This window comes from Pelobates fuscus, chromosome 10 (genome assembly GCF_036172605.1).
Source record: "Pelobates fuscus isolate aPelFus1 chromosome 10, aPelFus1.pri, whole genome shotgun sequence".
In the NCBI taxonomy this organism is placed as follows: Eukaryota; Metazoa; Chordata; class Amphibia; order Anura; family Pelobatidae; genus Pelobates; species Pelobates fuscus.
Window position 1 is genome coordinate 66,584,320 of NC_086326.1, and position 72,089 is coordinate 66,656,408.

The window sequence follows — 72,089 nt, forward strand, 5'->3', positions numbered from 1 at the left end:
TGCTCTGTGTCAGTGTGTATCATGGTCTCTGTGGACAGGGAACAGTCTCTATTCTGCTCGGTGTCAGTGTGTATCAGGGGTTTTGAGGACAGGTGTCAATCCATATCTGCCAAGTGGCCCTATGTAGGAGGAACAGTCCCTATTCTGCTCTGTGTCAGTGTGTATCAGGGGTTTTGAGGACAGGTGTCAATCCATATCTGCCAAGTGACCCTATGTAGGAGGAACAGTCCCTATTCTGCTCTGTGTCAGTGTGTATCAGGGGCTTTGAGGACAGGTGTCAATCCATACCTACCAAGTTGTCAGGGTACCTGTTGTCTCTACCTCAGAGGAGGTGAGATACTGAGAATTCCGTCCTCTCAGAGGAACTGACTCACTCGTTCCTCGCGGTCATTTCGTCCGTTTACACGCCGGACGCCTCTGATCCGCCTCCTTTTATGACGCGGCTCTAGTAGCCGACGTCATGACAATTTGCCGTTCCGACCTGTCAATCAGTCCTGAGCTCGAATCAGGATTCGTCGGGGGCGTGATCATCTATCTGGAACCAGGGTATATAATGAGGTTTTGTGTATTGGTTCATTGCCCTGTCGTGGTTCTAGCTAGTCTAGTCACTCAGTGCTCTTACCTCTGTTTTACTCTTTGGTTCTGATCCGGCTTGTTTATTCTACTCTGCTTACCTCTGTTACCCTTTTGACCCGGCTTGTCTCTTGTTTACCTGCTCTCTCGTTCCCTCGACCTCGGCTTGTCTCTAGACCATTCTTTGCTTACTCCTTACGTTAGTCCGGCCATTCTAAGGTCCGGTATACGTACCTACTACCTGTTTGTACTCTGCGTGTTGGATCCCTGTCCCGATCCTGACATTACGACAGGGCCATGGATCCTGCAGGTACAAACTCTCAGGTCGGTTCTCCTGACTCTAGATTTGAGGCTATGGATCATAGAATGGACCAGATGGCTCTAGCATTGCAAGCCTTACTATCTCGTTCTAGTAACCAATCAGAAGAGATGCGTACTGCTTCCGTCTCTCCTGTAAGTTCAGGCCTAGAGGTAGCCACAGTAGGTGCTTCATCTCGTATAACTCCTCCTGTACGTTATGGTGGCTCTCCGTATACGTGTCGAGGTTTTTTAAACCAGATAGGTATTCATTTCGAATTACAACCCCGCTCCTACCCTACAGATAGGGCGAAAGTTGGATTTATAATTACACTACTCATTGATAAAGCTTTGAGATGGGCTAACCCTTTGTGGGAGAATGATAATACGTTAGTCTATAATTATAATGCCTTTGTTACTGCTTTTAGAAGGACTTTTGATCCTCCAGGTAGAAAGGTCAATGCTGCTAGACTACTGTTACGTCTTAGACAACATAACCAAACCCTTGTTGATTATGCCTTAGAGTTCAGATCCCTGGCAGCAGAAGTCAGGTGGAATGAACAGGCTTACATGGACGTATTTCTAAACGGACTATCAGACCAAATTCTAGATGAGGTTGCCACAAGAGAGCTTCCTGAAAATTTGGAGGATTTAATTTATTTTATTTCACGAATTGATGAAAGGTTAAGACAGAGACAGAACACTCGAGATAGAACCCGTAGACCTTCCTTTAGACTAGCTCCCACATTTCAAAATCCTGAATCTACAACTTTAGCGCTTCCAGAACCTATGCAGATAGGCAATACTCGTCTCTCAGAAGAGGAGAGACAGTACAGGAGAAGGGAGGGGTTGTGCATGTATTGTGGAGCAAGAGGTCACCTACGCCTAAATTGTCCTAACCGCCCGGGAAACGCTCGCACCTAAGTTCCTCCAGAGGACAGGCCTTGGGTGTTTCTATCTTGTCCTCTATACATGACTATAAAGATCATAGGCTTCTACTACCTGTTTCTTTAGTTTGGGAGAAGGGAGTACTTAATACCATGGCGTTGATAGACTCCGGAGCTGCTGAAAGCTTCATTGACCGAACCTTCGTCACTAAACACTCTATCCCATCCCAGCTAAGGGACACACCCTTGGCCGTTGAGGCCATAGATGGTAGACCATTATCTGAACCTGTTATTTCTCATGAGACCTTACCTCTTAACTTAACTGTTGGTATCCTACACGAGGAGGGTATATCTCTTATGCTCATTTCATCCCCTTCTGTTCCTATAGTCTTAGGGTATCCTTGGCTTAAGAAACATAACCCCATTATCGATTGGGAATTGGGTGAAATAATCTCTTGGGGCCAGGGTTGCCGAGACAGGTGCTTACAGAAGGTCTCACCGGTTTGCGTAGCTGACACACTGGTTAATTCTACCCAGTCTTCTGACTTACAAATACCACCCCTATACCTGGATTTAAGGGCAGTCTTTGACAAGAAGAATGCTGACACTCTACCTTCACACAGGCCTTTTGACTGCAAGATCAAACTCTTGCCCGGTACCATGCCTCCGAGGGGCACGGTATATCCTTTATCTACTAAGGAGAACCTAGTCTTAGAGGAGTATATTCATGAGAACCTGGATAAGGGATTCATTAGGAGATCCCCCTCCCCTGCCGGGGCCGGGTTCTTTTTTGTGAATAAGAAAGATGGTACATTAAGGCCTTGTATTGATTATCGGGGATTGAATAAAATAACTATCAGAAATGCCTATCCGATCCCTTTGATTACTGAGCTCTTTGATCGTTTAAAGGGCTCCAAAATTTTCACCAAGTTAGATCTCAGAGGGGCGTATAACTTGGTGAGAATCCAACAGGGAGACGAGTGGAAAACAGCTTTCAATACCCGTTACGGGCACTATGAGTACACGGTAATGCCTTTTGGCCTCTGTAATGCACCAGCAGTATTTCAGGATCTGATTAATGAGGTTCTTAGGGAGTTTCAACATGATTGCGTTATCGTATACCTAGATGATATACTTATACATTCTAGTGAGATTGAGACTCATCACAGACAAGTCAGAAGGGTATTGCGCAAACTTCTACAACATGGATTATACTGCAAATTGGAGAAGTGTAGTTTTGACCAGTCTCAGATAAACTTCCTTGGGTACGTTATTTCTGGGGACGGGTTTAAGATGGATCCGGTTAAACTCCAGTCTATTTTAGATTGGCCTTTGCCCGGGGGACTCAAGGCCATTCAGAGGTTTATTGGTTTCTCTAATTATTATAGGCGCTTCATTAAAGGTTACTCGTCTATTATTGCACCTATTACTAATATGACTAGACAAGGGGCTGACACTAAGACTTGGTCTACTGAAGCTCTCGTTGCTTTCAAAACACTCAAGGATCGTTTCTCTTCAGCACCGATTTTGGTTCACCCTGACACGTCTTTGCCTTTTCTACTCAAGGTAGACGCCTCGGAGACGGGTATAGGTGCTATCTTGTCTCAAAGATTAGGTGTGGATAAACCATTACATCCATGTGGTTTTTTTTCCAAAAAATTGTCTGGGCCTGAAAGCAGATATGACATTGGTGACAGGGAACTATTAGCGGTTATTATGGCCTTAAAGGAGTGGAGACATTTATTGGAAGGGACCTTGCACCCTGTTACTATTCTAACGGATCACAAAAACTTGTCTTATATTGGGGAAGCCAAGCGCTTATCCGCCAGGCAAGCTCGTTGGTCCTTATTTCTCACTCATTTCAATTATGTGCTCACCTATAGACCTGGTTCTAAGAACTCTAAGGCCGATGCTCTGTCTCGCCAACATGAACCTTCTACTGTGTCTGAGGTGGTTTTGTCATCTGTAGTTCCCAAGGGCAATATTATCGCCAACACGAATCTCAGGATACACTCTCCGTTGCTTGCCGAGATCATGAAAGTGCAGCATCTGGCTCCCAGACAGGTTCCAGGGGCAAGGCACTTCGTTCCTCCTGAACTTCAACCGGAACTGTTGCAATGCTTTCACAACAGCAAAGTGGCTGGGCATCCTGGCATACGCAAGACGTGTTCCTTGATTTCTAAAGATTTCTGGTGGCCTTCGTTACGTAAGGATATTAAGGATTTCGTCGGGGCATGTGAGGTCTGTATGAAGACTAAACAACCTCATACGCTTCCTTGTGGGCTCTTGCACCCCTTGGAGATCCCCGAGAGACCATGGTCTTGTCTGGCTATGGATTTCATTGTCGATTTACCTATTTCTAAAAAACAGACTGTTATTCTCACGGTGGTTGACAGGTTTACTAAGATGGCTCATTTCGTACCATTACCTAAACTTCCGTCTTCTCCCGAATTGGCTGAGATATTCGCAAAAGAGATTTTTCGTTTACATGGTATACCCTCCGAAATTGTCTCTGATAGAGGTTCCCAATTTGTTTCCCGTTTTTGGAAGTCCTTTTGTTCTCAATTGGGTATCAAACTGAATTTCTCTACTGCATATCATCCCCAGTCTAACGGAGCTGCTGAACGCACCAACCAAAAGATTGAGCAATATTTGCGTTGTTTTGTTTCCGAACACCAGGATGATTGGGTCGGTCTGATTCCTTGGGCGGAGTTTGCACACAACAATCTCGTTTGTGACTCTACTCGTTCTAGCCCCTTCTTCATGAACTATGGCTTTCATCCTCCTATTCTTCCCTCGGTTTCCCCTTCCCAAGGGGTACCGTCGGTTGATGTCCATGTTGCCAATTTGAAGAAGTTGTGGGATCAGACTCGACAAATTCTCCTTCATAATTCCACGTTGTTCAAACGTCACGCAGACAAGCGTAGAAGGGCGGCTCCGGTTTTTATTCCAGGGGATAGGGTGTGGTTGAGTACCAGAAATATTCGCTTGAAGGTTCCCTCTATGAAATTTGCGCCTCGTTTCATTGGTCCTTACAAGGTTCTGACTCAAATTAATCCCGTTGCGTATTGCCTTGCTCTTCCCCCTGGCTTGCGCATCCCCAACTCCTTTCATGTTTCCTTGTTGAAGCCTCTAGTTTGTAACAGGTTTTCCTCCGCTGTACCCTCTCCTCGCTCTGTACAGGTTGAGGGCCAGGAGGAGTATGAGATCAACTCCATCCTCGATTCTCGTATTTCTCGGGGGAGGTTACGGAAAGGATATGGTCCGGAAGAGAGGTCCTGGGTGGTCCAGGAGGAGGTGCATGCTCCTCGCTTCCGCAGGGCTTTTCATTCCCGGTTTCCGTCTCGTCCCGGTTCCTTCCGCCCGGTGGGCGTTTCTGAGAGGGGGGGTACTGTCAGGGTACCTGTTGTCTCTACCTCAGAGGAGGTGAGATACTGAGAATTCCGTCCTCTCAGAGGAACTGACTCACTCGTTCCTCGCGGTCATTTCGGCCGTTTACACGCCGGACGCCTCTGATCCGCCTCCTTTTATGACGCGGCTCTAGTAGCCGACGTCATGACAATTTGCCGTTCCGACCTGTCAATCAGTCCTGAGCTCGAATCAGGATTCGTCGGGGGCATGATCATCTATCTGGAACCAGGGTATATAATGAGGTTTTGTGTATTGGTTCATTGCCCTGTCGTGGTTCTAGCTAGTCTAGTCACTCAGCGCTCTTACCTCTGTTTTACTCTTTGGTTCTGATCCGGCTTGTTTATTCTACTCTGCTTACCTCTGTTACCCTTTTGACCCGGCTTGTCTCTCGTTTACCTGCTCTCTCGTTCCCTCGACCTCGGCTTGTCTCTAGACCATTCTTTGCTTACTCCTTACGTTAGTCCGCCCATTCTAAGGTCCGGTATACGTACCTACTACCTGTTTGTACTCTGCGTGTTGGATCCCTGTCCCGATCCTGACACAAGTGACCCTATGTAAGGGGAACAGTCTCTATTCTGCTCTGTGTCAGTGTGTATCATGGACTCTGTGGACAGGGAACAGTCTCTATTCTGCTCTGTGTCAGTGTGTATCAGGGGCTTTGAGGACAGGTGACAATCCATACCTGCCAAGTGACCCTATGTAGGGGGAACAGTCTCTATTCTGCTCTGTGTCAGTGTGTATCATGGTCTCTGTGGACGGGGAACAGTCTCTATTCTGCTCTGTGTCAGTGTGTATCATGGTCTCTGTGGACAGGGAACAGTCTCTATTCTGCTCTGTGTCAGTGTGTATCAGGGGCTTTGAGGACAGGTGTCAATGTTAGGTGATTTCTGCCCTTTATGGATTAAAAGCAGACTCTGCATCAACTGTGTAATTTTCCATGAGAGTTTTGCCATGGATCCCCCTCCGGCATGCCACAGTCCAGGTGTTAGTCCCCTTGAAACAACTTTTCCATCACTTTTGTGGCCAGAAAGAGTCCCTGTTGGTTTTAAAATTCGCCTGCCCATTGAAGTCAATGGCGGTTCGCGCGGTTCGCGCGGTTCGCCGGTTCGCGAACATTTGCGGAAGTTCGCGTTCGCCGTTCGCGAACCGAAAATTTCGGGTTCGCGACAACACTACTTATGTTTCTGAAGTGTTGGAGGGAACACTTTATGTAAAGGGATTTAGTGTGTTCCAGGTTGAGCTAATAGTGATTTCCAGTTTTTTTTTCTGTATAGGACAAAGATAATATGTTTTGATGGTAAAAGCATTTCAAAACATCCCTATACTTTTCACACAGTGTTATTCACTAAAATTACAATTCAAGGTAATTTTTAAAGTGAATTTCAAATTTCAGGTGAAAATTGCCAAACTAGAAAGTCTCTAAGTCAGCTATGCCATCTATTGAGATATTCTGGCATTACATTGTAAATAACCCTGTTTGTCTTTAAATTACTCCCGAGCTGCTCTAAACATTATTCTGCCTGCAAACCAGACATTGCTTAAATCATACTTACAGACACTAGAATGATTTAAAAAACATGTTTTCATTATATTGACGTAGTGCATGTGCATTATGCTCAATAACAGATTAATTTTGTTGCAGTTGTTATTGTGCCCAAACAGTTTTTTTAATATCAGTTGTATCCATGCCAGCTGCATACTGTGGTTTGTCACCCAGCAATGCCCTTTTGCTTGTATGCCATATTTACAAATGATCAGTTGTGTTCCTTGCAAGCTGTTATGCCAGCCCCATCTCTACATTTCCACGTCATCCCTGAACTTCGATGATTCTACTGTTTATTTCTCGTCAGCCATGGGTGTGTATTTTAGTACTGGCACTCCCTTTCATTGCAGCCTTGACCCTGTGTATTTATACGACAGTCATTCTTTGTATTTGTTAGTGCCAATTTCTGTTGAAATAACCATAATTCCCCAGAAATCTGCTGACAGGCATTTTATTCCGGATGTTGCTGGGAATCCTTCCAAAATCAGTGCACGCTAAGTGCATCCTCTCCAGATTCCTGGTTAAAGAGTTATTAATTATTATATATAGTTCATAAACTTGGAGCGGAAGAGAAAGCTAGTAAATGCTGATTTAGTCTGTGTTTCTAACAAACGAGTTATTCACTAAAGTTTGAATTGAAATTAAATTCAAATTTGGCAACTGTAGTCAGTTTGGCTATTTTTGCCAACATTTTGCCATTCAGACTTCCATTCAATCCAAGTCTGGGTTTAGTAAGTAAAATACCCCATTGATTTTCACGGCTGACTTTTATTTTTTACAAGATATAACATATTTATATATTTTTATTCTTTATTTTTCACATGCAAAAGGTAACAAACAGGCTTGAAACGCCACAATAGCTGTGACAAGCACCATAAAGACAACGTATGCTCATCTTGCCGCAAGTGTATGACGAAAATGATGAAAATAAAATACTCATGGACAACTCCAGATTTTGCAGCTTGTGAAGTGAGCTTTCACCAAACCAGCATACTTGGCTCCTAATCGTGAGTCTTCCATTATTTTCAGTCTGAGCTTATTATATTAAAGGATCACTATAGTGTCAGGAAAACAAAGCGGTTTCTCCTCCCGTTAAAACCCCTTCAGCAGCTTATCTTATTCCATCGCCGGGCTCCCCCGTCGATGTCAGCTCCCCCGTCCGACGTCACTGGAGCCGAATGCGCATGCGTGGCAAGTGCCGCGCGTGCATTCAAGCTGTCAATAGGAAATCATTTTTCAATGCTTTCCTGTGGACGCTCTGCTCGATGGAGGCATAATATGTCCGGAAGACAGCCACTAGAGGCTGCCTTAAACCCAAATGTAAACATAGCAGTTTCTAAGAAACTGCTATGTTTGCATCTAAAGGGTTAAAATCTGAGGGACATTGCACCCAGACCACTTCATTGAGCTATAGTGTCCCTTTAATTAGACTACCTTCATAGCAGAGTTTTATGGGATATATAGAAAACACTGAGTAGCAATTACTTCCATGAAAAAAAATAAAGCTGATATCAGACTTGTGGAAGGAGTTTACTGTTGTGGAAGGTGAGAACATTCATATTTACAAGTAGGAGAAAGCAAAGTTTAGTCCTGTGACATCTATCACTAAGGGGTTTGTTGCTGCAGTTTTATGCTGGATTTGTGGTGCTGATTCCAGGGACCTTGGCACTGGAATCAGGTAAGTGTAAAAATGTGTTTAACCCTTTATTCGCTGGGAGGGTGGGTGCAGACTATGGTATTAGGCATACGGTTCCTTTAACTTATATTTTAAGGGAAATGAAATGTAAACAATATCTTCTTGATTGAGGATAGAAGAATTCTAAGAAAACATTTTAGATCGTATAAAAATAAAAAAAAACTTGAATTACAAGGGAAAAAGGCAATACAGTGGCACACCGTAGGAAATAACTTACATATTCCACACATTACTAGAGATTAGTCATCCACCTACAGTTATCATCCCTCAGATCGTCAAGGGAGTTTGTGATTAAATACATTAGTCCCGGTTGGCTGTATTTGGTTATGGGATGTCTCTTATTATTAGTGTACAGCTCTCTATTTGAGTATTATTATTATTATTATTTTTTTTTTCATTTTTTTGTAGTGGACTTTTAGCTCATCTTCCATAATTAAATATTTAGAATAACAGAAAGTGATGTACAAATTGTTAAAGTGACTTTTTGATACATAAGGAGTTGATTTTACCAAAAAATATTTATTGTAGCTAAATGTATCATACTTGGCCCAACTTGTATTTATCCCATTATCGTATCATAGACTAATAAACAGAAAGAGAAAGAAAACCATATCAATATATACATTTACAACTTTGCCGCTACCTTTTACTTTTCAGCCACTATTTGCTAAAATGCCTGTTACTGACTGCAAAATGCCAACAGTTGGGACAAGGACATACCAGTACCTGCTAAGTTGTGAATCGTTCCCATTGTTTCCTGTAGGTGTTGCTAACTGCTACTTAGTGATAGCTTTCCAACTGTTTGTCAACCCTGTCGTTACTCATTACTGGTTGCTGCTAATCCCCAAAATTTAACATCAGCCTCTGGCCAGGCTTACATAGGTTTTATGTACCCTAACCCCATTGAATATTGTTGAAACAAAAAATCTGTCACCAATTGTTACCAATCAGACACTACTTGTCTGTCGCTACTGTCCACAGAGTGTGAAATGTGCGTGCTCGGGTGTGTGTCTCTGAGGTTTATCAGCAAACCGTTAATAATGGGGTTGTTTGTATCTATAGCGTTTGCTGTTATTAGTGCTAGCCTACAAAAATTACCCGGTTGTAATTGTATCCTTCTCAAGATATCGCCTGTTAGTAGTGACAACTTTTTGGAACTATTTAACAACAAAGTTATAAATGAGGCCTTAGTCAACACCTGACATAAAATAACATTGCCCCTTACTTGTAGTGGGAAAAATCCTCCATAATTCAATTTATTTTATTGATACCTATTCATTCATTGTCATGAATTTCATTTGTAGTGCAACGCATACAAGCAGTAATGAGTTGGATAACACATACACACATATAAAATACTAATATCACTGCATGATTTTCTTAAGCAAATCTGAGCAGTTTTGGTTAACCAGCCTGTCATCACAACCACATCCTTAAAGGGACACTCCAGGCACCCAGACCACTTCTGCTCATTGGAGTGGTCTGGGTGCCAACTCCCACTTCCCTTAACCCTGCAACTGTAATTATTGCAGTTTTTCATAAACTGCAATATTTACTTCCTGGGTTCTAGCACAGGTTTCCTGTGCTAGAGCGTCGCTGGACGTCCTCACGCTGTGTGAGGACCTCCAGCGTCGCTCAAAACCCCATAGGAAAGCATTGAAATGATTTTTCAATGCTTTCCTATGGGGAGACGTAATGCGCATGCGCGGAATTTCCGCGCATGCGCATTAGGTCTCCTCGGCCGGTGAGCGAGATTAGTCTCGCCCACCGGCCGACGTAATCACTAGGAGGAGCGTCGCGGAGGCGGAGACAGCGGCGAGGGACATCGCCGCTGTCCCAGGTAAGTCACTGAAGGGGGTTTCACCCCTTCAGTAACCGGGGATTGGTGGGTGGGAGGGAGAGGGACCCTCCAGTGCCAGAAAAACGGATCGTTTTTCTGGCACTGGAGTTTCCCTTTAAGTGTGGTAATTTGTCTTTATGCAATGATTTTATAAAAATGACTTTGCATTACTTTATACGCTTTAATATTCATTTTAGAATACCCAATCATATATAGAAAGTAGGAGAGAATCTATGGAATACTTGCATTATAATAGGTGCTTTATGCTAGTGTCTGCCCACGGATGTTTTCTGAAATTCCATTGGCTGGTTTGAAAGATCGGGTAATTTAATTACCTTGGCAAGAGAGGGTGCATTTTGCATTTATTAATCAAATAATATATTAATGAAATAGATGATATGTAATGGAGAACTGTGTAGTATGGGAGAATAATACATTTCAACAATTCTGGATGCCTTAAGATACTAGCTGTGATAAACGCTCCTTCCCACGGATGTTTGCCACTGACTCCTGGAGGAGTGTTGCAGCCAGCCTCCTGCCCACAGACTATGGTCCAGGTCCGGGACACCATTTGGGAGTTATCCTGCCCAGCCGCAATTAGTAGCTTTCCTTGGGTGCCTGAGACGAAGGGGAACAAATGCTCCCTTAGAGCCAGGCAGAGCACCCCGTAAAGTGGCCGCAGGAGCTCCCGAAAGTTGACTGGCAAAAGTACCAAATGCCGTGGAACTGCACAAATTACATTAAATGGCAATATTCTATAGTGTAACAATGAATTGTGTACCCTTGCCGTGACACCTCCCCCAGATGAGAGACACAGTGGGAGAGGGCTCTCATGCCTCTACCTTGCGTATCGGCACTTGTTATTTTTTTGCCTTCCAACCCACTGCGCTCATGTAGTAGCTCTAAGGGAAAGAAACCAATGAAGGGATCTGAGTGATATTTCGGCAAAGTGTGCGCTCAGATCCAAGCTATTCGGTGATATTACTTTTGTGGGGTTCTGAAGTAATTAAAATGTACTTTTTGGGTATTTTAAAATTGTACGCTTTTCTGTACCTGGGAAATAATTGAGTTTGTACAGTTCCCGACTCAATTATCTCCCAGGCAAAGGGGAGGGCTCAGAGGCGGCTCTCTAATTAAGCGGTTTAGGTGGCAGCCTAAGGCCTTGCACTGGCTGGGGCCTCACGGCCGTCTAAACCGTCTGTGGGCAGACTGTGTCGGGTCCTCGGTCAGTGACCGAGGACCTGACACCAGAAGGGGGCCCGGCGGCTTGCCCGGTATGCCGCAGGGTGCGAGGCCCCTCCTGGCTGCCCGGCCAGCCACCGCAGTGAGCAGAGCTGCAGACCATGTGTCTCGCAAGAGTTGGCCAATCAGAGCGTTGCCGCGGGTTACCACGGCAATGCTCTGATGGTCTTGCGAGATTACACGGGAGCGGAGCTGCAGACCGAACGTGATGGCCACCTGACCACCAGGGAGCCCACTGGACCACCAGGGAGTAAAGGTAGGCTCTCTCTCACCCCCCTCAGCATGACCACCCCCCACCACCCTCAGCATCACCACCCTCAGCATCACCACCATCAACCCCCCCTTGCCATCAACCGCCCTCCCTCGCCATCAACATCAACCCCCCTCCCTCACCATCACCCCCTCCCTCTCACATTACCCCCTCCCTCTCACATTACCCCCTTCTCACATTACCCCTTCCTTCTCCCATTACTATCACCCCCTCTCACCATCACCCGCCTCTCCCTCTCAACACCCCCCCCCCATACACACAAAATACTTCAAGCAGCTACCGCATACACACAGGGTCTCAGACAAAAGTACAAACATGCTCACTGAGACATACATTCACACACACACACACACACACACAAGGATACTCTCTGTCAGACACACTCTCAGGCACATACACAGGTAAACTGTGCATCATTGTGTATATGTGACACTTTTTTGTTAGTGGGGCCTCATGTTTGAGTTTCACCTAAGGCCTCATAAAGTCTAGAGCCGCCTCTGAATGTGCTGACAACAAAATCACACAAAAATTAAAAAATGGAAATCAAATTTTTCAACCCATGGAGGTCTGGATTTGGAGTCACACTCAAAATTAAAGTGGAAAAACACACTACAGGCTGATCCAACTTTGATGTAATGTCCTTAAAACAAGTCAAAATGAGGCTCAGTAGTGTGTGTGGCCTCCAAGTGCCTGTATGACCTCCCTACAACGCCTGTGCATGCTCCTGATGAGGTGGCGGATGGTCTCCTGAGGGATCTCCTCCCAGACCTGGACTAAAGCATCTGCCAATGCCTGGACAGTCTGTGGTGCAATGTGACATTGGTGGATGGAGCGAGACATGATGTCCCAGATGTGCTCAATTGGATTCAGGTCTGGGGAACGGGCGGGCCAGTCCATAGCATCAATGCCTTTGTCTTGCAGGAACTGCTGACACACTCCAGCCACATGAGGTCTAGCATTGTCTTGCATTAGGAGGAACCCAGGGCCAACTGCCCCAGCATATGGTCTCACAAGGGGTCTGAGGATCTCATCTCGGTACCTAATGGCAGTCAGGCTACCTCTGGCGAGCACCTGGAGGGCTGTGCGGCCCCCCAAAGAAATGCCACCCCACACCATTACTGACCCACTGCCAAACCGGTCATGCTGGAGGATGTTGCAGGCAGCAGAACGTTCTCCACGGCGTCTCCAGACTCTGTCACGTCTGTCACATGTGCTCAGTGTGAACCTGCTTTCATCTGTGAAGAGCACAGGGCACCAGTGACGAATTTGCCGATATTGGTGTTCTCTGGCAAATGCCAAATGTCCTGCACGGTGTTGGGCTTTAAGGTAGCACCTCCATGCTCTGGACACTACATTGTGTTATTTAAGTGTATATATATATATATATATATATATATATATATATATATATATATATATATAAATAATGGAAGATGGGCTCAAAGTCCACTTAAAAAAAAGGAAATGAAAAAAATAATAATTCTCAAATAGAGAGCTGTACGCACTTACTAGGGGCCAAGATCTAATTTTGTGTAAGTCCCGTACTCCCCCTCACCCACCCAGTCAGAAGAGAATATTACTTTTAAAATCTAATTGAGCAATTCTAATTCTGTTAATTTCTCTTTATAATTTTTTATCTGTTGGTGCAAATATGTTTCTTGTATGCACCATGACTATTTTTTTTGTTTATTATAAATATTCCTTTATTAAGTTCTGCCTTTTTCTGGTAAAGACTCATGTTACCCGATTAGATCAATGTATTAGTAAATTGAAATCATATAGATATTGTGTTAAATCATATTTTGTGGATTTGGTGTTTGTCTAATCTGCATGGAGGACCAAAGCACCCCATTTGTATATTGTCTTGCTAGTGGAAGCGTGACAAAATATTAATATTTATAGTATTATAATTAATAGTGGGTGGTGTCAATGGGGATTATCACTAATTGCGGTTTAGTGCAGACAAATAGTGAAGCTTAACCCTTTTACCACCAGATCCAAGTAACGCACACCCTTAAAGTAGGGTGCATTCGTGACCACTTCCACTAATCTCAGACAGATTGTGACATGCATGTATCTGTGTTCCCCTGAGATTAGAGTGCTGTATATTGCAATGTCCATTACAGATAATGCATAAATTACATCATCCGACGCACAGCACTGCTAATGATCTACGGCCACCTAGCCATGTTAAGTTACACCATAAACATACTACGGAATATCTAATCATGCATTGCATTTTTGTATGAATACATCTTCAGTTACAAATACATGTGTAAAATACAATCGTAGTATATTGGGAAGAATTGTTTCAGTACAGTGTTTTTTGTATTTTATGGCATAATTATTGCTATTATTGTATTTACATAGTTTCAATAAATTCCTTTGATAGCCTCCAGTATTCGAAGAGTTAATGTGAAAGGCAGCAACAAAATGAGTGCACTAAGGCAGTGCTCCCCAACCTTTTTATCGCCGCGGACCGGTAAACGTTTGATAATTTTTCCGTGGCCCGCTTGTTTTGATTTAATAAGACAAAAAAAACCCAAACAGTCACATATATTAAAAAAAAAACACGCAGACACATACATAGTCAGAAAATCACAAACACAGTCACATAAAGACATAGACTCAAAATTGTGTGTATGTGTGTGTGAGCGGTGCAGTGTGTATGTGAGGGTGGCAGTGTGTGTGAGAGTTGCAGTGTGTGTGTGGGGGGCAGTGTTTGTGGGGCAGTGTGTGTTGTGTGTGTATGGGGGAAATGTTTGTGGGGCAGTGTGTGCAGTGTGTGTATGGGGGCAATGTTTGTGGGGCAGTGTGTGTATGGGGGCAGTGTTTGTGGGGCAGTGTGTGTAGTGTGTGTATGGGGTAGTGTGTGTATGGGGTAGTGTGTGTATGGGGCAGTGTGTGTATGGGGTAGTGTGTGTATGGGGCAGTGTGTGTATGGGGCAGTGTGTGTATGGGGCAGTGTGTGTATGGGGCAATGTGTGTAGTGTGTTTATGGGGCAGTGTTTGTGGGGCAGTGTGTGCAGTCTGTGTATGGGGCAGTGTTTGTAGTGTGTGTATGGGGCAATGTGTGTAGTGTGTGTGTGGGGCAGTGTGTGTATGGGGACAGTGTTTGTGGGGCAGTGTGTGTAGTGTGTGTATGGGGCAGTGTTTGTGGGGCAGTGTGTGCATGGGGGCAGTGTTTGTGGGGCAGTGTGTGCATGGGGGCAGTGTTTGTGGGGCAGTGTGTGCATGGGGGCAGTGTTTGTGGGGCAATGTGTGTAGTGTGTGTATGGGGCAGTGTGTAGTGTGTGCATGGGGCAGTGTTTGTAGTGTGTATGGGGCAGTGTTTGTGGGGCAGTGTGTGTAGTGTGTTTATGGGGCAATGTGTGTAGTGTGTGTGTGGGGGCAGTGTGTGTAGTGTGTTTATGGGGCAGTGTGTGTATGGGGGGTAAGGAGGCTTTTTAAAAATTTATTTAATTAAAATTAAGATATTCATGTCCCCCCTCCCTTCTTACCTTTACTGGGAGGAGGGGGGACATTTCTTAGTCCCTGGTGGTCCGGTGGGGATTCCCTGGTGGTCCGGTGGTGGTGAGGTGAACTCTAGCCCAGTTACAGGGCTAGAGTTCACTCTCGCGAGATTTGGAGCGTTGCCGTGGTTACCGCGGCAACGCTCCAAATCTCGCGAGAGGAGGACCCGGAGGAGCTGCAGGTAAGAGCTCCCGGGTCCTCTCTCACTCCCCTGCCGGCTGTCAGCACAGTGCCTGCAGACCGGGGAGGGAGATCTCTGATCTCCCCTCCGGTCCGCAGGCACATTGCAGGGCTGGCACTTGGGCAATGCCAGCCCTGCATTAGCCGGCAGGCTCGCACACCCCACACCCCTGGGCGGCCCGGTACCGTTTGATCCACGGACCGGTACCGGTCCGCGGCCCGGGGGTTGGGGAACACTGCACTAAGGGATTTATTAAATAAAATGGGAATTTTTGTGAGCTTACTATGGAACTTCAGCGCTAGACTGGAAAGATATCTTAGTTGGAGAATTATTCCAATCTGAATACTTTGGTTTATAATCTGCAACTCTCTTGCCTGTGCTCCATAATTCCTGCTTTTAGTGAATAAAACTCTGGTTGGTAGACGGTTTAGAACAGGGGTGCCCTAAAGGTAGATCCCCAGATGTTTTGAAACAAAAGCTTTCATGATGCTTTGCCATTCTACCATTTTAAAGCAATTAAAGGCATGCAAAGCATCATGGGAGTTGTAGTTCTACAATGTCTGGGAGGAGCTACCTTTTGGGCATTTCTGGTTCAGAAGAACTATCCTACACACTTGTATTTGTTTTTTGAACCCATTTTCAGATATGGTCCCAAATTCAGAATTACAATTGTTTTTTTTTTCTTTTTTTATACTTATACAATCTGTATCCAGATTGTATAAGTATTTGTTACATTCTTTAAACCATAACCAATTAATTCATACAATTGATATTGAATTGACTTTAAATTTCCATCGAATCACACTTTAGTAAATAACCTTGTTATATACATTTTATATCAGGCATAGGCAACCTTCAGCACTCCAGATGTTGTGGTCTACATCCCCCACAATGCTCTTGCACCCATAATGCTGGCAAAGCATCATGGGAGGTTTAGTCCAAAACATCTGGAGTGCCGAAGGTTGCCTATGCCTGTTCTATATATATATATATCATAGCATCATGGGAGGTTTAGTCCAAAACATCTGGAGTGCCGAAGGTTGCCTATGCCTGTTCTATATATATATATATATATATATATAATCTTCTATATATATATTCTAAAAATGATAGTGAAATGGTTAAACACATGTGTGAGGAGTAACAGTGTGTATTAATTCTATGAGGATGTATGAAAATATTTGCAGTGCAATTGACTGTAAAAAGTGAACGCAACACAGATGCAATTTGTTGTAAAATATATAGATTTTATTTTAGAGTCAGTTACGTTGCGGCAATAAATTAGACTTCATTTTCCATTCATTTCATCTGAATTACATAAATACTTATTGCACACAGATCTACAATTACATAATCCAATATTCAACAGGATAATATATCATAACAAAGGCGCTACTGGCTCTATCAACAAAATTGCAAGTAGAGTGCAATATGAAATCATTATTTGTATCCATATAATGTCACATTATAACATTCTGCTGGTCTTGAAAAGAGAAAAAAATAAATTAACAACATACTTTAAGCCTTTTTTTCTTCATTCACTTTCTTTTGCTTTACATCCACATACACACATTTTCTTTTTGTCACTTTTTAAAGAATACATTCTTTTGACCTGTCATCTCATGAAACAGGTAGAGTTTGTCAACAGGTGGCTTTACAGTAGTGGAAGTGCAATGAGGTTTTTCAAACTGGCTAAGAGTTGTGGTACCACAACAGCTGCAATGTTTCTTGATGGCTATTCCTGATCAATGCATTTCATATGCAACATAACTTCCAGAAACCATCTAGAACAGGGGTGCCCAATAGGTAAAACTACAGCTTCCTTGATGCTTGTCATTCTAAAGGAATGTAAAGCATCACTGGAGTTGGAGTTCTACAACATCTGGGGATCTACTTTTTGGGCACCTCTGATGTAGAGGTTGCTTACACTTACCCTATTCTTTCTCACTTTCTATATCTCTCTCTCAATCGCCTCTTTTACATCTCTTCTTTCCTTGTCTGTCTCTCTCTTCTTTCCTTGTCTCTCTCCATCTTTTTCATCCCCTCTTCTGTCCATCTATTCTACCTTCATATCTCCTCCTTCCAGTATTTTATCATTCTCCTTGCAAAACATACTTAAAGGCAATTATGCCATAATAAATACTGTTTAATAAATAAATATATTATTTTGACAAGCAATGCGCCCTACCATCGCTCATTTAAAGTGAAACATTTAAAATAAATACATTTTATATTTTTACAGTTTTCTATCAAACACATATCCACGTATACATATAGTCTTTGTAACATTTCCTTTCTAGTTTTAATAAATATAATCAACGAAATGCCTTAAACTCAGATTAGAAAGGCTGCAGTAAACAACTTGAACAACTTGAAGTATGCTCACAGCTGGACCCATCATTGACCATAGAACTCTGTGAGCATTCTACTAATGGAAGTGCTAATGTTGATTGAAGATACAACGTATCTACTGATGATAAATACTGTCAGGGCTTAGAACTCAGCACGTGAGTTTCAAGAGTGTACTGTACAAGATATACTCAGTATTCCTACAAGATGGTCCTCAACCTCAGTCCACTAATTCAGGAATGGACATCTTCTTGTCATTTTAGTGCAGAATATTCTTCCAGCATGGAACATATCTTGTAAGCGTGATCATGTCTCTTTGCTCTTTCCCTTCGTCGCAGACTTCTGTGCAAGTGTATTAAATAGCTTGTCCCAGTGTGTAAAATAAGGAGCATAGTTAGAGACAAATTTTTCATGATGCAGATCATGATGTCCAGGTCCACCACACAGACCAAATGGGATGAGTCTGTGTGTTGACCAAGGGAAGTCATACCCACAATGATCTTCCACAGACAGGTAGATGTTGACCACGAAGAATGCCATCTCTGTCATGGGGTGACACCCCAGCACAATAGGACTCACCCCAGCAAAGAAACCAAGGGACATCATCTCCCAGGCACTGGAGTACTGGGTGGCCAGGGCAAAGGTGGAGGTGTACTTGTGATGCATCTTGTGGAATGTCTTGTACAGCCAGGGGATCTTGTGGTGCAGCACATGCCACACAAAATACTGAAAGTCAAACAGGAGAAGACATGCCACCACATCCAGGACCAGGCGGTGGAGTTCTGGTGCCACACGTGGCAGGTTCACTGGTCTCCAGTACCAATAGGCAACGGTGACTGGGAAGATGAACACCAAGTGGCTGTACACTGTGTGTGCCAAGCAGTGCATCACCATGGCAAGTGTGGGTCTGGCACCACGTGGCTGCACCTGGCACCTCTTCAGAGCAGGGAAGACAGGAGCCACCGCATCCAAGATCAGGTAAGGAATGCAGAAAGCCAGGTAGACTGTGAAGGAGTACAGGACTGGATAGAAGGGAGACCTGATGATGTCTTGATGGGACAGGATGAAATCCCAGCTATGCTGAAGGAATAGGGAACTTGCCTCATAGTTGCTTCTGTTGCTGCAGAGAGTAACAGTTGTGAGAGTTTGGCTGTTGTTCATTATTCTGAACATTCAATGAAGATGCTGCTCCACATCACGATCCAACTCTGCTTATATTGTATCCTCCTCCCCCTCATTCCACTAGCAGAACACTTCTTTGGAAATTCCCCTTTCAGTTTCCTTCTCCAGTGACATCACACTCACGGTAGATAGAATCCTCCCACTGGCACCTGCACGTGTACTTTAGTACTTGGGTTTTATTACATGCATTACGAAATATTTCTAGTGTTGCACAATATCAGATTTACAATTCACTAGCTGTGAACAATGCATTCCCTGAAGTTAGAAGCTAACAAACTCTAACACAGTCTTATAAAGGTTCAAATATAATAAATTGTCCTAATAAATTCTGACATGCAGCTTCTCTCATTAGAATCAGGATTACAAAAATACTATTATGCTCTTATATTCCTTTTTTTGTTTGTTTTGATTTCTCTTTTCAGTTTTTAGGTTATGATCTATGATTTCTAGGTTTCTTTTAGAAATTAATTTTTTATTTCTTTTGAAATCTGTTGCATATCACACGTTATCCGTTTTTATGAGTTTGTAAGATCACTAAGCATCTAGTTGCAGTCATTTTAGGATCAGTGTACATCATTTCCCCTAAGTTTCCAGGTGAGAAAACACCTGCACCAGTTACTCTCACTACTAGTTTAAAGCCAATGAGCTGGTCCAGCATGCTTAGCTTCTGGCTTTCAGTAGGTCAAGTGACCGGTGCCTGGTTGATTCCAAGTAAGTTGTCAAACCATTAACAGTTAAGGTTTGACTATTTAGTTTGGGTGTGCCAAGACACTTCTAGCACCATAACTACTACATTGTGATATAGTGGTTATGGTGTTTGGAGTATTCCATTAAATATTTGTGGATTTGTCCACTGAATAGTAACTTGATGTTTATGACACAATAGGTGATATGGGGAAAAAATAATCTACAACTCAACTTTAGTCACAACTTGGCTAATTTAGCCTACATTTCACAATTTGTTTTTCATTATACTGTATGTCACTGGTTAGTTAATAAACCGTCTAGAGATTTGTACTGTTTAGCCATTATTCCTCCAACGCAAACTCCGGAGTTTCCGGAGTCGTCTGTGGAAGGCAGCTGGGTGCTTGAACTTTCTCCAACCACTTTACCAATTTTATAGTTGTTTATAAGTATTATTTTTGACCAATGTCTGCAAAAAAGGAAGGATCGGTTTTACAAATGTTATAAGAGCGTTAGGATATTTATATTTCTTTAATTTGGCAATCTTTTCTTTTCTTCCTTTTCTTAAAGGGACACTCCAGGCACCCAGACCACTTCTGCTCATTGGAGTGGTCTGGGTGCCAACTCCCACTACTCCTAACCCTGCAAGTGTAATTATTGCAGTTTTTCATAAACTGCAATAATTACCTTGCAGGGTTAACTCCACCTCTAGTGGCTGTCTACTAGACAGCCACTAGAGGTCACTTCCTGGTCCATAGCACAGGAAACCTGTGCTAGAGCGTCGCTGGACGTCCTCACGCTGTGTGAGTACCTCCAGCGTCGCTCAAAACCCCATAGGAAAGCATTGAAATGATTTTTCAATGCTTTCCTATGGGGAGACGTAATGCGCATGCGCGGCATTGCCGTGCATGTGCATTAGGTCTCCTCTGCTGGTGTGCGGGATCAGTCTCGCAAACCGGCCGACGCAATGGGCAGGAGGAGCGTCGCGGAGGAGGAGACAGCGGCGAGGGACATCGCCGCTGCCTCAGGTAAGTGACTGAAGGGGTTTTCACCCCTTCAGTAACCGGGGATTGGGGGGTGGGAGGGAGCGGGACCCTCCAGTGCTAGGAAAACAGATCGTTTTCCTGGCACTGGAGTTTCCCTTTAACTAATTTTGGAATTGTGACGGTAGTCTCCATCACTAGGGGCAGAAGACGGACCCTTTATGTAGGTCTCCAGATTATTCTTATGTTTAGTCACCCTTTGCCCATTATAGGTGCAGGGTGTGTATAATATATTTGTTTATTGTGAAATGTTTGTGTGCTCCCCTGTCCTGCAAATTCTTTAAACTAACTAGAGTAGTTGGATTTGACTGTGGAGCCTCTGCAGCGCCATCTGTTGATTGTAAGGGTCTTGAAACAGCTTTATGCACTGAATCTGAATAGCAAGGCTTGTTAAATTGCATATTGAAGTAGATTTGTATATTATGAATTCTACACAGGCAAAGATGCATTTTGCCACCCCACATTCCCTCCAAAACTGCATCTTTACGTGTGTCCCTTAATCCCGTTCTCGAATTTCACCACACTATTTGTATGTTGCATACTCCCCTCCAGTCCCTTTATATGTCTTACTTCCCCCAGCCCACCTTATGTATCTCATTGCCCCCAGCCACCCTCATGTGTCTCACTGCCCCCAGCCCCCATCATGTGTCTCACTGCCCCCAGCCCCCAGCCCTTCTCATGTGTCTCACTGCCCCCTCATGTGTCTCACTGCCCCCAGCCCCTATCATGTGTCTCACTTCCCTTCAGCCCTTATCATGTGTTTCATTACCCCCAGACCCCATCATGTGTCTCATTGGCCCCAGCCCTCCATCATGTGTCTCATTGGCCCCAGCCCCCAGCCCTTCTCATGTGTCTCACTGCCCCCTCATGTGTCTCACTGCCCCCAGCCCCTATCATGTGTCTTACTTCCATTCAGCCCTTATCATGTGTTTCATTATCCCCAGACCCCATCATGTGTCTCATTGGCCCCAGCCCTCCATCATGTGTCTCATTGGCCCCAGCCCTCCATCATGTGTCTCATTGGCCCCAGCCCTCCATCATGGGTTTCATTGGCCCCAGCCCTCCATCATGGGTCTCATTGGCCCCAGCCCTCCATCACGGGTCTCATTGGCCCCAGCCTCCCACCGGAGAGAGGCGCGAGCCCCAGCGGGATCCCTGGAGCTGTGAGTTGGCTTCACAACCACAGAGGTCCTGCTGGCTGCCTGAAAGTCCGTGCTGACCAATAGGAGAAGGAGCTCCCATTCAAACTGGGTTTGTGCCATTCTCCTGATGGGTCAGCACGAGTGAGTGCTGATTGGTTGCTGCGGGGCGCAGGCGACCAATCGGAGAAGAAGCGCCCATTCAAATGGAGTTTCGCACATTTTCTCCTGGTTGGGCACTGAAACTCCTCTCCTCCCCGAGCACCGATTGGTGCAAACGGGTCTCGCGCCCTTTCTCCTGATTGGGCGGCAAAACCCCCTCTCCTCCCTGAGCGCTGATTGGCACAAACTGGTTTTGCGCCTTTCACCGGATAGGTTGTTGGTTGGTTTAGGCGCAAAGTTTGAATTGACCGGCCTAAACCAAGCAACCCCCTGGAACTAATTTCGGGGATATACAGAGCCTCGAGCTCAGACTTTGTACAATGGTTTCTCGGGCTCCGTACATCAGTTAGCCCCACTATTTGTAGGGATCCTAGTTGGGCCCAGGGCTATCCAGTGGTATATGTTTTACATATGTGACCCCCTTCCCTTCCTAGGGCACGGAGCACCTACACACGGAGCACCAAGGATTGTCAGTTTTGTATCCCTCCAAACTGTGTGTCATCCAGTTGCTGAGTGTGAGGGGAATGGATGTCTACTTGTTGTAAGGGTGAAGGAAAGGAATTAGCATAGGTAACCGGTTGGGTTACAAGGGGTCCACTACAAGCGCTTCCTCTATTCGAGATTTCCATGCTTGTCTGATTTTTTAATTCTAATATTTGGCAATAAAGTGCTTTTACTTTTACCTTCTGGTTGGTGATGACTCCATGTAACCCACAATAGGACCTGTGCTTGATAGTTTGGAGTGGTACTACAACCACTCCACAATTGTGGGTTTATCTCTTACAGAGTGTGCACATTTATTATTATATACATACTGTATTGCACTAGGTTCCTTTTTCTGCTTATGTATTTTTAGGTGTCTGGCTCCTCTCTATATACAGAGTAACATGGCTCCCTCTATATACAATGTAAACATGGCTCCTCTCTATATACAGAGTAACATGGCTCCCTCTATATACAATGTAAACATGGCTCCTCTCTATATACAGAGTAACATGGCTCCCGTCTATATACAAAGTAACATGGCTCCCTCTACATACAGAGTAACATGGCTTCCCTCTATATACCGTGTAAACATGGCTCCCTCTATATACAGAATAACATGGCTCCCTCTATATACAGAATAACATGGCTCCCTCTATATACAGAGTAACATGGCTCCCTCTATATACAATGTAAACATGGCTCCTCTCTATATACAGAGTAACATGGCTCCCTCTATATACAATGTAAGCATGGCTCCTCTCTATATACAGAGTAACATGGCTCCCTCTATATACAATGTAAACATGGCTCCTCTCTATATACAGAGTAACATGGCTCCCCTCTATATACAAAGTAACATGGCTCCCTCTATATACAGAGTAACATGGCTCCCTCTATATACAGAGTAACATGGCTCCCCTCTATATACAGTGTAAACATGGCTCCTCTCTATATACAGAGTAACATGGCTCCCCTCTATACAGGGGCGTACCTGGAGCATTTGGCACCCGGGGCGGATCCTTTATTTGGCACACCCCTTCCCAACTTTGAAATGTAAAAAACAACTGCAATTTTTTAAAATGTATGTGTATGCAGTGTGTGTATAGTGTATGAAGTGTATGCAGTGTGTGTATAGAGTGTGCAGTGTGTGCATAGTGTATGCAGTGTGTGTATAGTGTGTCTGTATAGTGTGTGCAGTGTGTGTATAGTGTGTGTGTAGTGTGTGGAGCATGTAGTGTGTGCAGTGTGTATAGTGTGTGCATATTGTGTGCAGTGTGTGTAGTGCGTGTGTATAGTGTATGCAGTGTGTGCATAGTGTGTACAGTGTGTGTATGCAGTGTGTATAGTGTGTGTATGCAGTGTGTAAGCAGTGTGTATAGTGTGTATATAGTGTGTATGCAGTGTGTGTATAGTGTGTAAGCAGTGTGTATATAGTGTGTATGCAGTGTGTGTATAGTGTGTATGCAGTGTGTGTATAGTGTGTATGCAGTGTGTGTGCAGTGTGTGTATAGTGTGTGTGTGCAGTGTGTGTATAGTGTGTGTACAGTGTATGCAGTGTGTGCAGTGTGTATGCAGTGTGTGTATAGTGTGTGTATAGAGTGTGCAGTGTGTGTATAATGTGTGTGTGTATAGTGTGTGCAGTGTGTATATAGTGTGTGCAGTGTGTATAGTGTGTGTATATTGTGTGCAGTGTGTATGCAGTGTGTGTAGTGTGTGTGTATAGTGTGTGCATAGTGTATGCAGTGTGTGCATAGTGTGTACAGTGTGTGTAGTGTGTGCCAGTGTGTGTAGAGTGTATGCAGTGTGTGTAGAGTGTGTGTAGTGTGTATGCAATGTGTGTGCAGTGCATGCAGTGTCTGTAGAGTGTATGTACAGTGTGTAGAGTGTGTGTAGAGTGTGTAGAGTGTGTGTAGAGTGTATGCAGTGTGTGTGCAGTGTATGCAGTGTCTGTAGAGTGTGTGTAGAGTGTGTAGAGTGTGTGTAGAGTGTATGCAGTGTGTGTGCAGTGTATGCAGTGTGTGTAGTGTGTATGCAGTGCAGGGCCGGACTGGGAGAAAAATTCGTCCCGGGCATTTTTTTATCACAGCGGCCCACTAAGAAGGGGGCGGGGCAGAGAGGGTGGGTTTCGTCATCACCAATGACAAACACGCCCCCTCTCAAAGTGAGCATGTTGGTTCAATGCTCTTCCAGGGCAGACTATGCTCAGAGCTCTGCTAAAGAGCTCTAGCAAGAGAAAAAAAGCCCTGTATTTGTTCTGCACAGTGCAAGCAAATTTAATAACATGCTTGCACTGTGTTTCCTTGCAACTTGTCTCTGGTGTCTTTATAAATGGATACCAGGAGACAAAAGGGCCAGGAAAGAGTATTGTGCATGTGTTTGGAGCCTGCTTGTGGGATTGCGTGTGTGTAGAGTGAGCTGATTGTGGTGTGGTATTGTGTAATAAGGTCGGTTTTAGTCATGTTGTGTTTTTGGTGTAATGTAATGCATATGTGGCTAGGGGCTGTAGAGAATATGTGTATTGGGGATGTTCTAAGTGTGTACATACAGGCTATAGTGTGTACAGTATGTGTGTGTGTGTATATAGGTGAGGTAGTGTTTGTTGGGGTTGTAGAAAGTGTGTGTTTAGGGGTGTAGTATGTGTTTGTTTACAATGAATCTAGTGTGTTTACAAGTGATCCACAGTGTGTATTTTAGAAATGTAGTGTGTGTGTAGGTGATGCAGTGTGTGTGTATACAGGAGTCTAGTGTGTGTTTGAAGGACCCAGAATGTGTAGATCTAGTGAGTGTCTGTATATAAGGATTCAGAGTGTATAAAGGGATCTAGTGTGTGTGTATATGATCCAGAGTTTGGTAAGGGATCTAGTGTGTGTCTGGAACGTAATGTGTTTAGGAGTGCAGTATGTGTGTCAGGGGTGCTGTAGTGTGTGTATATATATATATATATATATATATATATATATATATATATATATATATATATATATATATATATATATGTGTGTGTGTGTGTATATATATAAATAGAATATGAATATGTTCGGAAGTATTGTGTGTGTGTGTTTGGTGCAGTGTGTATGTGTGAGGGGTGCAGTGGGTGTGATGGATGCTGTGTTTGAGTGGTGCTGTGTGTGATGTGTGTGTGGGTGCTGTGTGTGATGGTGCTGTTTGTGCTGTGTGTGATGGGTGCGAGTGCTGTGTAATGGGTGTGAGGCTGATGTGTGTGCGAGTGCTGTGTGTGATGGTTGTGAGAGTGTTGTGTGTGTGAGTGTTGTGTGTGAGACGGCTGTGTGTGATGTGTATGAGAGGGATGTGTGTGAGAGGGCTGTGTGTGATGTGTGTGAGTGCTGTGTGTGATGTGTGTGTGTGAGAGTGCTGTGTGTGATGTGTGTGAGAGGGCTTTATGTGATGTGTGTGAGATGGCTCTATGTGATAGTGCTGTGTGAGAGTGCTGTGTGAGAGTGCTGTGTGTGATAGTGCTGTGTGAGAGGGCTGTGTGTGTGAGAGGGCTGTGTGTGTGTGCTGTGTGTGATGTGTGTGTGTGATGTGTGTGTGAGAGTGCTGTGTGTAATGTGTGTTAGTGCTGTATGTGAGGGTGCTGTGTGTGATGGGTGTGAGAGTGCTGTGGATAAATGTTATGTGTGGGGGGGTAAAAAATAAAAATAAGTAGTTATTAAGTCCTCCCCCTCCCTTCTTACCTTTAGCCTGGGAGGGGGGGACCGGCACTCTGGTACCTGGAGAGAGTGGGAGGGGGCCGGCGCTCTGACACCATCCCTGGTGGTCCAGTGGTGAGTGAACTCTAGCCTGCGGGCTAGAGTTCACTCTCGCGAGATCCGGCCGTTGCCATGGCAACGCACCGGATCTCGCAAGAGGAAGCCGGCGGAGCCGGGTCCTCTCCCTCCCTCCCCAGTCGCATGTCTATTTAAGTGGGCCGTGAGGGATAGCTTTGATCTCCCCACCAGCCCTTCATTGAAAACAGCGGGGCCGGCGCTCGGATAGTGCCGGCCCTGCATAGACCGGCAGGGGAGATCCTGGGACCTCCCCTGTCGGCCACGGCGGCCCACCGGGCATTTGCCCGGTGTGCCCGATGGCCAGTCCAGGCCTGATGCAGTGTGTATGCAGTGTATGTAGAGTGTGTGTAGAGTGTATGCAGTGTGCATCTGCATACACTCTACACAGTGTGTTTGTTGTGTGGAATAAGTGCTGCCACTTACCTGTCCCTCCCGTCCTCCTCGACTGGTGGTCCAGTGGCACAGCATCACTGGGCAGTTTAGAGGGGCCCAGTATTCTCCATGCTCGTTAATAAGACTATCTACCCGAGTTTCCCATCCAGCAGCAGCAGGGTCCTCTGTTCTCTCGATCCGCGAGAGCGTTGCTATGGCAACCCACGGCAACGCTCTTGAGGATTGCGAGAACAGAGGACCCTGCTGCTGCTGGATGGGAAACTCGGGTAGATAGTCTTATTAGCGGCCGGTCCCTTTACACAAGACACAGGGCGGCATTTCGCCGCCCCTGCGAAGGTTCGCCCCGGGCACCCCCCTAGTGAGTGGTACCCGGGGCGGACCGCCCCCGCCGACCCACCTTAGTACGCCACTGCCTCTATATACAGAGTAACATGGCTCCCTCTATATACAGAGTAACATGTCTTCCCTCTATATATCGTCTAAACATGGCTCCCTCTATATACAGAATAACATGGCTCCCCTCTATATACAGAGTAACATGCTCCCTCTATATACAGAGTAACATGCCCCCTCTATATACAGTGTAAACATAGCTCCTCTCTATATACAGAGTAACATGGCTTCCCTCTATATACCGTGTAAACATGGCTCCCTCTATATACAGTGTAAACATGGCTCCTCTCTATATACAGAGTAACATGGCTCCCTCTATATACAGTGTAAACAGGACTCCTCTCTATATACAAAGTAACATGGCTCCCCTCTATATACAGAGTAACATGGCTCCCTCTATATACAGAGTAACATGGCTCCTGAGCTGCGGGTGGGGGCCCAATAAAAGAATAATGGGGGGGGACCAACTGCCCTCCCCCTGCCCCCACCCCTGAGCGGCGGGTGGGGGTCCTAAGTTACAATAAGAGGGGGGACCTACTGTCCTCCCCCGGCCCCCACCCCTGAGCTGCGGGTGGGGGCCCTAAACAACCTACTGTCCCCCCCGGCCCCCACCCCTGAGCGGCGGGTGGGGGCCCTAAATGAAAATCCCCCCCTCCCCCATCAAAGGTGACATGGGGTCCCCAAGCCCCTAGTCACACACCCAAATAAAAAAGGCCCTACCTACCCCCCTCATCCTAAAAAATAGTGAGGGGGGAATAAAATTACTACCCTGTAAAGTAAAATTCAACTTAACGTCTTCTTTTTTCTAAAATCTTCATTTTTCAGCCCCCAAAAAGGCCAAATAAAAAGCCATCATACCCGTCGAACTTAAAAATAAAATAAAAAACGCGCTGAGCGCCAAAAAAATAATTAATCCATCTTCACCCATGGAGGGCTCCGCGCAGACTAGGGTATTAACATATACCCTATTGTTACAATTGTTACTTGAAAAGCATGAGGAATGCCGTTGGGGTACCACATGCTCATTTGTTATACCTCCAGGCACTACAAAAATAAAGAATTAAAAATAAATAAATAAATAAATAAATAAAAAAATAATAAAAAAAAATGTATGCAGCTTCCAAATGAATCTAAAATGGATGCTGTCCAGGAGGTGGGAGGGTCTGCTAGGGAGGCTGTGTTGCTGATTGGCTGGAATGTGTCTGCTGACTGTGAGGTACAGGGTCAAAGTTTACTCAATGATGACGAATAGGGGGCGGATCGAAATACGCATGTGTTCGCCCGCCGTGGCGAACGCGAACACGCTATGTTCGCCAGGAACTATTCGCCAGCGAACCGTTCAGTACATCACTAGTTATCACTGAACATTTTTTCCCCCTAAATTCTATTAGGGTTAATCAGTGAAGTGAGACTTGCTAGGAATTAAATGTGAATTCAATGAGAATTTCCAATTTAAGGTCAATTCATTTTAGATTGACTTTGACTTTCCATCGAATCACACTTTAGTAAATAACCCTGTTATATACATTCTATATATCTATGTTTCAAAAATATATTACAATTAATGTATTTTCTAAAAATGATAGTGAAATGGTTAAACACGTGTGTGATGAGTAACAGTGTGTATTAATTCTATAAGGATGTATGGAAATATTTTCAGTGCAATTGACTGTAAAAAGTGAACACAACACAGATGCAGTTTGTTGAAAAATATATAGATTTTATTTTAGAGTCAGTTACTTTGCGGCAATAAATTAGACTTAATTTCCCATTCATTTCATCTGAGTTAGATAAATACGTATTGCACACAGATCTACAATTACATAATCCAATATTCAACAGGATAATATATCATAACAAAGGCACTACTGGCTCTATCAACAAAATTGCAAGTAGAGTGCAAAATGAAATCATTATTTGTATCCATATAATGTCACATTATAACATTATAACAACATACTTAAAGCCTTTTTTTCTTCATTCTTTTTCTTTTGCTTTATATCCACCTTCATATACACACACATTTTCTTTTTGTCACTTTTTAAAGAATACATTATATTGACCTCTGTCATCTCATGAAACAGGTAGAGTTTGTCAACTGGTGGCTTTACAGTGGTGGAAGTGCAATTTGTATGAGGTTTTTCAACTGTAGCTCAAACTGGCTAAGAGTTGTGGTATCACAACAGCTGCAATGTTTCTTGATGGCTATTCCTGAGCAATACATTTCATATGCAAGATAACTTCCAGAAACCATCTAGAACAGGGGTGCCCAATAGGTATATCACCGGATGTTTTAAAACTACAGCTTCCTTGATGCTTTGTCATTCTAAAAGTATTCTAAAAGAATGTAAAGCATCACTGGAGTTGGAGTTTTACAACATCTTGGGATCTACCTTTTGGACACCTCTGATGTAGAGGTTGCTTACATTTACCTTATTCTTTCTCTCTCTCTCTCTCTCAATCACCTGTTTTACATCTCTTCTTACTTGTCTGCCTCTCTCTTCTTCCCTTGTCTCTCTCCATCTTTTTCTTCAGCTCTTCTGTCCATCTATTCTACCTCCATATCTCCTCCTTCCAGTATTGTATCCTTCTCCTTGCAAAACATACCTAAAGGCAATTATGCCATAATAAATACTGTTTAAATAAATACTGTATAAATATATTATTTTGACAAGCAATGCACCTTGATATCGCTCATTTAAAATTAAACATTTAAAATAAATACATTTTATATTTTTTCAGTTTTCTTTCAAACACATATCTACGTATACACATAGTCTTTGTAACATTTCCTTTCCAGTTTTAATAAATATAATCAACAAAGTGCCTTAACCCCTTAAGGACACATGGTGTGTGTGACATGTCATGATTCCCTTTTATTCCAGAAGTTTGGTCCTTAAGGGGTTAAACTCTCATTAGAAAGACTGCAGTAAACAACTTGAACAACTGGAGATAGGCTGAAGGATGCTCACAGCTGGACCCATCATTGACCATAGAACTCTGTGAGCATTCTAATAACGGAAGTGCTAATGTTGATTGAAGATACTGATGATAAATACTGTCAGGGCTTAGAACTCAGCACGTGAGTTTCAAGAGTGTACTGTACAAGACATACTCAGTTTTCTTAAAGTCTTATCTTGTATTCCCAGAAGATGGTCCTCAACCTCAGTCCACTAATTCAGGAATGGACATCCTCTTGTCTCTTCAGTGCAGAATATTCTTCCAGCATGGAACATATCTTGTAAGCGTGATCATGTATCTTTGCTCGTTTCCTTCGTCACAGACTTCTGTGCAAGTGTATTAAATAGCTTGTCCCAGTGTGTAAAATAAGGAGCATAGTTAGAGACAAATTTTTCATGATGCATATCATGATGTCCAGGTCCACCACACAGACCAAATGGGATGAGTCTGTGTGTTGACCAAGGGAAGTCATACCCACAATGATCTTCCACAGACAGGTAGATGTTGACCACGAAGAATGCCATCTCTGTCATGGGGTGACACCCCAGCACAATAGGACTCACCCCAGCAAAGAAACCAAGGGACATCATCTCCCAGGCACTGGAGTACTGGGTGGCCAGGGCAAAGGTGGAGGTGTACTTGTGATGCATCTTGTGGAATGTCTTGTACAGCCAGGGGATCTTGTGGTGCAGCACATGCCACACAAAATACTGAAAGTCAAACAGGAGAAGACATGCCACCACATCCAGGACCAGGCGGTGGAGTTCTGGTGCCACACGTGGCAGGTTCACTGGTCTCCAGTACCAATAGGCAACGGTGACTGGGAAGATGAACACCAAGTGGCTGTACACCGTGTGTGCCAAGCAGTGCATCACCATGGCCAACGTGGGTCTGGCACCACGTGGCTGCACCTGGCACCTCTTCAGAGCAGGGAAGACAGGAGCCACTGCATCCAAGATCAGGTAAGGAATGCAGAAAGCCAGGTAGACTGTGAAGGAGTACAGGACTGGATAGAAGGGAGACCTGATGATGTCTTGATGGGACAAGATGAAATCCCAGATATGCTGAAGGAATAGGGAACTTGCCTCATAGTTGCTTCTGTTGCTGCAGAGAGTAACAGTTGTGAGAGTTTGGCTGTTGTTCATTATTCTGAACATTCAATGCAGATGCTGCTCCACATCATGATCTAACTCTGCTTATATTGTATCCTCCTCCCCCTCATTCCACAAGCAGAGCACTTCTTCGGAAATTCCCCTTTCAATTTCCTTCTCCAGTGACATCACACTCACAGTAGATAGAATCCTCCCACTGGCACATGCAGGTGTACTTTAGTACTTGGGATTATTACATGCATTACAAAATATTTCTAGTGTTGCACAATATCAGATTTACAATTCTCTAACTGTGAACAATGCATTCCCTGAAGTTAGAAGCTAACAAACTCTAACAGAGTCTTATAAAGGTTCAAATATAATAAATTGTCCTAATAAATTCTGACATGCAGCTTCTCTCATTAGAATCAGGATTACAAAAATACTATTATGCTCTCATTACCCTTTTTTGTTTGTTTTGCTCTTTTCTCTTTTCAGTTTTTAGGTCATGATCTATGATTTCTAGGTTTCTATTAGAAATACATTTTTATTTATTTTTAAATCTGTTGTGTAACGGCACCCCCAGGCATAAAAGGGTTGAACCGTCGTTTAGTCGATCTTCCCCTTCCAGAGACACAGGCACAGCTACTGCAGAACACCAAACTCCCGAACTGAATACAAGGGAATGCTCCATACTCCCGAACTACATACAAAGTAGCACTCTAAACTCCCGAACTGGAACCTCACGAATAGCTTCTAGCAGACGAACAGGAAAAGCACCCAAGCAGCTTACACTCCTGGCAATTAGTCTGTAACAGCATACAGTAAATCCCCCCAAAGACGAGACAGAGCTCCGTGTTGACGGTCAAGCAGTGGTCTGGTTTATTGAGGGCTACCTGTCCAGTATTTATGCAGGTCTCCCACCTGGTGGACACTCACATAGGGGACCAGATGGAAGACTGTAACACAGACAGACATGTATCACATTCAGACACACAGAAGTAAAACATCCCCACAATGCATCCTAATTTCCCTCCCCTCTATCCTGGAGATAATTGGGAAGTAATCCAATTATCTCCCAGGACAGAGGCAAATCGCCATTACACACGTGGTTGTTGGGGAAAATATTATATATATATATATATATATATATATATATATATATATATATATATATATATATCTGTTTAATATGTGCTTGATTAAGTCTGTGTGTATGGGGGTCAGGAATTATCTTCAAAGGGAGTTTCTGTTTAGATAGTTGGAAAGATACAGCACCTGAAAGGCACCGATCACATTTACATATCAACTAGTCTTCAAAGGAGTCTCTATCTAGGAAAACACACCTTAGGTTAGAGACAAAGGGATGGCTGGGAGAGTTAACACTTAAATAAAATAACAGGATAGACAACACTTTGGGCCTTGTAAAAGTAAATCTCATTTACATATCAATTGAGCTGAGTATATTTGCTATTTATTATATTGTTGCAGTGTATATTTTCAATATGGCATGTAATAAGGTAGATGCAAAAATGGCTTGTTCAGAAAATGTTAAACAATGGCTTATGAATTATATTAAGAGACATGGTGGTCCTTATGAAATCTCTCAGGACTGTAATCAGTCATGGGAAAAGATGCAGGAGTTTTTAGGAGAAGTGTTATTTGATAAAAATGTTTCTGATAAAAAAAGAAAAGGGTGTATTATGCAAGCATTACTATCATGTTGTTTAAAATTAGAGGGAATTGTAAAAATAAAGAAGGGAATAGGGAATACTGGGACCTGAAGAGACAGAATGAGAGATTGGAGGCAGAAGTAAAAGCACTTAGGGAACAGATCAGAGAGGAGGGAAAGACTGATCAATTGAGGGTCCCCACCAATTAACTCCCATAATATTTTGGTTTTTTTTCTCTACATCTGTACGTATGTTTGTTTTTCTTTTGTTCCTATATATGGTTACCAATAAAAATAGCCTTAAGCTGATTTTTGATTTTTATCTTTGTATGGCAACAGACCGTTGTCAGTTTTCTTGCATGCTGACAAATATCTTTGATGGTTTGTCGTTGTTTTTTTTTTTTTAAAAAGGGGATATAACCGAGCTTCAGATTGGAAATAGAGTAATGTTGCAAATTTTTTCCCCCTACCATCCATTTCCAAAACCAAAATGGAAAGGTCCATATATTGTGCTTGACAAAATTGACCCTTCTGTGTATTTGTTAAATGTGGGAGATGAGAACTTTAGATGGACACATGCATGTCAAATAAAAGCCTTTAGAGGAAAAAATGATGTGCCAAGTTAATGTAAATGTTAACATATTCTCTTAGTTCTCTTTTCCAGATAATAGGAGATGGAGTGGATCCCTGGAAGAGCAGCCCACATAAGGAATATGAAGTGCAAGAAAACAGCAGTCGTTATGTGGTGGTTATGTGTATCGTTTTTTTATGTATATACTGTATAGCTTAGGAAGGAATGTCATGATGAAGAATAATAATAAAATGGTACATCAGAGTACTCCAGTAGAGGGTTATCATAGGGAGAAAAGGAGTTCAGAAGAATCAGAGAATATTCAAAGTAACATTAAAAGTAAAGGAACAATCACCTGATGTTACATGTAAAGATAATCTTACAGTGGTTGGGCCTATAGGGGGGTGGATAGTGGTACAATGTAATATTTCAATGCCTAAAACTAACCTTCCCTCTGAATTTGCAGTTTGGAAATATCCTGGAGGAAGTGATTTACATAAGAGTACCAGTATATTTTGGGCCAATGCCACAAAGGATGTGAGGATAAAGATGCTGCTGGAGAGAAATTTTACATTTTCCCTGGATGGTGTTGTAACATGCAGCCCCCATCAGACTGGATTACGTAATACAGTTGACCCAGCAATTAACATAAGAATTATAAATTCTCAGGACTGTCCAACTACCACCCAGTGGCCAGAGCATGGACTTTTCTTACAACCAACACAAACTGTTGCGTATACTGATGTATCTTATGTAACATTACCATTATTGTTAAATTTTTCATTATTTAATATACCAGAGAGTTGCCCAGAGATGATGAAAGAATGGTTTAAAAATGTATTTCAAGCACATATTAATCTATTCTGGGATGCAACGCAAGGGCTCAAGTTTAGAGAGAGAGAAAAAAAAGGGATCTGGGTACTGATATAATCTCAGGACTCAGTTTGGGAACATCAATTTGGAATAGGGCAGACATAGAGGGTCTTAACTCACGAGAACAAAATTATGTTAATGGTTGCAGCAAATTATGCTTAAAGAGGGACGAGTGGATTTTAACACTCTAGCTGAAACTGATGTCACGATACAGAACATTCACACAGTTGCTGCAGATTTGCAGTGGATTAATATATCTGTGAATGCTCTCAGAGAATCAGTTAATAACAATAACGTATCTAAAGCTATGGTATGTGGTATAGTTGGAAATTTACTAGACGAACATCTAAATTTAGGCCTCCAAGAAATAAAACGAGGGGAATGGCCCAGAATAATCAATTCTACCCTAGTCTTTGATCTGGTTAGGGAATATGGCATAGATTGTCAGAATATAGTCCTTTCCAAAATTAAAGGTCTGCAGAGTTGGTGCAATAAGTGCAAATTAGGAAAAAGGGTAATTCCATTAATAATTGACATTCCAGTTTGGACAGAACAGCCTGTACCTGTTTATAAGATGACTATGTTTGGTGAGTTGGAAGTGGCTAATCACACTAATGTTTTAAAACAATTCCTTCCACAAACTCGCTTAGTAATAAAAGAAGACCAGTTCTGGAAAGTTATCAACCCCAGTTGCTGTGACAGACGTGGTAATGCTTGGCTTTGTTCCTGTGTACTTGAACCACTAGTCCAGGCAGATGGGTGCATGGTGGAAAACTCAGGGAGCTGCCCTGTTCACCTTCACAAACCCATAAATGGTTAGAAAAGAGTGGTGCACGGACAGGGTCCCACGATCTGCGCACTGGGAGTATCTTCAGTTCTGTGGCAGCAAACTATACAATGTAGGGTACCCCAAACAGGATGGTGTGTTAATCTTACCTATGGCTCCATGAAAGTGGGCAAGGAGGTCATAAGAGCCAATATCCAACTCACACAAAGATCTATGGACGTGGTACAGGAAGATCTAGGAAATTGGAATAAAATGGCTCCCTCACTTTTTAAGAAAATCCCACCACTTAATGTAGATTTGGATACATTATTTAAAAGAAATAATCAAATGGTTGTGCAATTGCAAGAGCTGGTGAAGGAAAATGTAGCTAGCCTTAATGATTTAACAAATAGTTTTCAAGAGCCCTGGTGGAGCATACCCTATAATACTTACACACACCCAGGATTAAGAACTGCTTCTGTAGTATTTGTTTGGAGGAAAGAACAAAAAAAAAAAAAAAAAAAAAAATCCATACAAAGCAGGAAAAATTAGAGCTCACATCCATTTTAGGGGTATAAAATATATGTGTGGGTTCATGTCTTGCCTTGATTTTTTTTTAATATACAGAAATCAGAGTGGGTGGCGGGGTTGTATGTGAATAATCTCCTTATTAGATCTTATTCAAGTGGGGGAGTGTTGGGGAAAATATTATATATATATATATATATATATATATATATATATATATATATCTGTTTAATATGTGCTTGATTAAGTCTGTGTGTATGGGAGGTCAGGAATTATCTTCAAAGGGAGTTTCTGTTTAGATAGTTGGAAAGATACAGCACCTGAAAGGCACCGATCACATTTACATATCAACTAGTCTTCAAAGGAGTCTCTATCTAGGAAAACACACCTTAGGTTAGAGACAAAGGGATGGCTGGGAGAGTTAACACTTAAATAAAATAACAGGATAGACAACACTTTGGGCCTTGTAAAAGTAAATCTCATTTACATATCAATTGAGCTGAGGAGTTTGCTATTTACAACATGGGAACCAATTCCTTTAAAAATAGAAGATACTGACATCACATTAGATTAGGTTTGGTAAGACACATATGCTGCACACAACATCTCACAGCACATACACAATGTAGCAGATATTATTAGATAGATGGAATGGATGAGTGTTATGAATGTATTTTAACTATAACTCTGTACCATTCTTCTTCTGTAATATTTAACTGGGCAGATTCTAAGTAAAGATTTCTCTCTGGTAAGAACTATGGTGTTGGCTGTTTATTTGTAATATCGGATAGAATACCTTTGTAGTGCTAGTCATATATTTATCTGGACAAGGAGATAAAGATATATGTTAGTTCTTGGAAGAGGTGATACAGGGATATTACATTCACTATTAAAACACAACGCAGAGTGGATTTCTCTCAAAAGGATACCAATTGGAAGTATTGGTGGTGAGAGAAGGATTATACAACAGTGGTTACAATAAAATACAATAAAATACATAATGTTACATTTATCACATAAAATATATACATGTAACCCATCCCCAGATAGCTGGGATCTGAGCGCACAATTGTACCAAATAGTGCTCAGATCCTATACACACAGTTCAATTGCCATGGAGCCAAAGTCTTTAATTACACGAATAGGCTCCATGGCTGTGCTATCTGGGTTAAAGCATTCACATAAAACAAAGTCCCAAATGATCAGGTATTCAGTTAAATTGCCACGAATAGAAGCAGGGAAGGCTGGAGGCTCAGCGGTGTCTGCATGTAAAAGTGCCCGCTTTTAGTGCACTGATTCCGGGCTTAGCACCGCTGGCCATCCGGGGAGTTCCATAACACCGCCACCTAGCGGCCACTAAGTGTAACCGCGGCCACCCAGTAATAGTCAATTAAGCTGCGGTTAACCACAGCTACTGGGTGGTAAATTGACGGCACACGCATGTTAACCCGCGGTTAACCGCGGATTCAGGGAGGTAGGTTGGCGGCGCACGCTAGCTTCTGGGTGGCCGATTAACAGTGCTTGCCAGCTCCCCACGGCTCTGGGGAGGCTGATAGAAGGCTGTTTGTGCAGTAGACTAAATCTACCGAACGGCTGTGCAGAAAGGCATAAATAAACCTTTCTGCACAGTAAAATTAACGAATTGCCAGTCCATAATCCAAAGGCAGCAGGCAGGCAACCAGGCTCCTCCAATGCAACGTGGCGAGATTGGTCTCGTCACATGTTGCATATCACACGTTATCCATTTTGATGAGTTTGTAAGATCACTAAGCATCTAGTTGCAGTCATTTTATGATCAGTGTACATCATTTTCCCTAGGTTTCCAGGTGAGAAAACACCTGCACCAGTTACTCTCACTACTAGTTTAACCCCTTAAGGACCAAGCTTCTGGAATAAAAGGGAATCATGACATGTCAGACATGTCATGTGTCCTTAAGGGGTTAAAGCCAATGAGCTGGTCCAGCATGCTTAGCTTCTGGCATTCAGTAGGGCAAGTGCCGGTGCCTGGTTGATTCCAAATAAGTTGTCAAACCATTAACAGTTAAGGTTTGACTATTTAGTTTGGGTGTGCCAAGACACTTCTAGCACCATAACTACTACATTGCGATATAGTGGTTATGGTGTTTGGAGTATTCCATTAAATATTTGTGGATTTGTCCACTGAATAGTAACTTGAGGTTTATGACACAATAGGTGATATGGGGAAAATATAATCTACAACTCAACTTTAGTCAGTACTTGGCTAATTAAGCCTAAATTTCACAATTTATTTTTTATTATACTATATGTTACTGGTTAGTTAATAAACCGTCTAGAGATTTGTACTGTTTAGCCATTATTTCTCCAATGCAAACTCCGGTGTTCCGGTGTTGTCTGTAGAAGGCAGCTGGGTGCTTGAGCTTTCTCCAACCACTTTGTATGCAGGAGGTTCGGTGACGTTTACACAGCGACGCCACAGCATCCCCAGCTTATTCTTATGTTTAGTTACCCTGTGCCCATTATAGGTGCAGGGTGTGTATAATGTATTTGTTTATTGTGAAATGTTTGTGTGCTCCCCTCTCCTTTCAACCTGCTAGTCAGATTTGGCTGTGGAGCTTGTACAGCACCATTGTTGATTGTAAGGGTCTTGAAACAGTTTCATGCATCTGAATAGCAAGGCTTATTTTGCATATTGAAGTAGATTTGTATATTATTAATTCTGCAGACAGGGGTAATATTTCTTGTTAGTTATTGTCTTCCCCACCCTTTATGAATATGTTAATACATTATTATGAGTTCCTGTATGTTTCCTCATATGATTTGGTTATTTGTATTTTATTGAGATTGTCACAGTAAGTTCAATGGAATGTGCATACGGACTATTCCTTAGTAAAAATAAAGATGTGTGTGTTAGTTAATTTTGGAACTGTGTTTTCTGGTTTGCTATTTGGGGGCCTGGTAACAAAGTCTGCGGAACTGTTGTCTGGCTGTTTGGAGCCACAAGTGTCTTTGTAAAAGCAGTAGCTGGTCACAGTGTGTGCAGACTTTGCATACCTGCCTGGGAAAGGAGCTGAAGAGACAAAACCTGAAGGGTCGATACCCGTCTGGAAGAAGAAAACTGCTGCATGGTCGGGTGGAAGAGTTCCCGAGAGATCCCAGTCAAGCTTTGGTGACTGTAGCTGAAGTGTTCCAGGGTCCCTGAAAGCGACTAAAAAGCGGACTGGGCGGAGGTACTCACAGGTTCTCTTCCACACCCCTTCTATTATTATTATTAGTACTAGTTATATAGTGCCAGCTTATTCCGAAGGACTTTACAATAAAAAGGGGGATTAAACAAATGAGAAATTAACGAAATGTAACAGGAACAATGGGTAGATGAGGACCCTGCTCAAACAAGCTTACAAACTAGAGGAGGTGGGCTATAAAACACAATAGGAAGGGTATTGAGGGAGACAGCAAATAAACATGATGGGAAAGTAGAACTGAAGGAGAGAGCGGAGTGTGGCCATTTAGGAGGAAGCAAGGTTTGTAAGATAGAAGTTACTCTGGCATCGCTGTCCTCATATCCTCTAGATGCTATACTATTCCTCTGTCCTTTCCTTTTTCTTCCATAAATATGACCAAATGCAGTTAATTTGTCCCGCATCCTAGCTACCATCACACATGATCCTTAATGAGTATAGAATAGTTCATGTTTTAGATGCAGCAATGATACATAGCACCATATCCATCAATAGAGGGGATGAAAATTGTGGATTTTCCATCTTCCAGTAAGCTATTTCTACCATGCTCATTTTATCTATCTATTTATCTATCTATAGAGATGGAATAGAAATTCTGTGCTTGTGGCAAGCAAAACATGATGCTTCTCTACATACGCCACATTCTGTAAGTATGAAACAAAGCATACTTTACCCACTTGAAGGGTCAGAGTTGTGGTATGCTAGTGTGAAATGCTCTTAGAATAATATTTTCCGACTTTCTTTTTACCCATGCTATGTGCGGATGAAATATTCCAATTTGTAAAACAATCTCATAAACATTTGTACTGATTGTTAAATGCAGACACTTCATATAGACACATCGTATATACTCGAGTATAAGCCGACCCGAATATAAGCTGAGGCACCTGATTTTACCACAAAAAACTGGGAAAACGTATTGACTCGAGTATAAGCCTAGGGTGGGAAATGCAGCAGCTATTGGTAAATTTCAAAATAAAAATAGATCCCAATAAAATTACATTAGCTGAGGCATCAGTAGGTTAAATGTTTTTGAATATTTATTTAGTGTGTGCGTGTATATAATGAATGCAGTGTGTGTATGTGTATAATGAATGCAGTGTGTGTTTGTGTAGTGTGTATATAATGAATGCAGTGTGTGTATATAATGCAGAGTGTTTGTGTAGTGTGTGTAAACTGGATGGGGGGAGGGCATTTTTTATTATTTTAATATTTAATTTTTAAACTTTTTTTTTTAGTTCCTCCTCCCTGCTTCATACTTGACCAGGGAGGGGAGATATGTCATTCCCTGGTGGTCCGGTGGCATGCACTGAGCAGTGGGGGGGCCAGCAGCAAGCTGTTACTTACCTTCCCAGCAGCTCCCTTCAGCTCCCCTGTGTAAATCTCGCGGTCTGCGTGCTGCGCAGAGCATTGCCATGGTAACCCGTGGCAACGCTCTGACGGCTGCGGGACTTGCGAGATTTAGACAGAGGAGCTGAAGGGAGCTGCTGGAAAGGTAAGTAACCGGTGCTGCGGCCCCCCCAGGACCGCTGGGCTTGTAATGAGCCCGGCGGTCCTGGTCTGTATTATGGCAATGTAAGTTGCCATAATACAGACCTTCACTCGAGTATAAGCCGAGGGTGGATTTTTCAGCATAATGTGCTGAAAAACTCTGCTTATACTCGAGTATTTACAGTATATGTCTGTTTTGAGTTTTCAGTATTGGCTGTAACAGTTTACTTTACTCTTACATAGTTACATAGCTGAAAAGAGACTTGCATCCATCAAGTTCAGTCTCTCACATTTGTTTTTTTGCTGTTGATCCAAATAAGTAAGCAAAAAAAAAAAAAAAAAAACAGTGTGAAGCACTTCCAATTTTTCAACAAACTAGGAATTTGTTTTAATTCTTAACCCCATATTGGCAGTCAGATTAATCATTGGATCAAGAAGCTATGACCCTACATAGACGAAATCTTCTTTCTTCCAGTCTAAACGCATGACCTAGTGTCCTATGTAAAGTCCAGTTTGTGAATAGATTTCCACACAATGGTTTGTATTGGCCCCTGATATATTTGTATAATGTTATCATACCCCTCTGAGGTGATTTTTCTAAACTAAACTCTTAAAGGACCACTATAGTGCCAGGAAAACATACTCGTTTTCCTGGCACTATAGTGCCCTGAGGGTGCCCCCTCGGGCTCTAGGGGGTGGAAGGGGCCTCTTTCTCCAGCGCCAGGTGGGGGGACTTTTCTTCTCCTAGGCTGAATGCACATAGGAAAGCATTCACAATGCTTTCCTATGGACGCTGGCGTCTTCTCCCTGTGAAAATCACAGTGAGAAACGCGGAAGCACCTCTAGCGGCTGTCAATGAGACACTAGAGGCTGGATTAACCCTAATGTAAACATAGCAGTTTCTCTGAAACTGCTATGTTCATAGAAAAAAGGGTTAACCCTAGCTGGACCAGGCACCCAGACCACTTCATTAAGCTGAAGTGATCTGGGTGCCTATAGTGGTCCTTTAATTCCTTTAGTCAAAGTGGAAGTGTTACAAAAAAAAAAATATCTTATTATAGGGTGCCAGGGACAATTTCCTCTGCCATTCAAAAAGTAAGCAAAGGGAATTTTAAAAATAAAAATAGAGTACTAGAGGCATTACTAGCCTTGGATCCTCTAATGCATTAGGTTTAATTTAACCATTGTTTAAAATATGTTGGCTATTTAAAAAAAATAAAAATAATAATAATCTTTGGCCTTATAAATTGCTTACTACCCAAGACATCCTCAGACATTACAAAAGCCGAAACCCGCTCAAACTTAGTCTTTTAAAAATCAGGGGGGGGAAGTGAGCACTGCCTCTAATCTTCTGGAAAAGGAAATTTATGGTAAGTAAAAATTTTTGTTTTTCCCTTCAGATTAGAGGCAGTGATTTACAACTGGGACATACCAAAGCAATCCCTTAAGGGCGTGAATCAATTCTCACTGCAAGAAAAAAAACCTGTGACGAAAGTTGCATCTTCCAAGGTCAACTTGAAAAGTTTAGCACACATGTGAAGATATCTCCGCGTGGCTGTAGAAATTCAAAAGAATGTATAGCGGAAACCCTCCAGGCATCCGCTCTGAACATAGCTATGATCGAAGGAACTTCAATGGAAATATTTGTCTTAGGAGAAAAAAACCTAAACAAATGCAGACATCCCAAACCACACCTTCCATACTTGGAAAATACTTGGACCAAGATCCATTCTATAGCAAAAATCAAATGTCAATACTTTCCTGTATGAAACCTTACATAGTTGAAAAGAGGAACCATGGAGTATTCCAGGATGTCAAATGACAGGTAAAGTCCTCAAAGATTCATCTGGCTAAATTCAGATGCACGGTGAAACAGCTGCTCAGCTACCAAGGGAGGAAGACAATCATCCTTACCTTTTCCATCCTCTAGAATCCTGGGGAATAAGGAACCAGGAGGAAACTATAGGTTAAACTGGAATTCCAAAGAAAGGAAGAGGAAACAAAGACCACTGGTCTGGCCAAGCCTGTCCAAAAATAAAACACTACATGTTTTTCTGGTTTGATCTAGAATACCCAGGTCCTTTCTTGGAAGATCAATTCTTCCTATATTTTAGCTGAAGATCTGGGAGTACGAACCAATTTGCTTCATATTAAATGTTGACAAATCAAGGAGACTGAGGAATACTAGGTTCAATGCATATAATTGAGTAGACAGAAGGAAAACTGACCATAGCATATACTAGAACAAGATTTTACACACAAGATCACCTTGTTTGTACATAAATGCTATAGTTGTAGAACTATCCGACCAGATCTGGACAAGATAATACCTGGTCTCTATCTGAAAGGAAAAGAGCTAGCCAGGCAGCCTTCAGATCTATGAAGATGGATAAGCGTCTCAAATTACTCAGCTAAATTCCCCGATTCTTTATATCAACCCTATGAGAACCCCAGCTGAGACCTGAAGCAGTCGAAAAGCTGAACGACCTCATCTGGAAAGAAAAAACACCTGACTGCTGAAAACGGGACGAGGTGTACCAGAACTATACTCTGCAGAGAAGGCATGAAGATACACATAGGTATTTACAACTTGTATGTTTGCTAGTTCCAGAAGCTAAAGGTGCTTCTTTTGAAGAGGTCTCCTCTGCTTGATGCTGCGGAATACCAAGGGTTAAATCTGTGAGAAAGTAAAAATGCAATTTTTAGTTTTCGACCCAAGTCTGGTAACAAGATCATGCACTTTCAGACTGGTATGGCCGGAGCCTGGAAGTCGAAGCTTAGGAATCTTTGCTGGAATCTGAATTAAACCTAATTCCACCCATGGTAAGATACGGCTGGTCTCCCTTGCAGAAACAACCAGGAAACAAGTCTGCTCAGTTTTAGAAATTAATCATTAGTAGTTCTACTTAGACTAAAGCAGCCCGAGATACCGACTTTGATACTTAAAGCAAACTTGTTGATCTTCCTGTGAATTAGACCTGAAAGTTAAGAACCGGATGGCTTTTTTTTTTTTTTTTTTAACAAACCATGGATAAGTCTGTTTAGCTTTTTATACTTGCCAATGTTAAGCCATCTCAGTCTTCGTCAGACACGAGGTACTACCAGAAAATGTTTATGTGCCTCTGCCACTGAAGAACCTGTACACAGGCTATGCATAAAGAAACTGAAGAGACCAAGCAGGTTCTTTCAAGACGGGAACAAAACATTTTTTTTAAGTTCTCTAGCATCTCGTCTACAGAAGTAGATTTTAAATATCAGCCTCCTAATGATAACATACAGAGGATAATGCTCTGTCACGAGTGTGGGCTATAGGCCCAGCCGAGACAGTGGGGAGAGTGTGGAAGTGACAGGGTTAATGACACCAGACCCCAGCAACCACTCAATTAACCCCTGCAATCCCTTCTACACTAACCCCCTAGTACACACTTTACTGCCACCACCAAGACTTTAAACCCGGGCGTCTTAGGTTATCCCACACACAGGAGAATTATAGAATCACCGTTCTACTTTTACTGATAAAACACATATAATTAACCCTTTTTGGCAATGTGTTTACCTGAGCTTTCCTCTGGAGAGTGAAGCTCATAGAGAACAGAGACACAAGCTGATTAAGTAAACATTTAATCTGACAAAAAAGATTTACAGTGCGGAGTACAAAATACAGAAATAAATGACATACAGATAACAAATTGCAAAACAGTACATAAAATAAAATAGGAGAAAACACAAGAAATTCCTTACATATATTTACCCCATATAGAATTCTTGTGGGAGTCTTAGATCAGAGGGGGTTGGCCTGACAGTTTATTGCCCACTCTATGCAATTCCTTGTGTTGTCAGGGTATTTAAATTGGCAGACATTTTGTGCCATGATAGAAATTAAAGTGTATATTGCCTAAATCATTTTAAACAGAGCAGACTCCATTTTGTTATTTTCAAACTAACAAAAGACACAAGATTTCTATCCCTTCTATAAAACTAACCACTTTGCCAGAGCTAAAGGAATAGGAATGCTTAGTATATACAAACCTGTTGATAAGAGATGAGAACGGGGGATGGACAGACTGTCTAAATGCTAATGGAATATAATCAATTCTAAACCCAGACATTTGTGACAGAGAAGATTAAATAATTGTATTTTACTTTCGATATTGTATAACGTCCCATTGTAAGAGAAAGGTGAAACTTAGTTTACGCACTGTCATATTAGAAATTATAGCAGAATTTGCCAGACACATAGTCTGAAGAAAGCCCAAAGAAACTCTTTGAACTGACAGAAAACTTAAAGTATAGGTAACCATAAAGATAAGCTAAATGACGTCAACATAGCCACCAGGAAAAGTTAACTCATTCCTGGATAGGAATGTTTAGTGGGACGAGACTGCCCTCTATAGACCAAATACTTAAATTGCTATCTGGAAGGTAACCCCACCTCCAGTTTTCTATTGGTCTATCACCTAGTGAATTTTCCCTTAAAAAAAGTTAAGACAAAGGGAAGAGGGAGGTATGCAAAAGGAAGCAAAGAAGCAAGAGGTGAGCAGTCGGGGGCAATGCAGAGAAATCCATGACAGATATCCACTCCAGGGCACTCTTACAGACCATCACACATCCATTCAGTTCCTGAGACTACCTACTAATCTGATGAAAATATCTACTCAACTGGTAATTATACTGGTTTCATTTAATTAATCTAAATTAGTTAAAATTTTCTAATAGCATGATATATGACTGGATAAATCACGATCAGATTTCGATATTTAGAAATCTTAGTTACTAAAGAATATATAGTTATAATATCGCAATCTGCAGATGGGAAAATAATAATTATGTATTTATGTGACATATCACATGTTAGCATATCGTGATATTAATCCAGGTGTATTGATTTGCTCTAAAATAAGATAAAATATCTGTTTAGGCAAGTTAAAATTCTGCTTATAGAACATGGTAGATTACTCTTATTGGATGGTTCCAGGAAATGACTAATGAGCTGGTTTAAATGTTATTTTATTGAAAATTACATGAGAATAGATCTTAATCACCTAGGAGGTCTAGCCAGCACTGAAAGGGTTATTCTAACTGTTAGCTAAAGTTTTTATGGCCTTATGCTGCAAGCTCTGTGTGTGTAAGTTTCACTTTCGTTTCTCTGTGAAGCCCATCATAAATCATTGTCTTGACAATTGCTGTGTTAGCCAGTGGAATGTATTGCCATTTGTATTGAATACTCATGTTATACTGAATATTCATTGATTATTATCACGCATGTTACATATTATTATTATTTAAATTGTCACAATAAATTGTATCTATTTTTATAACAAATTGTGATTTTATTTATATGGAATACATTTCACTTACACGATAACGATCTTTGGGATCTGAGAATTGAAATAGTGGGCAATTCTCAACTGTTTACTATTATTATCCCATAAATATCCCCACAGTGTCCAGCTCTGGTGATGGTTATCTAGATGTTTTATGGTCTAGGCCTGGTGCAAGATCAAAGACCACAATAAATGTCATCCCAAGGTTTACAAAAAAACAACTCTTAACATATATCAACACACATCAAACACCAACCCATGCTTTTGGCATGACATGCTCCAATTGTCATACGGGTCTAGCTGCCTGAGCAGGATTGTTAATATATTCCACAGGAACACTTTACCCTAATTAACTGACTCTGTTGCAGCAGTCAGTGATATTGGAACCCATCATCACTAATTACTGTGTAGCAGCCAACTTAAATTTTTAAACAATTAGAATTTTTGTAAAGGTAAATTCCTATCTAATCTATTAAGGGACTGATCTACTAAGTGCTTACATATTCCAAGCACTATTTGTTTTAAGATATTAGGAATACACTTTTATGTTATAAGCAGCGAATAACCTGTAGATTGTACCCTTCAACTTAGGATCATTAGTGCTTTTTTTGCTTAACCATCTTCACTGGTTGCAACATGCAGCACAGATAACTTATTCAGGCTAGAGTCATTTAAGATAAAGCAAAAATTCTTACCTTAAAAGGACTTTAAGTGTGTTAGAGGTAGGTGAGAACACACTTGCAACATATTCTGAGTGCAACAGGCAAACAGTTAGTTGCTGCTGGGTAAACAGCCTCACAAAGTCCTGGAAACCAATATCTTGAACCCTGATAAAGATATTGGCGCCTGAGTTTGAAATCGCATTACGCCTGTGCAGGCCCGGACTGACCATCGGGCACACCGGGCAAATGCAGGGGAAGGTCCCAGGATCTCCCCTGCCGGTCTATGCAGGGCCGGCACTATCAGAGCGCCAGCCCCCCTGTTTGCCGTGGAGGGCCGGTGGGGACATCAAAGATCTCCCTCACTGGCCCCTTTGGACAGACATGCGGCACATGCGGCTGGGGAGGGAGGAAGAGGACCCGGCGGAGCTCTATCTTGCAGCTCCGCCGGGTTCCTCTCACGAGATCCGGCGCGTTGCCATGGCAACGACCGGATCTCGCGAGAGTGAACTCTAGCCCGCAGGCTAGAGCTCACTCACCAGTGGACCACCAGGGATAGTGCCGGAACCCCCCTTCCAGGTACCACCATGCCGACCCCCCCCCCTCCCAGGCTAAAGGTAAGAAGGGAGGGGGGGATTTAATGCCTGTTTAGTTATTTTTATGTTTTACCCCCCCAACACACACACACACACAATACATTCTAACATTCACACCCATCACACACAGCACTCTCACACCCATCACACACAGCACTCTCACACCCATCACACACAGCACTCTCACACCCATCACACACAGCACTCTCACACCATCACACCCATCACACACAGCACCCTCACACATCATAAACAGCACCCTCACACATCATAAACAGCACCCTCACACATCATAAACAGCACCCTCACACACAGCACACACAGCACGCCTCAAACACAGCATCCATCACACACACATACTGCACCATCTACACACACACACACACAACATTCCTAAAATACACACTCTGGATCCCTTATAAACACACTAGATTCATTGTAAACAAACACATACTACACCTCTAAACACACACTCTCTACAACCCCTACAAACACTACATCACCTATATACACACACACATACACACTATAGCCTGTATGCACACACTTACTACATCCCCTATACACACATTCTCTACAGCCCCTAGCCACAACACGACTAAAACCAACCTTATTACACAATACTACACCACAATCAGCTCACTCTACACACACACAATCCTACAAGCAGGCTCCAAAGACATGCACAATGCTCTTTCCTGGCCCTTTTGTCTCCTGGTATCCATTTATAGAGACACCAGAGACAAGTTGCAAGGAAACACAGTGCAAGCATGTTATTAAATTTGCTTGCACTGTGCAGAACAAATACAGGGCTTTTTTTCTCACGCTAGAGCTCTTTAGCAGAGTTCTGCGCGTGGTCTGCCCTGGAAGAGCATTTAACCAACACTTTGAGAGGGTGCGTGTTTGTCATTGGTGATGACGAAACACACCCTCTCTGCCCCGCCCCCTTCTTAGTGGGCCACTGTGATAAAAAAAATGCCGGGGCCGAATTTCTCCCCCAGTCCGGCCCTGCGCCTGTGTCATGCATTCCGCGATTGCACGGTGGAAATCAACGCGACCTGTACGTGTGTTCCACCGCCAGGATTTCCCAGCTAGCGCACAAATGCGCGCCATCATCTGCCAGTCATCTGGCACGATATAGACAGAAGCAATATAAAACGGGAAGATGTCGCCGTCCAGTCTGTTTATCCCTGGCTGTTCTGAGTGCACCTGGCAAGCAGAATGTTTGAAATTTTTTTTTAAAAGAAGCAGAGCCTCCCGAACCGCAGCCCTCTCACCATACTTCTAGGGAGAAAACCTGACACCCTCCTCTGCCGGAGGCAGGCAAAGAACTGGGGATGTCTTGGGTAGGAAGCAATTTATAAGGCCAAAGGTTAATTGGGGGAGGTTCTTGAAAAGTTTGGGAGATTGCCTGCCTGTTTTTTCCCTCCAGATGATGAAATCCCAGTTGTAAAGCACTGCCTCTAATCTGAAGGGGAAAAAAAATACATTCTTAATAGTAATTACAATTATTTGCTTTTCTCCCCTAATAAAATGTCAGCATAGCTTGCCTATGTGTTTTGTAATAGTGCCACCTATCACTATTTTACACTATATACTGGTTTCTTTTATTAAAAATGACGTAGATCAGCAAATCATTGTCTTATTATCCACTTTCTAAATAGAAGACTTGGTAAAAGTCGAGATTGGGAATGGCCTGCTAACTATATACCTACTACATATTGTATAGGAGTTATATTATTTTAAAATATATTTTTGAGGTGAAGAAGCAGAGATTATTAGGAAGCTTAGAAAGTCTAAAGTGGCATTCTACTTTAGAGTTACAATGTATTTTACTAACAAAACGCTAAATTCCTAGTTGTTTTCAGATGACTTTGAGTGGAATAGCTGATGGAAGGTAGTTGCAGTGTAAATGGATCTGAGGGCAATATTAAGGCTTACTGGTTTTGGGGACAATTCTACCAAGTGTCAATCATTTAGGAGAAAGTTCTATTTTTAATAGGCTAAGTAAAACGAAAAGCCGAAACCCAAATGAGTTAATAATAGCAATGCCTGCAGGGGACATAAAACTGAAACATGTCCTGTCCACATGGAGAAATGAAACAAAATTAAACTGCATTCAGCTAAATACCCTTAGGACAAGTAGAATTAAAATAAAGTGGAAGTGAGCAGTATATCACGTAGTCAGTGGCGGTATGAAAGACTGCACAGATAATGTGAAATAAAAGCAGAGAAGGTTTTAAAGAAAGAGACTGAACAGTTGCCTTAGTAAATCCAATTTGGTCTTCAGAAACATCTTCATTTTAACGGAATAGAAAGTTATGAATTTTCAGGGTGTCTTCGAGAGAGTGATTTGTTTCACATTAAATCCTGTGAATATAGTCATAATAGAAACTAGAATTTAGGATTCATGATTTGCTCAATGCAATAATAACCTGCAGACTCAAAATAAACACAGTTTGGTTAATTAAGGGCCTACAGTAGACATACTCCTATATTTCTGTTTTATAAACCTATTTACACAAAAATCATCTACTGCTTAAACAGGAAGACTGTACCATTTGTCCTCCATCTATCCTTTCTGTCTGTGTCTCTAGATGTCTGAAGCTAGCCATTTTGTATTATTTACCAAATAAATTTGTGGTTTGCACCACTGTGATTAAATATATTAAAACTGGACAACTTGCAAGTAACTTTATATATCAGATATTAATATGAACCTAGCTTATACACAAACAAGTTTAAAAAAAAAATAAAAATAGATTTGATTGTTTTCCTCCGTGTAGAATTTATAAACATTGATCCACAAACAAATACTTTGCTTTAATCCCAAAATGGTCAATACATGAATTTGAATTGGATTCAAATAGGAAAGATTACTCACGGTCTTTCATTACAGGAACTACATTTTAAAATTATATATAGGTGGTGGCACTTATATCCAGTGAAAGTACAGAAATGTAACGCTACTGCAAATCCAATATGCTGGAAATGTAATAATAAACCAGGAAATCTAATTCATATGTGGTGGTCTTGGAATAACATTAAGAGTACTTGGCGGAAAATATTTGCTTTAATTTCAGAACTGACGGAAACAACAATTCAAATTTCACCAGAAACGGCCCTTTTCCATTTAGGTTTGGACAATCTAGATTTTTCTAACAAAGCCTTGACAGTACAAATATTACTAGCAACGAAGATTGTAATAGCGAGGCAGTGGAAAAGTCAAGATGTAATACAATGGTCTAGGGTTATAAGTCAGATCTCTCACCAATGCTTAATGGAAAAGGGTTATTTAGCTAGACAGAAATAATTCCTATATAACAGAATTTGGAATCGATGGCTAACTAAACAAAACCAGGGTAATAGTTAAAGATTTAAAGATTTTAAAAGTCAGGAAACTGGTTTAAAAAAAAAAAAAAAGAGGAAAAAAAAAGAGAAAAGGGAAGGGAAAGAAAAAAAGAGAGAAGAAAGGAGGGGAAAAGAGAAAGGAAAAACATAAAAATAAAATAAATAAATACATTTTTACGATGCCCCGAATTATGATGCCGCGATCTGTATGCTACTTAGAGACGGTCTCCATGCCAAAAACATACTATTCATTTTAAATGTGTGTGTTTTTAAGTACGGCTGTAGAACTAACAAGGAGATGATTAAAGGTAACAGTCATTCGCCAACAACTGTACTTATTGTTTGTCATTTTTACATTATATATGCGCACTATTTTGATACTTCTACCCTACGAGGAAACCTTAATGCATATATTGTCTGTATTTTTTTTTCTTGTTTGTAAATAAAAAAAATGTTTTAATTAAATAAAATGGTCAATACATTGCAACTAAAAGACCCATAGAATTTATACTCAACAAGATTAATAAGTAGACCTTTAAATGAACACTCCAAGAAAAACAAAAACAGTTTACTAAATATACCAAAGAATAGCATGAATGCATTCTCTGGGGGTTGTAACAAACCACCTCTTTTACTGGTAGGATTTTGTCACAGATCTTACAGTAACCACAGCATTCTAGGGTAATCAAAGTCCAGGGCACATCCAGTTCGGTTTTCCTTTTTATTTGATAAGAAAACAGGTGCTTTAAATAATAATAAGCAAAACTCCCTGCTCTTACTAGACAAAAATAACTATCTGTAATTGGGTGGCTTTCCTACTTACCAATTTTCAAAAAAACAAAACATATTTGCAATAAACAAAGTTGTGTCCCTCTCCTCTCTCTCTCTCTCTCCGGCAGGCTGATTTCTTCTTTTAAAGGCCTGCCTGCTAATTGACCAGCTACAGGTGAGTGTCAATTAGTTAACATCTCTGGAACTCTTTAGTTAAATCCAAGTTCTGGTCTGTTACAGAGCAACTAGTGCTGTTGGAGCACTGGCCCACCCTGCTCTCCAAATCCCCAGCCAAAGGGACCCATACCGTGTTTTGCAGAGTATCAGCAATGTATATTACAAACTTAACATCTCTCACTGGGACATTTAACTGAAAAATCTCTGGCTGCTGTTTAGCAAAGCAGGTCTGATATATTGTCCTTCAACAACCATTCCACATTTTCGCTCACACAGGATTTACAACACCTTGGCTTGCAATAGGTGCAGGTCTAGTATCTACACCAGGCCTGCACAACCTGCAGCCCCCCAGATGTTTATATACTACAACACCCGTGATTCTTTGAAAAAAACGGCAGCCAACACCCATGTTTTTTTGTATAAAACAGATAGCCATGGTATCATGGGAGTTGTAGTTCAAAACATCTGGGGGGTGGCAGATTGTACAGGCCAGTTCTACACCAAGACCTCACCTTCTTCCGTCAAACAGACTCATCTATTCTGGGAAATAATCAGAGGCATTTCACTGAGAAGCTTTTTACAGCAGACGCATGCATATATGTATTACAACTTGCTGATGTCCTGGCTGTTTTATATGGTTTATTCACTAAAAAGAGAATTGGCAGAATTTAATGTGAGCTGGGAGTGAATTTCAAATATAAGGGCAATGTAGCTAAATTTGCAGCACAGCTGTCTTTATGAAAGTAAAAATTGTCACTTGTTCAAGGTGAATTCAAAGTGAGTTTCAAATTTAAGGTTAAAATACCCAGACTGGAACAATTCTCTAAGTCAACGATACATTCCATGCCACTACTCTGGCTTTAAATTTCTCATTGTAGTAAATAAAACCTAATATAGTTGACTATGTGCTCTTCTTCCTTATTTGACCCATACTGTATGTGTATTAGTTACCCATTCCTTTTCTTTATAGGTTTATGATTGATTTAGGCGTTATACAACATGAAAACTGAAATACTGATAGTGATGTAGTTGTCTATTTGAATCAGATTGCCATGCATTTTGTGTAACTTCTTATAAACTGGTGACCTCTAGTGGTCAACTGAGTTATTATATTATATTATATAGTAAAACACTTAAAATATTGCATAAAAATGGTAAGTTACAGCTTTAACCACCTTCAGGGCTATTCACTAAAGTGCGAATTTTAAGAAATGCAAAGAGAATTAAAATTCTAAGGCCAAAATATTGGAAAATTCACCAACACAGCTGTGCATCCAGTTCAGCAAAAGTGTGATAAAAAATAAATAAATTAAAATTCCATGTGAATTCATGATAATTATCACTTTCATGAATAACCATATATTTTTTGTAGTTGTAAATCTTTATTACAGAAAATCTTGCGATACCATGACAGTATTAGAAAGCAATTAAAACAACAGATACAGTAAGATATTGACATGGTATCTAAATAATTTGCACATTTTTTAAAAGTAATTTCATGTAAAGCTGACAACTATTTGAGATTCCAAATTTGAGATTTGAGATTCCATAGCCTAAGAGTAATATCTAGACATTGAGGGCAAAATAATAAAGCTTAGTGGGTCAGGCTAGATATACTTGCCTAAACAAAGAGCAATAAGTAATCATAAAAACAGTGAAAGCCTTCCAGACATAAAATAAAAAGGTGAGGCATGTAGGAAATTAAACATGGCAAAGTAAGGCATACCTGAATCAGACTAGGTAGTAGTAGGGAAAAAAAAAACCACTGCGGTAGCACGCTGAATCATATTAAAACAACTAGTATGCAAACCGCATGTTAATAGTGATAGGCACTGTAATAGAATAAATGAAAAAATTAAATCAAACTGTGTTATTCCTGTTGGTTGTTGGGCTTGCAAGTGGCTATCTCCGTGAAAGTCAGCCAATGCCTGTACTATGGATGGCCTACATGTGTGATGCAATGAGTATGGCAGCAAGGGGCTCCCCCACATTGCCCCTGGATTCTGCTCTTCCAGCTCCAGACCTCCACTGACCCCCTTTTTCAGGGCGTAAGTACCTTTTTTAAGAATTGGTCTTAAATTCAAGGTGTAGCATATTTTTGTAAATACCGCTGACAATGTTCTACTGATTACTTATCCGATTATTTAACTGTAAATAACTAAACTAAAGTGAGACTATAATACATAAAAATGAAATAGAAATTCATCCATAAACTGAAAACTGAAACTAACAAAACCATTGCTGAAACTAAAACAAACTGAAATTTGAATGGAATCTGAAATTAGCATTACAATATAAAAAATGAAAACTAAAATTGTAATAACCCTGGTGTAAAAGGTGCTGAATCATCCTAATAATCCAAAAAGTAAACATATATTCTTCCCAGAGTTATAGGTTTATTAATTTAAGTGTTTACATATATTTACTTTGATTTTTTTTTTTTTTTTTTTTTTTTTATAGTCAAGTTGCTCGTACAGTTACATGTCTATTAATGAAAACCCTTAATTTTGTTTAAATGGACAAAATTCTGGGAAAATGGCCACATTCCAACCATATTGGCCATTCTCATATTTACCTAAGAATTGGGTCAACCTAGCTGAATCTGCACCATTCGGCCAGATACATTCAGTGTTCTCTTTAAAATCTCTAAGCATTCTAAAGTGTAGGATTTGGAAATTTACAAAGCACAGATTCTAAAAAAAAAAAAAAAAAAAAAAAAATTTATGGACAGAACGCATCCAGGATGATCCATCCAGTTACAGATTTCAGCTGTCCAGCAGTGTTAAAGGACCACTCCAAGCATCCTGACAACTCAATCGCAATGAGGTTGTTATTGTGCAAAGAGGTCCTGGGTGTCGTCTTATCTTAAGGGGTGATAGGTTGAAAACGTCAGCTGATTCTCTCAACCTATCACTAGCTCCCAATGCAGAAAACAGAATTTAACATTCTCAATAGGAAACTAGTAAAAGGCTGAGCGTGTGGGGTTCGGTCTAAGGCTTTCTGATTGAACCTGCATAGGAAGTGTTGTGGCAGAGTGATTGGGTGCCATAATCCAAACTTTGCGGTTAAACCTTTCAGAGGAACAGATCAAAATGGTCTGTGAGGAGTAGGACGCCCCCTTGTGGATATATATGTAATTAAAACTTAGCTTTTAATAGCTCTATGATAAAATAAAATCCTCAAAATAAAGAAAAATACAACAAAAATCAAACTTAGAAAATAATAATATTGGGGTCAGGAGAGATAGAGTAGAAGCTCATAATTGGGATTTAAATCTTTGAAGATGCTTTCTGATAAGCACGTATATGTATTCTTCAGATTAAGATAAATCCCGTGTGTGCTGAAAACGTTAGTATACACTACTAGTAGCTAGAAAAAGAGGAAAATATAATCAAGTATCCTATATCTAAATGCCTGTTAGTTCTCTGGATAAAGACTTGAAAGGTCTAATAGAGTTATAGAATGTGTCACAATGTTAAACAGCAGGCAGAAGAAAAAGGATACTGTTAATCAAAGTAGCTACACTATTTACAATAAAGAATTACAGTGGATAAACTGGTTCTTGTAGGTGCAGCTTCTTATAGTATGAAAAAATGCAGCTGGTAAGCTGGTACTTGTGGTTTCAGCTTATTAGGTGTATAGGAGGCTTAAAGGTTGGTCTAATGTAGCTATAGCTGTAAAGAGGCTTAAAGTATGGTCCAATGTAGCTGTAGCTGTGAAGTGGGGAGAGAATCACCTATGAGTGAAATCCCATCCACCGCCCGTAACTCCAGCACTTAACACCCAAACTAAACCCCCCTTTGATTAACAGTATCCTTTTTCTTCTGCCTGCTGTATAACATTGTGACACATTCTATAACTCTATTAGACCTTTCAAGTCTTTATCCAGAGAACTAACAGGCATTTAGATATAGGATACTTGATTATATTTTCCTCTTTTTCTAGCTACTAGTAGTGTATACTAACGTTTTCAGCACACACATGGGATTTATCTTAATCTGAAGAATACATATACGTGCTTATCAGAAAGCATCTTCAAAGATTTATATCCCAATTATGAGCTTCTACTCTATCTCTCCTGACCCCAATATTATTATTTTCTAAGTTTGATTTTTGTTGTATTTTTCTTTATTTTGAGGATTTTATTTTATCATAGAGCTATTAAAAGCTAAGTTTTAATTACATATATATCCACAAGGGGGCGTCCTACTCCTCACAGACCATTTTGATCTGTTCCTCTCTCGGTCTCACTTAAATGAGGGTTACCCCCTACTTTGGCCGCCCCTGATACACACCAAGCTAACTCCCCTCGGGGTATTTAGCTTTTTCCTGGTTAAACCTTTCATCAATGCATTAAACACTTAAAGACAAAAACGGCAACTGGGACCTTCACTTCATTGGTGCCCAGAGTGCCCCTTTAATTCTGGCTAAGTATTGCAAAATCAGGAAATTGTTAAATTATATGGACTATATCCCGATTTGGCAGCCTAAATAGACGTGCACATAACCAAATAGTTTGACTCTATTTGTTGGAGTTAGATATAAAGAGCAGAATGTCATCTGCAAATACAGTTTGAAGCAACAGAAATCAAAACAAAAACTATTTTTTTTTCTTTAAGATTTGGAACATATGGTACCAAGAAAATTGATTGAAGGCTCTAAAGACATCCAAACTCAGAAGCAAAAAGCCACCAGGTAAAGGGATATTTTATATCATTTTAGAAAGAAGTTTCAGGTCTTAATTAAAAGGTCACTTTGAATCAAATGAACAAATGCTTTATGTGTGAAGAGGAGGCCCAGACTGGCCATTGGGCAAACCAGGCAAATGCCAAAAGATCTCCTCTGCTGCAGAGCGGGCACCATGAACATATATCACTGGCTGGGTCAGGGGGAGATCTACCGGTCATCATATAGGTTAGGAGGAGGCAGGCTGCAAATCTGCACCTCAGCTGGTGCAGAGTATCCGTCTCTAGAGCTCCATGGTTCAGAGCAACATTCTGACACAGAGCAGTGCTAGAGCTCGCAAGAGGAGAGATCCTTCTTGCAGCCTGGGTCCCAAACAGAACATAAGCTCCCAGGACTCACAGCTACCAAGACAAGCTACAGCCTTCAAGCAGAGCCTGGGTCCCAAACAGAACATTAGCTCCCAGGACTCACAGCTAGCAAGACAAGCTACAGCATTAAGCAAAGCCTCAGTCCCATACAAAACATTAGCTCTCAGGACTCACAGCTACCAAGACAAGCTACAGCCTTAAGCAGAGGTAGCTCTTTTGGATGGCTACCCCTCTCCTCTTCCTTGACCACTATGCTGCTTGGCTTCCCTACTTCCTCTCCTCTAATAGTCCATCCCTAATTATTGGGGACTTCAACATTCCCATTAACCTGCCCTTGTCCTCAGTAGCCTCAAAACGACTTTCAATGACCTCCTCCCTTGGGCTATTGCAGTGGGCTAAGTCCCCCGCCCATATAGCTGGCAATACCCTTGATTGTATTTTCTCTCATCAAGATCATTTGCTCTCAATAGCCCCTTACCCCATCATCCTCAACCTAACCCCCCTCAACTAAGAAGAAATCTGAATTATATTGACCTCCAGCAGCTATCAGCTAATATTGATTCCCAACTTATATCCATCCCTACTTTCTCCTGTTCCTCACTGGCTATCTTCTCATATAACAGTACATTCCCCTCTGCTCTGGACGCTGCCCGCTCCAAACATGCACCATGAGGAGAACATGCCCCCAACCGTAGCACACTAAATCAACACACTACCTGCAGAGATTCTCCCGTTCTGCTGAACGCTGCTGGAGGAAGTCACGCACCCAGTCGGACTTCCTCTACTACAAATTAATGTTGAGTTCATACGGCACAGCCCTTGCCAAACAATCATACCTTTACTCCCTCATTATCTCATGCCCCTGCAATCCCAGTCGTCTTTTTAATACCTTTAACTCACTTCTTTGCCCTACTGTTGTATCCCCCAAACTAATCTTACATGCTACATTACCGACAAGATTGAACAGCTAAGGAAAGAATTCTCACCAGCTTGCCCCTTTATTTCTCAACCACACCTGGATCATGCCTTTCATACCCTTCAGACTTTCTCTCAGGCTACTGAACAAGAGGTGGCTGCGCTTCTCCTTTCCCACCACTTGTCCGCTTTATCCTGTCCCATCTCACCTTATCAGATCTCTACTCTTGTCTTGTGTCTTCCTTAACACACATCTTCAACTGCTCTCTCTTCTGGTGTTGTCCCTGCTGCACTTAAACATACTACTGTAGTATCCATCTTAAAAAAAAAAAAACATCTCTTGACCCATCTTCCCTTTCTAACTATCGTCCCATATCCCTGCTCCCTTTTTTCCTCAAAGCTTCTGGAAAGACTTGTCTTTGCCCATCTGACTTGTTTCCTCAATTCCAACTCTCCTTGACCTTCTTCAGTCTGGCTTCCACCCACTCCACTCTACTGAGACTGCTCTTATTAAAGTCACTAACGGCCTAATCATAGCTAAATCCAAAGGGCACTACTCCATACTAATTCTTCTTAACCTCTCTGCTGCCTTTGACACTGTTGACCATGTTCTCCTTCTCCAAACTCTTCAATCACTCTCTGGTTTTCCCCCTATCACTCCCAATGCTCATTCAGTGTCTCCTTTTCTAATGATGCCTCCTCCAATTCAATCACTCTCTGGTTGTCCCCCTATCACTCCCAATGCTCATTCAGTGTCTCCTTTTCTAATGATACCTCCTCCCTTTGTCCTGTCTCTGTTGGAGTCCTCCAAGGCTCTGTACTTGGTCCCCTTCTATTTTGTCTTTATACTGCCTCTCTTGGCAAACTTATTACCTCATTTGGATTCCAATACCACCTGTACGCTGATGACACACAGATATACCTCTCCTCCCCAGACCTCTCCCCTGCCATCCTGCAATGTGTTACTGCATGCCTTTCTTCCACCTCTGACTGGATGTCCTCCCGCTTTTTGAAACTCGCTCAATCTCTCTAAAACTGAACTCCTTGTCTTCCCTCCCCCTAATACTTATCCTCCTCCTGTCCTCTCCCTTCAAGTTAGTGCTACCCACATCAGTCCACCCATGCAAGCGCGTTGTCTTGGCGTTATACTTGAATCTGGCCTCACATTTGAGCCTCCAATCTTTTACCAAATCCTGTAGATTCCACCTTAAAAACATAGCCCGCATCCGGCCCTTTCTTACGCAAGATGCTACTAAGGAGCTTGTCCATGCTCTAGTAATCTCTCGCATGGATTATTGTAACTCTCCCCTAATAGGTCTTATTGCCCCGCTACAGTCTGTAATGAATGCTGCAGCTAGACTGATTTTCCTCTTCTGTCGCTCCTCTCCTCTGTCAGTCCCTATATTGGCTTCCTATATCATATAGGAGTCAAGTTAAGGTACTAATCCACACCTATAAAGCATTGACCAATTCTAACCCCTCCTATATCTCTTCACTAATCCACAGGTATGCCCCTTCTCGGTCTCTCCGCACTGCCCATGACCTTCTCCTGTCCGCTGCTTGCACCCGTATGGCCAACTTACGCTTGCAGGACCTCGAGGATGGCTCCTTTACTTTAGAATAGCCTGCCTATGACCATCAAGCTCTCCTCTAGTCTCCAATCATTTAAAAAGTGCCTTAAAACCCATCTCTTTAGGAAAGCTTATAACCTTCTAGAGTAACTTCTACCTCACGTACACGTCCCTTGCTCTCTCCTAAAGGACAGCACTCTCTTCTCTGCTCCAGCTCTGCTTCACTCCACCTTGTTTCATTGCTACCTCCTGTCCTGTTGTGTTTTACGTCCCACCTCCTATAGACTGTAAGCTTGTTTCAGCAGGGCCCTATTCAACCTATTGTTCCTGTAAGATTTTGTAATTGTCTCATGTATTGTTAAATCTCCCCCTTTGATAATTTTGTAATGGAGCTACGGAATATACTGGCGCTATATAAATACCATTAATAATAATAATAATAATAATAGTCCTGCACTGGGCGTAGGTGAAGGTCTAGAGACACCACCGGACCACCAGGGCTTTCAGTGTCCCCGCTCCCTGCCCAAAAGGTAAGAAGATGGTAGGGGGAGATATAAAACTTATTTTTAATTAATTAAAAACAAAACAAAGATATGTATACATTGTGAGCGGAAAAGTGGAATGGTTGTTGAAGGAAGATATATCAGGCCTGCTTTGCTAAACAGCAGCCATGGAATTTTCAGTTAAATGCCCCAGGGAGAGATGTTAAGTTTGCAATATACATTACTGATGCTATTCAAAACACAGTATGGGTCCCTGGGGTGGGGGATTTGGAGAGCAGGGTGGGCCAGTGCTCCAACAGCACTAGTTGCTGTGTAACAGACCAGAACTTGGGTTTCGCTTAAGAGTTCAAGAGATGTTACTAATTGGCACTCATCTGTAGATGGTCAATTATCAGGCAGGCCTTTAAAAGAAGAGATCGGCCTGCTGCAGAGTGAGGGAGAAAAAGCCAGCTAGGAGAGCTGAAGGAGAGAGAGAGAACAACAATTGTGTTTATTGCAAAAACTATTTAGTTTTTTTTTTTTTGAAAATTGGTAAGTGGGAAAGCCACCCAATTACAGATAGTGATTTCTGTCTAGTAAGAGCTCAAGAAAGAGCAAGGAATTTGGTTTTGTTTATTATTATTTAAAGCACCTATTTTTCTTATCAAATAAAAAAGGAAAACTGAACTGGACGTGTCCTGGACTTTGATTACCCTAGAAGGCTGTGGTCACAAAATCCTACCAGTAAAAGAGGTGGTTTGTTACAACATGTATATTTAGGTATCTAACTACACCTGTCTCTCCCCCCCCTGTCTCTGCATATTAGAGTAAAAGTGCTCCAGTCTAAAGTGCAAAAGGGAAACATCAACTATAAAGTGCATAATATTGTTTAAGACATACATAGTCAAAATATTCATGCATTCTAAAAAATATGTCGTGATACCAGCTATTATTAGTATACCTTGATCAAACAGCTCCTCTATTCCAACAGAACTTACTAAAAACCTAGTTAAAAAAGGGAAGTGATTAATAAAAACTAATTCAAACCTAAGTAACTCATAAAAAGGAGTAAAAGAGAGTAATTTATAAAAAGTGGCATAATTCTAAATCATTATTGAAGCCAAATGGAATGAGGGTGTTGAGTTCATAAATCCATTTCATTTCCATTTGGCCTAATTTCCTAGTACGATCTTCACCTCTCCAATTGTAAAGTGCTTTTTGGATATCCAAAAATACTAACCCAGAGGGATCACTATTGTGGTGTTCTTTAAAGTGTAGGGAAACCAGTTGATTTATGAAGCCTCTACGAATATTGTATACATGTTCCCCTATCCTGGTGTGTAATTTGCGAGCAGTACGTCCTATATATCTCAATCCACAGGGGCATAAGAGCATATAAATCACACTACTCGTATGGCACGTTATACACTCCTTTATCTTATAAGACTTAATTTGTGTGGTAAAATGATCACTAAATGACTTCCGAGACCCCGTGGTTCTGCACGCATTGCACATCCCACAGTTATAAAAAACATTTTTTAACCCCATAAACTTATCTATGGAACCTAATTCTCTCTTACTTGGTTTGAACGTTAAAATACTTTTCATATTCGGGACCACCCTATGTATAATTTTGGGTTGGGTGGGCAGAATCCCATGTAGCACAGGATCTTTCAACAGGAGGTGCCAATTTTTATTAATAATATTCCTTATTTTACCATTATGGCAACCCGCATATTGAAAAATAAACGGGACATCTTCTTGTTTCTCCTGATTAATCGATGTAGCATTATACTCCAGTAGAGACCTCCTATCTAGCCATTGTACCTCTTCCATTGCCCTATTTAAAGTTCTTTCTTCATATCCCCTGGCCTTAAAATCTTCCAAAATCCTTTGTTTCTGATCTAAAAATGAGTCCTCATCTGTACAATTCCTACGGATGCGGATCAGTTGACTCTTTGGTACATTCCTTAACCATGGACTATAATGACAGCTGGGCATCTCTATATAACTATTTATGTCGACAGTCTTAAAGAATGTTTTCGTTTTAATAGTCTCCTCTTCCATAAAAAGAGAGAGATCCAGGAAGTCTACTTGAGATCTACTGTAATTAAAAACGAGGGATACTCCCCAATCATTGGAGTTTACCTCTTCTATAAAAACTTTTAAAAGATCCTCACTCCCTTCACACATACACTGGATTTCTTATAGACACAAGCACACAGAACATCTCTGGCACACACAGTACATCCCTGACACACACAAAACAGTCGATAAGAACATTATGGATCTTTTACACACACACTCAATCCCCTACAGACACACATTGACATACAAACAGCTCAATCTACAGAATACAACAATTAGCTACCAAATGCATGCAGTGTACTCTCTCCTGGCTTTTTGTTCTCTGGTACCCCGTTTATGTAGACACCAGAGACAAGTCACAAGCAAACACAGCACATTACACAGGGCCTTTTTGCCATGCAAGAGCTCTTCAGCCCCACACCCCACCCCACCCCATACCTGCCTTTAAAAAGGTATGTTTACTTACCTTTATTCCAGTGCCACACCTCCTTGGCTGAGATCAAACTTTATGATTTCAGCCAATCCAATGTGTTCCCAGAGGAAAGCATTGGAAGGCTATTACACATGCACAAAAAAAAAAAATGAATAATGCATGTCTATGAGGAGCATTCAGCACCTCCATGCAGAGTTTGGGATAGGATCTGTTTGGAGGTAGTAGGGATGGATAGCTGGATGATGAGGAGGAAGTAATTAAAAAAGATGTTGGCAAAGGAAGAAAGGGTGTTGGTGGAGGACATACACTTTGATGGTGGACCCTGAGGAGGGAAAATATGCTCAAATGTTGATTATTTTGCTTGAGAAATGTTAAGCAAGATCTGACGCAGTAAGGTGAGAAGAGTTTTTGGGTAAAAGAAATAGGGAGGGTGTGAGAAGGTTGTTGAGAGGTGAAGTAAATGAGGGGAGTGTTTGGTAATTAATGATTTGTAGTAGGAACTTTTGCTGGCTTCTGGGGAGGTGGAGTATTGTTTAAGAAGAGAGAGTGGTAGGTTGCTAGGTTGGATTGTAGGTGAGGTCTTCCAGGTGCATTAGGCAGCATTCATTATTAAGCCAGGTTTAATTGCAGAGTAATTATAATGCCCTTTATGGAACACAGATAGAAATAAAAAGAACATCATACTGCATCAAGTTTAAAAATAACAAATATGACTGTCTTTAATTAAAACAACTCACATAGCCGTGACCACGAAAAAGTATACCAAAGGATAGTGGCAGGAAATAGGTTCAATGTCTACATCTTGATATCTACTGTGTATATTGATTAACATAGGGGGAAAACTCATACATTTTTGAAAAACTGAGATGTCAATAGTTATGTCGACACAAAGAGTTGCCATTATTCTCTGTATAAAAAAAAAAAAAGGAACCCAAATGTCACTTACACCAGGGTCTTTTGAAAACATGTTTTTTATTTTTAGGAACAATCTCTAATGAATATAAAATTGATAAATCTTTAAAATTTTAAATTATGTAAAGGAATGGATAGAAAACAGCTTGTACAATATAAATCGAAGTATAAAAAGAATAGAAGATTTAAAAAAAAATCCATATTGTAATGGACTATAATGAGAAATTTAAGGAGAATAAATTATTTTAAATATGCATTGGTACATTACATAGGCGTGCGCACGGGGTGTGCCGGGTGTGCCTGGGCACACCCTAATCCCCGCGGCACGCCTATGTATTGAGACCGGCAGGGGAGATCTCGGGATCTCCCCTGTCGGCTCATGCAGAGCCGGCGCTATCCGAGCGCCGGCTCTGCTCTAAGCCTCCCTCCCCACCGACCCACAGGCAGGGAGGGAGGCAGGAGAGGACCCGGGCAGCTCTTGCCAGCAGCTCCGCCGGGTCCTCTCGCGGGATTCTGAGCGTTGCCACGGTTACCGCGGCAACGCTCAGATCTCGCGAGAGTGAACTCTAGCCTGCAAGGCTAAAGTTCACTCTCCACTGGACCACCAGGGAAGGCAGCAGCAGGATCCCCCCTCCCAGGCATAATGTAAGAAGGGAGGGGGGATATTAAGAAATCTGCCCCCACCTCCACTGGACCACCAGGGAAGGCAGCAGCAGCAAGGTCCCCCCTCCCTACATAAGGTAAGAAGGGAGGGGGATATTTACCAAACGGCCCCCACACAATACACACAATACCCCAAACATACAGCACACACACACAGCACCCACATACAGCACACAGACAGCACCCTCACACACACACACATCACCCTTACACATACACACTAACAGCACCCTTACACACACATCACCCTTACACACACTAACAACACCTTCACATATACACACTAACAGCACACTTACACACACGCACCCTTGCACACACATACAGCGCCTTACACACACACATCACCCTCACATATACACACTAAAAGCACCCTTACACACGCATACAGCGCCCTCACACACACACACAGCGCCCTCACACACACACAGTGCCCTTACACACACATACAGCGCCCTTACACACACATACAGCGCCCTCACACACACATCACCCTCACATATACACCACCCTCACATATACACACTAAAATCACCCTTACACACGCATACAGCGCCCTTACACACGCACACAGCGCCCTCACAGCGCCCTCACACACACACACAGCGCTCTTACACACACAGCACCCATACACACATCGCCCTCACACACACAGCGCCCTTACACACACAGCGTCTGCACACACACAGCGTCTGCACACACACACACACACACACATAGCAGTATATATATATATATATATATATATATATATATATATATATGCGGCGTGTGTTTTTGTGCTTTAGGGTGCACACCCTTATACAATAGGCTGCGCACGCCTATGGTACATTATAACATCTGATCCGTCTTTATTATGTACCATGGAGTTAGAAATTTGAGGAAGGAATTAGTGACAAGTTTTATAAAAGAAGAAAAAGTACACAAGTATATGACAAGTTTTTTGTAAAATGGAAAAAAGCTTTTCATCCATGCAAACAATGTATGTAGAAGGTATGTAAGCCTTGTATGTATGTAGAACAACTGTTTTTTCAAAAGAAGTTAGGTCATATGCTGTGGCGAACCATGTAGTATTTCCCCGAAAATTATCCCTGAAAGAGCTATAGCACTATCCCTGGTTCAGTGCTTTTCCCCCTTTATGATGAACACCTGAGAGAGCCTCTTTTTTTGGGTGGGAATTCAAATCAAGAGAGCCATGAGGTCCCCAGTTGAAGCTAGTACCAAAATCCATGGAACGATGACTCGGCTGCATCACTTTTCCATTCAACTTACCCCTCTGTTTTACCCCACTTCCTGACCTACAAGGAGAGCGCTATTTGGAAGGGAAGTACTCTGGACTAAAAAAAAAAAAAGCCAGTGGGAGCCCCCTTTTGTCTGACTGCAGGAGTTCACGATAATTGACCCGTCGTAGAGACATTTACTTTTGAGCTATTCTCAGTATTGACTTTCAAATCTTTACCCCTGTGGCAATTCATCTATTTTCCATGGAAGAATTTTGCCAACATGGGGGCTCAGATCAAAACTACACGGGGATGTATGATTGGGTTCCTGCTTGTTTTCATGTGTTTTGGGGGTATTTTATGTTGTGTCCTCTGTATTCGAGAGATAATTAGCTTAAGCGAAGGCTAACAATTATCTCCCAGACCCATAGGAAGCAGAGAGGGCTTACTCTGGGATGAATAGGGACCCCATGCTGGTGGTCCATGTATAAAAGGCTATGCCTACCCTATAAAAATCAATTGTACTCCCAGAACTGTGTCATCTAGTTACTGAGGGAAAGGGCTATATTCTCTAGCCAGTACTTCCTCCAGCTAAGAGGAGAATGCATCGGAGATACCAAGTTGGGTTAGTGGAGCTCCGCTACATATGCTAATAATAGAACCCATTTTATTAAAGGTATATGTAATTCTACCAATGCCATCTACCTACTTTTGTGTCTTCAGTATATTGGTATTACCACAAACACTTAAGATTAGGATTGCTGAACATATTGCTAATAGTGATAGAAATTATATAAAACATAGCATTTCAGCCCATTTCTTCAATTTTCATCACGTGAATTCCTCCCCTTTATCCCACGTGGGAATTTATAAGACAAACAAAAAGCTGGAGGGATGGGAACAATTTTGTCCAGTTAGGAGAAATATATTTGAGATGAACAATCTGGACTGAATATTGATGTTGACTTGAAAAGTTTGTTAGTGGATTAATTTGTGGATTTTTTTTCTGCACAGGTTCTTATTTTGAATTGTAAGCATATATAGTTAACAAATCATTATAATTTATTTATAAAATATTTTACCAGGAAAGATACATTGAGATTTCTCTTGTTTTCAATTATGTCCTGGATCCACAAAACATTGCATTGATACAATAAAATACAAAAACAATATTATTATTACACAACATATACACAATTTAACATAGAACAGGTAGGAAATATATAATCAACCATGACTACTAAATATATAATCAACTCATGCCATTGTACAGAACACTGGTGAGACCTCACTTGGAGTACTGTACACAGTACTGGAGACCATATCTTCAGAAGGATATTGATACCTTAGAGCAGTGATGGCGAACATTTTTGAGCCAGAGTGCCCAAACTGCAATACATGCCAACTTTTTTTTCCTTAAAGTGCCAACACGGCAATTGCGTGTGTGGGGGGGTGCGTGTGTGGGGGGGAGGTGCTGTGTGTGTGTGGGGGGGGTGGTGTGTGTGTGGGGGGTGCTGTGTGTGTGTGGGGGAGGGGTGCTGTGTGTGTGTGTGTGTGTGGGAGGGTGCTGTGTGTGTGTGTGTGGGGGGGGTGCTGTGTGTGTGTGGGGGGGTGCTGTGTGTGTGTGGGGGGGTGCTGTGTGTGTGTGGGGGGGTGGTGTGTGTGTGGTGGGTGCTGTGTGTGTGTGTGGTTGGTGCTGTGTGTGTGTGTGGTGGGTGCTGTGTGTGTGTGGGGGCGGGGGGTGCTGTGTGTGTGTGGGGGGGGGGTGCTGTGTGTGTGGGGGGGGGTGCTGTGTGGGGGGGTGCTGTGTGTGTGTGTGTGAGAGGGGTGCTGTATGTGTGTGTGTATGAGGGGTAATGTGTGTGTGAGAGGGGTGCTGTGTGGGGGGTAGGGGTGCTGGGCGGGGGTAAGGGTGCTGTGGGGAGGTAGGGGTGCTGTGGGGGGTAGGGGTGCTGTGGGGGGTAGGGGTGCTGTGGGGGGGTAGGGGTGCTGTGGGGGGGTAGGGGTGCTGTGGGGGGTAGGGGTGCTGTGGGGGGAAGGGGTGCTGTGGGGGGTAGGGGTACTGTGTGGGGGGGTAGGGGTACTGCTGGGGGGTAGGGGTACTTCTGGGGGTAGGGGTACTGTTGTGGGGGGTAGGGGTACTGCTGTGGGGGGTGGGGGTACTGTTGTGGGGGTGGGGGTACTGTTGTGGGGGTGGGGGTACTTCTGGGGGGTAGGGGTACTGTTGTGGGGGGTAGGGGTACTGCTGGGGGGATAGGGGTGCTTGGGGGGGTAGGGGTGCTGTAGGGGTACTGCTGGGGGGATAGGGGTGCTGTGTGTCAGTATCCCCCCCTCCCTCCTTCTTACCTTTAATGAAGTAGGGGGGGCACAGCCATCCCTGGTGGTCCGGTGGTGGTAAGCACTGCAGGGGGAGGGATCTGTGAATCAGCTCCCCTGTCGTCCCGCACGATGCTGTGTGGAGCGTTGCCATGGTAACGCTCGGCAACGCTCCACACAGCATCGCGCGGGAGGACAGGGAAGCTGCATCACAGATCCCTCCCCCTGCCTCCCGACCCGGAAGCAGAGTAGGCGCCTGCCGTTTCGGGCAGGCAGGTGCCTACTCTGCATTAATGGCGGACCTATGGCCGCATGCCAACAGAAAGGGCCCGGCGTGCCACAGGTTCGCCATCACTGCCTTAGAGAGAGTTCAAAGAAGGGCTACTAAAAGGGTTCATGGATTGCAGGATAAAACTTACCAGGAAAGGTTAAAGGATCTTAACATGTATAGCTTGGAGGAAAGATGAGACAGGGGGGATATGATAGAAACATTTAAATACATAAAGGGAATCACAGTAAAGGAGGAGACTATATTTAAAATAAGAAAAACTACCACAACAAGAGGACATAGTCTTAAATTAGAGGGACAACGGTTTAAAAATAATATCAGGAAGTATTACTTTACTGAGAGGGTAGTGGATGCATGGAATAGCCTTCCAGCTGAAGTGGTAGAGGTTAACACAGTAAAGGAGTTTAAGCATGCGTGGGTTAGGCATAAGACTATCCTAACTATAATATAAGGCTAGGGACTAATGAAAGTATTTAGGAAACGGGACAGACTAGATGGGCCGAATGGTTCTTATCTGCCATCACATTCTATGTTTCTGTATATCTTTATGTGTATCAGTGTTTGCATCTGTGTGTCTGTTTATCTGTATGTTGCTATCTTTGCAGGCTATTGTAAAGCAAATCTTATGTTTAGCATGACAGAGAACATCAGTCGCTCAGCTGTAACTGATGCAAAGAAATCCTAGAAGAGATGTTCTTGATTCTTTATATTAAATTTAAATATTGAACATTGAGGTTTGGGCTTGCCCGCTAATTTCTCCATGTTTTATTGTTTTATCCATGTTAAGTAGATGAATGATTGAATTCTAATATTCTGACAATAAAGGGTGGGCTCCCTATATAAGGCAATATATCAGACCATCCAGAGGTGTAAAAGTATCTCATTGCATTACAATTATAGTAACAGGTGGACGGGTGAAGGAGTGACATGTGGCAGAGTGAGGGAGGGGGTGACTGGTGACAGAATGAGTGGGTGACTGGTGACAGAGAGACTAAATGAGTGGGTGACTGGTGGCAGGGTGAGGGAGGAAGAGGGTGACTGGTAACAGAGTGATCAAGGGAGTGACAGTGATTGAAGGAGGGGGTGACTGGTAACAGTGACTGAGGGAGGTGGTGACTGGTGGCAGAGTGACGGGGTGAAAGTGACTGAGGGAGGGGGTGACAGAACCAAACAAGAACTTCATTTTAACTAGAGTGACTGAGGGAGGGGGTGATTGGTGACTGTGAAAGGTGGTGACTGGTTACAGTGACTGAGGGGGTGACAGAGTGACTGAGGGAGGGGGTTACTGGTGACAGTGACTGAGGGAGGGGGTGACTGGTGAAAGAGTCAGGGGTGTTAGATATACCTTTTTTTTCCTTTCCCTGGTGGTCCAGAAGTAAGAGCATTACCGTGGTAACCTATGATTGGCCAGAGATCGCGAGATACAGCAGTCTGCAGCTCACAAACGGCGGAGCTGCAGACTGTACTGGCCCTCTCCCCGGGCAGACAGGAAGGGCCTCGCACCCGGCAGCACACAGGGCAAGCCGCCGGCCCCCTCCCAATGTCGGGTCCTCGGCAATGGACCGAGGACCTAACAAGTCACTCTTCCCTAAGGCACTCTTCAATCAGCCCGCAGCAGGGCTGAAAAGATAAAATAACTACCTGCCCGGTAATTTTTGGCAGATTTGCCCCCCTACTGGGTTTGCATAATCAGTAAAAGGAACAGTCCTTTTAAGTGGTCTGCCATGTGTAAGCTGTACAATATTTAGTTATAACCTAGAATTAAAAGTGGTTCTTTTGCCAGACGAGAGTGAAGATCAATATCCCAGCAAAGGTAGGACATTCCAATCCATGGGCGGATGATGCACCAGGGGGGACAACCTCCAGAAAGAGGACCTTCCAGAGACAGCAAATCCTTTTTGAAGCCCAGCCAATGTGTTGAAAGGGAGGACACCAATCTGATGATTAATTCCAAAGAAGAGAATCACCCTAAGATGCTTCAGCCATGGGGAGCAAGATGGAGCACCTTTCTAAAGTAAAAAAATGAGGAGGTAGACAATGTCCACTCAGGCTGGCACCGAGACAGGGGCTCAAAATGATCAAGCGCAGGACTTGCATTTAAGATACCACTTTGCGGGGGTTTAGGTGCTCAAATTATTTAGAAGCAGTGATGTCCCGAACGGTTCGCTGGGGAATAGTTCCTGGCGAACATAGCTTGTTCGCATTCGCCACGGATGTCGAACATATGCGATGTTCGGTCCGCCCCCTATTCGTCATCATTGAGGAAACTTTGACCCTGTACCTCACAGTCAGCAGACACATTCCAGCAAATCAGCAGCAGACCCTCCCTCCCAGACCATCCCACCTCCTGGACAGCATCCATTTTAGATTAATTCTGAAGCTGCATTCTTAGTGAGAGGAGGGACAGTGTGCTGCTGCTGATTTAATAGGGAAATTGATAGCTAGGCTAGTGTATTCAGTGTCCACTACAGTCCTGAAGGACTCATCTGATCTCTGCTGTAAGGACAGCACCCCAAAAAGCCCTTTTTAGGGCTAGAACATCAGTCTGCTATTTTTTTTCCCTGTGTAATATAATTGCAGTTGCCTGCCTGCCAGCGTGTGTGTCAGGCTCACAGCGTATACTGTGCCCACTTGCCCAGTGCCACCACTCATATCTGGTGTCACAATAGCTTGCATTTAACTCAAAAAAAAATTTGGACTGTAATATAATAACAGTCAGTTTCCTTCACACATGTGCGTTTCAGGGCCTGCCAGGGCACAGTGTCACACCAGTGCAACTCATATCTGGTGTAACAGTAGTGTGTTTCTCTGTGTGTAAGGGAAGCATGTTGTGTTTCTGTGTGTAGGGATGCATTGTGTGTTTCTGAGTATGTATAGGGATGCATTGTGTGTGTGTGTGTGTGCGTAGTGTGAAAGAGCTCCCTGTCCTGCCCCCTGTCTATAGAGCTCTCCCTTCCGTCCCTTAGAGATCTCCCCTGCCCCTTAGTGGTCTCTCCTCTCCTCCCCTGTCCCTTATTGGTCTCTACTCTCCTCCCCCCCACCTCCCTTAGTGGTCTCCTTTTCTCCCCGACTTTCCATTAGTGGTCTCTCGTCTCCCCCTTAGTGGTCTCTGCTCTCCTCTGCCCCCCTTTCCATTAGTGGTCTCTCCTCTCCCCCCACTTTCCATTAGCCCGGTTCACGAACATTTGCCGAAATTCGCGTTCGCCACTTGCGAACGGAAAATGTTATGTTCGCGACATCACTATTTAGAAGGCGTCAATGAATTACAATATCCACAGGTTTCTTAGACTGATTTATTTTGTGACGCTTTGTCTGGCCCATGATTCCATTATTTGTTGTAAATCGATCCAGATAGTAACAAGAACCAAACAAGAACTTTGTTTTAACTAGAGTGTTGCAGATCAAATGCTCACAGGTTTATTCACTAACATCCCAATGTGGCTGTAGATGGGGCCATTCGAACTATGATATTCACACATTGTTCATGCTATTCAACAATGTGTGGATTTTTAAATTCAGGTCTGAACCGACTGCCACTAAATGGCTAAAATCAGGTCCTGAATGCTTCAAATAAAAGCAATACGATAGCAAACAAAAACAAACAATAATTTGTGAATGTGCATCTTACTGGATGCATTCAGTTCCACATTTTATTAAAAACGTTTTTGAATCTTCCAAATCCTATACAAAACCACTTTGAACAAACCTGTTTTGCCCAAGCAAAGAAACAGACATTTTATTGGTGAGGAAACTGCAGGTCAGAGTGAGGGCTTCCAGAATTTGAACAGATTCTAAATTCTAAATCCAGCCATGTTTGTAGGCACATTTGCTGCCTTTTTCTATTCTCTCTATAACCTACATAAAGACAAATGCATCCATTAGTGTCTTCTTAGAAAATGTACATCTCTCACATATCATCCAGGTGGTAGCGCAGACCCTTTGAGATAATTATCTGCTAGAGGATATCTCTAAGGTTGATTTGAGTATCCCTTACCATAAAAAACCCTAAATCCTTCTCTGACACAAGATATACATAAAAGGTTCTGGTAAACAGAATGTCATGTATTTTCTCATCATTACTATATAATAATTAAGCTGGTTTTGCCTCATTCTTTAACCTTCAGATAATATATGAATAAAATTAATTTATCACCTCCGCATTCCAAAAAAACTCTGCATCCTGAAAACACCTTTAACGGGATCAATTGGTATTACATGTTTCAGACCTTGCAAATGGTTTTATTCCCTAACCAATGTAAAGTGGGACCTCGGTTTACGAATTTAATGCGTTCTCCGGGACGTTTCTTATTGCGAAAAATTTGTAAACCGAAAAGCGGTTTCCCATAGGAATGCATTGAAAACCAATTAATCCATTCTGGAGGTCGGAAAAAAATCAAAATGAGCTGGCATGGAAACCAACCCACAATGCAAAACACACAATAAAAGGCACGCAAACGACAAAACTCAGCTCCCTAACTTTCCACAGCTTGAGAAATGCACCAAAAAGTCCCAAAACAACTGCAAACAACTTCCAGAATGGCTCCAAAACTTGATGCAAAAGCCGCTCCAACACCTCCACACTCGACGTGGCGAGGCTCCAGCATGCAGGGGGCAGTGCTATAAACCTCCCAGGTGCAATGTATCCTTGGGAAACTTGCTTTGTATTGCGGGAAAAAAAATTGTAAACCGAGGCATTATTTTAAATGGATTTTCATTTGTAAACCGAAAATTATGTTAACCGAGGCATTTGTAAACCGAGGTCCCACTGTATTTCAGTCGTTTAGATCCCATGTTTTCATCTTTCAGTATGTGTCTTTTTTTCTTGCCACTAGATGGAGATATGACTTCATCATTTTTTTTATTTATTTTTTGGAAGCTTATACATTTCACCTGTCTTGGTGCTCTTTGTAAAATAAATTATTAGATTAAATGGATAATAATTGGCACAATTTGGGTTATTTAGCATCACCAGATTTTGTCCTGTTTTACAAACTTCAGTGCAATGATTAGGGGGGCAGAAA

At 42.2% G+C, this 72,089-nt stretch overlaps 2 protein-coding genes across 2 annotated transcripts; both read right to left on the reverse strand.

Moving 5' to 3' along the window:
• Window positions 1-16,757: 16,757 nt before the first annotated feature.
• Window positions 16,758-18,964, reverse strand: LOC134574491 (cholesterol 25-hydroxylase-like protein). The gene has a single exon (XM_063433594.1). The coding sequence runs from the start codon at window positions 18,962-18,964 to the stop codon at window positions 18,110-18,112; it is 855 nt and encodes a 284-aa protein (XP_063289664.1). The 3' UTR covers window positions 16,758-18,109.
• Window positions 18,965-29,983: 11,019 nt separating this feature from the next.
• On the reverse strand, window positions 29,984-31,211 carry CH25H (cholesterol 25-hydroxylase). The gene has a single exon (XM_063434000.1). It carries the CDS (start codon window positions 31,189-31,191, stop codon window positions 30,325-30,327), a length of 867 nt encoding a protein of 288 aa, XP_063290070.1. The 5' UTR covers window positions 31,192-31,211; the 3' UTR covers window positions 29,984-30,324.
• Between the last annotated feature and the right edge of the window lie 40,878 nt (window positions 31,212-72,089).

Excerpts from the sequence above, each read along its gene's own strand:
- CH25H (XM_063434000.1), bottom strand. The coding sequence starts at position 31,191 with ATGTTCAGAATAATGAACAACAGCCAAACTCTCACAACTGTTACTCTC.
- LOC134574491 (XM_063433594.1), bottom strand. The coding sequence starts at position 18,964 with ATGAACAACAGCCAAACTCTCACAACTGTTACTCTCTGCAGCAACAGA.